The sequence below is a fragment of the Myotis daubentonii genome, chromosome 1, assembly GCF_963259705.1.
Source record: "Myotis daubentonii chromosome 1, mMyoDau2.1, whole genome shotgun sequence".
NCBI lineage: Eukaryota > Metazoa > Chordata > Mammalia > Chiroptera > Vespertilionidae > Myotis > Myotis daubentonii.
In genome coordinates, this window is record NC_081840.1 from 152720239 (window position 1) to 152792327 (window position 72089).

Below are 72089 nucleotides of genomic sequence, written 5' to 3' on the forward strand. Positions count from 1 at the left end.
AGAAGAATAAAATAGCCCAGCTGGTGTGGCTCAGTTGGTTGCACATCACCTCATGCACCAGGGCACATGCCTGGGTTGCAGGCTTGATCCCCAGTAGGGGATGTACAGGAGGCAGCCACCTGAAGTTTCTCTCTCCTCAGATGTTTCTATCTTCCTCCTTTCCTCTCTCTAAAATCAATAAAAACATATTTAAAAATAAAAGAAGAAAAAAACAGAACCTCTGCCATCAAATCATTTATCATCTCATTCATGAGACAAGGCCTGTGCCAATGAAAAAAGATACAGTTTTAAAGCAAGAGCATAGCCCTGGAAGTCTGGGACATGATAGGAGAAAGAATATTTTGGGAAAAACTTTTCTATTTGCCCCACAGTTTATTTCACAGATTTATGCTAATTGGGTCCCAGTCCCAGAGCTAATGAAGAGTCAGCTTGTCTGTGCTCAGGCCTCACCCCTCATTCAAGAGAATCTACATTGTAATCACCAGCAGGACACATTGAATGTGCAAGCGCTCCTCTGCAGTTGTCCTGGGCAGAGGGAAGGAAGAAAGGAAGAAGGAAGGGTGAGGCAAAGGAGGACGGAGGGAAAAAGGCAGGAGAGAGGGAGGGAGGAAGGAGGAAGGAGAAAGGGAGAGAATACAGAAAGCCCTTTATTGTGCCACATTTCAACTGCTTTGTCTTAAGCCTGTTCAGCACCACGGACAGAGCCTGACAAATCTCATATATAACTTTCAAATCGCAGTTGAGTGATGGCACCTTCTTTTTGCTGCCCCTGTAGATTATTAAGGTGCACACGGGTAACACAGGAGTAGAGAAAGAAAGACAAAAAGCAGCCCACCAAACTGTAAATTAACCTGCGGAACCTTGGGAACCTTGAGGAAGGATGCAGGCTGGGGGAAGACATCAGAGATCTCACTGTCTCCTTGCTGGGGACCCTGACCCTGGCCCCACAGAACCGCATGTCTCAGATTTGTTCAGGTCACAAGCGGGATGGAAATGAGCTTCTGTGCTGCTGCTGCACACATCCGGATTTAATAGACTTTTTTCCACTGATAAAAGACCACTAATGAGTTCATTTTCAAGCTATTAAATTGACTATAATAGCTAGTTCTACTGATGATTGCAAGAGACCCGCTGGTCACAAGGGGTTTTGTCTTGGGGTTAACCATTTGCTGCCTGGTGCTGGCATCACCACAGTGTAGAGCATCTTACCTCCCTATGTCTGGGCAGCTTGCACATCAGGCTCCGTACTGCCTCACCTCTCTTGCACTCGTGAAATTGCTAAATTATTTCTCTCCTTACTAGTAATCTTGACTCTTGAGCCAGGGTATTAGCTTACAAAAGATAGCTCAATATTCACATTTAATATGCTGGGTTTGCATGCCCTCTGAACATTGTGAGAAAAAAGACAGATCTATGGGATTTGCCTGTAATCATAAAAAAAAAGACATAAAAAGGAAACTTTATTTGGATATATTCGTTTTTATTCACATGCTAAATGGAGCACATGGGTGTGGCTGAAATCAATGTATTAGGTTTCCCTGGATGATGGGCCGTTGTGAAGCTGAAACTAGTGTGTTCCTTATGTGTCTGCAGTCATTATAATGCATGCAATTAGCGAGCAGCCTCTCCAGGTGTCTGGCTTAAATACACTTCTCCAGCATTTAAAGGCAAGTAATTAATAGGAGGGCTGCTGGCAGTCTCAGTCTGCCCTTTTCATTATGAGGTTAGCAGGGTGCCTTCAGATTGGCGCCTAATGCATCCGTTTATTATAATTTTTTTTTTTTTTTTTTAGCTATTTAAGCGAAGGTGCCCGGAGACCTTCAAGCTTGGGCAGCCACCAGCTGAATTGGATTGCTGATTTTATTATTATTATTATTACCGCCTGTTTTACTTTTAAAGATTGTTTTATTAGTAGGGGCCCAACAGGTCAGAGACACTAAACTGCATAGTGATAAAGTGTAATATGCAGCGATTAAAGACCAAGGCTTATCCTCAGCTGCCTGTGCTGTGGGTCGCTCAGGTAGCCAGGTGGCTGGTGTGGGGGTGGGAGGCACTTTCAGGATGAGCACCTCAAGTTATACTGATTTCACACATGTCCCTCTGAGCCAGAGCTGGATGGAGGTCTTCCTGGCGCCAGGTGCTACTTCATGTAGGTTTCGCAAAGGAAACCCTGAAGTAAGGTCCACCTTAGATGTAGCACAATTCTTTCTGCCACCCAAACTGGAATAGACATATTCATGAATGAATTCACCAGTACTTCCTGCCCTTTCAAACCTCTTACTTGGTTTTGGTCAGAAGGGTCACATTTCTGAATGTTTTAAAAGGCATCTTCTGGAGCAGGTCTGAAAGTGTGGGGCTGGGGATGGTTTGAATAGAGAGAGAAGTGGGGGAATGAGATGCACTGTCCCTTCATCCCTCCTCAGGTTGGCCAGTTCTATCTTGGTCCTTCAAGAATCCTCTCCAGTTTTCACTCATTGTCTCCCTGAGGCCCCTCTGGACCTCACACCCTGTTGCCACTCAATGTACACACAATGCTCATGGAGAACCAGGTGTCTGTCTTCCTCAGTAATACATTCATTCATTTCTCCCTCCTTCTCCAGACAATGAGTGGCTCTGAGAGGTGGGGGGCAATGAGGTGATCCAGGCATCTCTATTCCTCACGTTCAGCGTGGTGCTAGGTTTCTCATGGGCATTCAGTACATGTCTTTGCAAAGAAGAGAAGGAAGATTGTTTTCAGTAATCTCTTACTTTCCTGGTAAAATAAGCTGACAAGAAGAAGCCTTTCAGGAACCCAAGGGGCCTGCAAGCCTGGAAAAGTTCCCCTGGGGACAAGTTTCCTTGGGGTGGAGACAGAGTTGCTCTTGGTTCTCCACAGCCATGCGTGCCACCGCTACTCAAGATGTGCCCAGTGAAGGGGCCAGTGCTTCAGTGCTTCACCGTCACCGTCATCTACCATTTTCTGTCATCTGTCTGACCCCTCTGGTCTACCAGCACCTCAAGGTCAAGAGCTCTTTCTATTGTGTCCTAGGATTCACAAGGGGATTGGGCGTACTGCATGCTCATGAATTTGTGGATATTCCCTCCAACATTATAATAAAAATCCAAAGATAAAAACAATGAAACACAAACTATAATAAAAGCCATGCTAAAACCCTTCCAGCACGAGATCATCACGAGCCCCTTTTATTACTATCATCATCATTATTATTTTTGTTGGAAGAACATAAGATCTACTCTCTTAGCAAATTTCAACTACACAATACAGTGCTATTAACTATCATCACCATGCTGTACATTAGAGCCTCAGAATTTATTCATCCTGCATAACAGAAACTTTGTACCCCGGATCATCATCTCCCCATTTCCCCTGCCCTCAGACTTTGCTTTGACTATTCTATCTGCTTCTGAGTTTGAATATTTTAGATTCCACATATAAATAAGATCATACAGTATGTTTCTTTCTCTGTATGACTTATTTCACTTAGCATAATGCCCTCAAGGTCCATCCATGCTGTCACAAATGTCAAGATTTCTGTCTCCTTTATGGCTGAATAATATTCCTATGTATACACCATCCACCCATCCACCCATGGACACTTACACTGTTTCCATGTCTTAGCTCTTGTGAATAATGCTGCAATGAACATGGGGTGTAGGTATCTCTTGGAGGTACTGATTTAAATTCCTCTGATACACATCCAGAAGTAGAATTATACCATTTCATGGGCATATACATATCCTCAAACTCATAGAGTTATAGATATTAAACATGAACAGCGTTTTATATGTCAAAAAATAATTTGTACCCTTTGTTTATCTGTTAAGTTGTAAAGTTCTAAAGCTCCCAGAAAAACAGCTGAAGCAGGAAGAATAGGAAGGCTCTTTCTCCACGGACCAGCTTTTCTCCTAAACGGCTGAGAAAAATCACACGTGGGTGACTCTCAGAGTCCATTTTGCAGGCCCAGATAAAGCGACTGCATGGTAAAAGCAGCCGATCTTTCCTTTTCTCTTTGGACCTTCAGTGTGCCGGATGTCCATAAGTCAGCATGTGCTCCCTGACGCTGCTAAAATCTGCATCTCTCAGTTCCTCAGTCAACTCACTTTTAGAACAAATCATTTAGGACACTTGACAGTAGCCATATATTTGATCCAAGGGGGAAATTCACTCCTATTCTTTTGGAAATCGCCTGTCAAGATGGTATTTTCTCTCTAATAATTGATTTTCTTCCCTTTGCAGCTTCACTAACCAAGACCCACATTCCTCAAACTTCTCATTCACCTGCATGTCAATTAAACAGAGGGTCTTTAATGGTGAGGACTTTGTATCCTTCCCTATCTTCTCCACCCTTGTCTTAAACACACTCCCCGTCCTCTCTCTCTCTTCTTGGAAACAAGACTCTGTCCTCCTGTGACATTCTTAAGACAGGAATATGACATGTACATTAGGCTGAAGGAAGGGAAGAAAAAAATAATTTTGCCTTTGGTGTAATTTCAGCCCAGAAGTGTAGAATTCATTCCAGATGACCTTAGCTCAAGGTGACTTGATATATTTTCCCAGCAATGAGACTTGTGTGTGTCTTTCATCCACTCATTCCCTTCTGGGAGAAGCCCAGGCAGTGGTGAGTAAATAAATAAATTAGACAGAGCTCTGGCAACACGTGGCCTCCCACCGCCCCGGGAGTGGGTTCTTTCAGGCTCACGGGCCAGGAGGACCTCCTCCCCATCTTTTTCTGTTTTCACTCTGTGCCGAGCAATGCCTGCCTCCAATAGCACAAGAAATGCAGAAGAACCACGTATCAAAGGGCTACAGGGCGTGTTGAGATTCCTCAACCCAACTAGTGGAAACGGCAGTGGATGTTTTCAGTATTTGATCACTCTGTCCCTCTTTAGGGACTAGTGGGGGACTTTCTCTTACGGGATTTCCACCTGCTCATTAGTCTCTGTGCCGTATCATATGTAGCACCTCCTGCAGGCTAGCTCTGGGATTGAGATTTGCATGCTGGTGGGTTTTAGGAAGGCTCTGAGGTTCATTTGCTGGGAGGACAAAGGGAGCAGGAGTGGGATGTGGCGGCAGTGCATCCAGCAGGGAGTGAGAGAGCTGGGGCAGCCTTCAGTGTTGTCCTGGATTGAGGTGAGTGGCCAGGTCTTCCTACTTCTGCACTAATTCCTCCTCTACCTTTGGGCAAAGCATCAAGGGGGAACTGTTAGATGCCCACCCTTTTAGCAGCTGGGACACCCTTGGCATCCTCCCAAATAACCATTGGCCAAACAAAGTAGAAGGTGCTTATTAAATTTTTTTTGAAATAAAGACTTCAAAACAGTGCTAGCAATTGTTCAGTAGATAGCACCTACTATTAATATCGTTCATCTTCACAATGCCAAGGTAGCCACTACCATTGTTTTCATTTATAAGAAACTAGAAGCCACGTGCATGGATTCATGCACATTGAAAGGAAATTAATTAGAAGAATTATTTTAGAGTCTGGGGAGGGACTGTGGGAGGGCTCAAGGGCGTGTCCAGCCTGTCTCACCCAGTCCAGATCAGCCAGACCCCAGCAGCAAGCTAACCTACCAGTTGGAGCATCTGGCCCCTGGTGGTCAGTGCATGTGATAGTGACTGGTCGAACGGTTGAACAGTTGGGCACTTAGCATATTAGGTATATATATATATATATATATATATATATATATATATATATATATATATATAGCAGAGGTCTGGTGCACAAAATTTGTGCATGGGGTTGGGGGGGTCCCCTCAGCCCAGACTGCATCCTCTCCAATCTGGGACCCCTTGGACATCCCTCTTACAATCTGGGACTGCTGGCTCCTAACTCCTCACCTGCCTGCCTGCCTGATTGCCCCTAACTGCCCCCCCCCACCCCCCCGCTGGCCTTGTTGCCCCAGCTGCCCCCCTTGCCGGCCTGGTCGCCTCCAACTGCCTCCCAGCTGGCCTGGCTGACCCTAAGGCCCCCCCCCCTTGCTGGCCTGGTCGCCCTTTACTTCCCCCCTCTGCTGGCCTGGTCACCCCTAACTGTCCACCCCCCTGACAGCCTGGTTGCCACTTACTGTCCCCCATGCCGGCCTGGTTGCCCACAACTGCCCTCCCCCCCCCCCCGCCCCCGCCAGCCGGGCCGCCTCTAACTTTCCCTCCTGCTATCCTGGTTGTCCTTTACTGCCCTCCTGTCTGCCTGGTCACCCCAACTGGCCCCTTCTGCTGGCCTGGTCATCCCTAACTGTCCCCCGGATGGCCTGGTTGCCCCTTACTGCTCCCCATGCTGGCCTGGTCACCCCATGCAGTCTGCTGTTCAGTTGTTTGGTCATCCCTCATTAACTCCCCTGCTGGCCTGGTCACCCTTTGCAGCCTGCTGTTCAGTCGTTTGGTCGTCCCTCACTAAACCCCCTGCTGGTCTGGTCACCCCATGCAGCCTGCTGTTTGGTAGTCTGTCCAGTTGTTTTGGTCGTAATGGCCCCTGGCTTTTTATATATTAGAATATAGACTAGAGGCCCAGTGCACGGAATTTGTGCACTCGGGGGGTCCCTCAGCCTGGCCTGCGCCTCTCGCAGTCCAGAACCCCTTGAGGGATATTTGACCTAGTGCTGCCACGGAGGTGGGAGAGCCTCCTGCCACCACCACTGCACTCACCAGCCATGATCCCAGATTCTGGCTGAGTGGTACTCCCCCTGTGGGAGCACACTGACCACCAGGGGACAGCTCCTGCATTGAGCATCTGCCCTTGGTGGTGAGTACACATCATAGCTATTGGTCATTCTGCCGTAGGGCTGAAACCAGCTCTCTAACATCCCCTGAGGGGTCCCAAATTGCAAGAGGGCACAGGCCAGGCTGATGGACCCCACTGGTGCACGATTGAGGCTGGGAAGAGACTTGGGAGTTTGGCCAGCCAGGGAGGGACTACAAAAGGGCTCCAGGGTGTGTCCAGACCATCTTGTTCAGTCCTGATCAGCCAGACCCCAGCAGCAAGCTAACCTACTGGTTGGAACATCTGCCCCCTGGTGGTCAGTACATGTCATAGTGACATAGTGGTTGATCAGTTGACTGCCCCCTGGTGGTCAGTGCATGTCACAGCGACTGGTTGACCAGTCGACTGTCTGCCCTCTGGTGGTCAGTGCACATCATAGCGGATGGTTGAGTGGCCTTAGCATTCATTAGCATATCACACATTGATTGGTTGAACAGCTGACTGAACGACTGGACACTTGGCATATTAGGCTTTTATTATATAGGATTGGAGCTGAAGATGTTAAATCACTTATCCAAATCACGAGCCAGTATCTTGGCCCTGGTTGGTGTGAATTTAGAGACTTTAGGATTAACAGCTAGATAAAATGCTGCCTGAGGCTCTGAACTCAAACCAGATGATGGCACACTGGGACCCTTGGGCTGAATCCAGCCAGCCACCTGGCTTTTGTTTGTTGTTTTTTTTGTGTGTATTTTATTTTTGTATGTTTTTATTTTATTTTTATAGCCAGATAACAATGGGTCTTTACATTTTTTGAACTGGTTGCATTTTAAATGATTATCTACACAATATCCCGATTTTGCCTCTTGTCCTATTAAGGCCTAAATTATTTCCTATCTGACCTTGAGGAAGACTCCGCTAAACTATCTTTTAAACTATTGGATTGCATTAGTAGTTGGTATTGAAATTTTGTCTAAATTAAAGACTGCCTGAAATTTGGGTGAAAGCCACTGATAATCAGGTGTGAGCACCCTACCATGCATTTCACTTCAGAATACTGGAGTTCATCAAGCACGTCTCATACTGACGAAATGACTCAGCAAATGTATAGATCTTCAGAATTAAAAGGGTCTAAAGTCAGCTCAGCAGGATGTGTATGGCAGAGATAAGAATAACTTTGCTATAATCCTAATATCTCAAGTATAGAAATGTGAAGAAGGAGAAATGTGCAAGGAAAGAAAATTACAGTTACAATAAGGCAACAACCTAGTTCTTGGAAGTCTTTCTGCAAAATAAGCATTGACGACAACTTAATATGTGCCTTGTGTGTTGGGCAGTTAATTAAAAGCACTCCATAAAGTGTTTTAAGCAAAAATATAAATTTTATGATCCTTCAACAGGATTCATCACAATTTTTTTTGTTCTAGTTTATCATTACTATTTTGATGGTGAAATCCATTAAGACATTCTTTAAACCCAAGGATCACCTGTAATTTCAAAGTGAAACTTGAAAGTCACTGCTGCAACAGTCTGAAGTAATTTGTTTAGAATTTCAAGGAACACAGTGCAGCCGTCTCAAACAAAAGAGACTTTTAAAGCAGGTGTTGTTTTTAATTAACGTTGATTTACACGTAAGTGTATCCAGGTTCCCATGCTGTAATCTTGCTCATTCATGAGCTGAAATTCAACGGGTATTTATCTTTTGGTACAGTCTTCAAATATGGAGTTGAGTAGACATGTTTCTTATTAGCTGGCTGCTGTCGTTTTATGATTAGAACATGATGCTTTCGTGTACGAAGCTAATAGTGAGATAAGCCACAGCAGTGAGTAGTGTTATGTCGGAGAACAGCCAGCTAGGGGTTAACCACGCTCAGCAGCGCGGATAGACTCAAGGAGTTTATTTCTCCAGGCTTACAAATTTGATTACTATAGAGTACAAAGCTATTAAAAATATGACCTTTCTATTTTTCATTCCTTGGCAAAAAGCCAGATAATAACTTTATTTGACTTGGTTAGTATGATAGAGTGCTTATTCAGATGGAAATAAAATGGCTTTTCTTTACTGGAAATTATACCTGGAAGTCTGAATGTCCATCATCGATATAACACCCAGACAGACACGTTAATTCAGGCCTGAAAACAGCCAGAACTGCTCAGGAGGGAAGTACGGCGTTTCCATCTTCTGGAGGGGAATGTATGTTTCTGTACAGATGCCATCAACTTACAATGGTGAAAGTTAAACTTACACTATATTATCAGAATATTAAAATGAGGTCTTATTGCAGCCTCAAAAGCATAATAAAGAAAAAAATTTCCTTAAGACATTGTTTTCTCCTTGGGACTTTTAAACCAGGCAAAGCAAATACATATGGGCACACCACCCCAGGTTTAAATTTGAACATTATAAAATACAAAAAAGCAATGATTTAGTTTTCTTAAAGGGTGGACTAATTTTTGAAAGTTAGTAAACCCTGAAGTGTTGCTGTTTGGGTTACAAGGAATGAGAGAAAATGTTGGGATTTGTTGTCCAGTTCCCACCAGTAGGATAGGAAATAGGTTCCCTCAGTGTGTGTTCACAGGGAGAAAATGTGTCTAGTTCAGCATTTCATGGGAGGATTTTACAGAAACACCCCTTTTCTTTTGGGTGCAGACAAATAAGACAAATAACCAGACTTCTAAGGTGGATGAGTTCTTTCCTCTCACAGCAGCCTTGCAACTTAGCCACGATGTGGGCCCAGTTATGCCTCTGTCTACTGAGATGAGCGTGTGGCAGAATGGTTTAAAACAACCGCAAGAGTACTCTCTCCCCTGTGCTGCCCGCTCTCCTCTGCCCTCCGCCGCTGTCCAGTGCTGCTCTGCGCCCGCACCCCGCCCCTGCCCCCCGACCCCCGTCTCCCGCAGCTGTAGCTGGCGCCGAAGGATTTGCCTTCCTTTCCGGGGATGCTCTGCCAGCAACAGCATGCGTGGACTTTAAGATCCCCGTGCATCGCCCGAGCAGCCCGTGCCTCCCCTCTAACTGTGGAAATCATTTTCCTGGGGAGGAAATGCCATCTCCAGCTCAGACCCTGGGACTCACTGCCCATTGCCCAGCAGCACTTGACCTGGAAGCAGGATGAAGTGGACACGTCAGGGCCAGAGTTCTCAGAGTCGGAATGCAGAGGCCTAGGAGCTGAGGAGGGTGGGAAGGTGACCATGGCCCCTCTCACTGTGACACCTCATATAAAAGTTCTTTCTTTCTTCTTCTTACAACCTTGAGTGAAGTGCAGTGAAGGTGATGCTGACCACAGGAAGTGTACTTCTACCAGAGAAAACGGCCAAGCTTTCTTTAAACAGGGAGCAAAGACAGCACCGTGGGCATTTCCACCTCCTCGGTCCCTAAGCCATTTGGCAGAGGAGAAGTCATTCTCCTGAATGCTCCCACCCAGGGGGTGGGACACTGATGCTGGGAACACAAATTCACCACCACTCTGAAGTCCACCGAGTTTGTCACTGGGAAATGGTGACCACCCCATAGGGACATGCCACCGAGGGTGGAAGTCTGCTGGAGTGAAGGTGTGGGCGAATCCCACCAGTTAAAATAAAAGTCTAACCAGCAAGGAGTTGGCAAAGCATAAGATACATTTTACAGTCATATAATTACTCATAATTTGAAAAAATAAAAGGGGCTTATGTGTGAGCTTTTCGTATTTAAGACTCTAGGATTCTAGCTTTATTTAAAAAATACCCTCCACTGTTACTATCATCTCTTTAATTCCATTCAACAACTAAAAATTATAATTATTTGCTGGATATTATGACATTTAAGTTTACCAATTTTTTAAACAAGCCCTCTAGTAGTTACAAATTACAGAGGAAATGAGAAGATTCTAGCAACCCTGAAAACTCATATATCTATAGGAAATGATGATATATTCAATCAGTAAATTTTGCCATCATTTCTCAAAGTAATTTTTACTTCCAACAAGTTATTTTTTCTATTTATCAATGTCACTGATTTTAAAATTAGATCGTATGTAAGGTCACCTACCAAGATTGAGGTAGTTAAAATCTGTAACTTGGTAATTATCAGTTGTTCCATGAATTAAATAAATAGGATAAGAGCTTTGTTTTGGTAGAGAGAACATTGCAGCAGGCTCAACAACAGTAACTTAAAGCCATTAAAAATCAGTCGTAGGCAGGACTTCTGGCAATGACCAGTTGAAGAAATAATCAAATCCTCTCCTCAAAAAGCAATTGCCCCTTGCAGCTGGTGGAGGTTCTGCCAGGTTAGAACAAGCTGTGAGGACCTACAGCCTCTTGGCTATACTTAGTGCCTCATTTGATTTGGAGCAATGAATGATGTGAAATAGTTAATAAAGTGATTAATTATCACACTCAGTCATTCAAAGAAAGACCTGAGAAACAAAAAATGGCAAGAGTCCAATGGAAGACAAATAGCTAAATGACAAAGGTAAATCTAGCCATGTTAATAATTGCATTAAAAAGAAATGGTCTCAACACCCAAATTTAAAAAGGCAGAGATATAAGATAGATAAATAAAAAAGATTTAACTATAAGCTGTCTACAATATACACACACCATAGAGTCAAATAAGTAAAAAGTAAAAAGAATACAAAAATACGTACCACACAAAGAGTAACCCTAAGAAAGCTATGTTTGTTATATTATTGAACAATTTGATGAAAAATTAGCAAGTATATAGAAGAATTAACAATAGCATAAACCAATTCAACATAATCGACAAATATAGACATTCTATGTAATAACTGCAGAGTATATAGTGTTTTCAAGTACAAATAAAATGTTTTACAAGGTAGACAATATGCTTGGCTATAAAACAAATTTAAATACATTTAATAGAATTAAAATAATAAAAACTATATTTTTATTCTATACCACAGTAGAATTAAATGGAAAATTAACAAGAAATCTGGAAAATACCCAAATATTTATAAGTTAAATAATGCACTTATAAGTAATGCATAAATCAATAAGGAGAGAACAAGGGGCATTAGAAAATATTTTGAATTGAAGGAAAGCAAATTTATCATATGTCACAATTTGTGGAGTGAAACTAAGACAGTATCTAGTGAGCAATTCATAGCTTAAAATACCATTATCAGAAAAGAAACGTCCTAATTCAGTAACCTAAACTTCCAGCTGAAGAAAGTAGAAAAAGCAGAGCAAAATAAATTAAGGAAAGACATAATAAACATTAGAGCAGAAATAAATAGAATAGAAAATAAACAACCTCCCCCCCACCAAAAAAAAAATTTGACAAATCTTTAGGTAGACTGACAAAAAAAAAAAAAAAAAAAAGCCACAGATTACCAAAATCAGGAATGAAAGAAGGAACATTATTACCACCCTACAGACATTAGAAAGATCATAAGGGAATGTTATGAACATTTTTATGTGTCAAATTGAGAAAACTTAGAGGAAATGGAAAAGATCTTAGAAATGTGTATATTTCCAAAAGTGAGTAAATAAGAAAGAAAATCTGAATAGACCTGTAATAAGTAACAATACTTAATGACTTTTCACTAAGAAAAGATTATGCCCAAGTGGTGTTACTGTTGGATTTATTAAATATTGAAAGAAGAAATAATAGTAATATTTCACAAACTCAGAAAATAAAGGAGGGGGAAGCAACTACCACCTCACTCAATAGTTCCAATGTTATACTGATACCAAACACAAAGATATGACCAAAAAGAAAAATATAGACCAATATCTCTTGTTTGTTTGTGCAAAAACTACAAACAAAACATTAGCAAACCAATTCCAGCATCATATTAAAAGGGTGTATGTCAAGACCAAGTAAGATTTATGCCTGAAATGCAAAGTTGGCCTAAGTTATAAAAATTAATTAATCTACTGCATCATATTTTTCAAATAAAGGTCAACAACTGATCATCATAATAAGTGCAGAAAAACCATATATTTGACAAAAATTCAATTTCCATTCGTGACAAAATTGTTCAGCAACTATGAGCAGAAGGCAACTTTCTAAATTTAAAAAAGGTCATGTATGAAGCACCCACAGCTAATGTCAGACTTAATCATTAACAAAGGAATACTTTCACCTAAGCTCAGGAACAAGGAAAGAATATCTACTTTCACATCAATTTAACATTCTATTGCTGGTTCTAACTAGTGTGATGATGCAATAAAAATCCCAATCAAACAAATGAATAAAGGCATGCAGCATAGAAGAAAGAAATAAAACTGTGTTATTTTTGGTAACATTATTGTGTATGTGGAAAACCTGATGGAATGTATAGAAATATACTAGAACTAATAAGTGATTTTAGCAAGACTGCAGGATGCAAGATAATATAAACACATCGACTATGTACTATTAGGAACAAATAATCTGGAAATGAAAATACTTTTATTCATAAGAGCATCCAAAAAATATTAGGAAGAAAGTTAAAAGAAGTGAAAGACATATTATGGAATCTACAAAACAGGCTGAGCTATTTTAAAGAAGATTTAAATAAATAAAGAGACATTCCATGTTTGCAAATTAAGACTCAATAATGTCAATATAGCTATTCTTCCCAAACTAATCTATGGATTCAATGCAGTCCCTGCAAAATCACTTTTATTTATTTATTTATTTTTAGAAAATAACAAGTTGATCCTGAAATGCATATGGAAATACAAAGGACCTAGATAGTGGGCAAAACATTTTGCAAAATAAGAACAAATTTGGAAAACTTTCACTATCTGATTTTAAAACTTACTCTAAAGGCACAGTGACCCAGACTATTTGAACTGAATCAAGAGTTCAAAAATAAATTCTTACATTTATGAGAAATGGATTTCTACAAAGGTGCCAAGACAATTCACTGGGTAATGGATGTCTTTTCAACAGATGGTTCTGGGACAATTGTATAATCGCATTCAAAGAAATGTACTGAGACTTTTACCTCACATCAAACACAAATATCAACTAAAATGAATTATAGACCTTAAAACTTAAAATTTCTAAAGTAAGACATAAGAGGAAACCTTCGTTATTTTGAATTTGGCAGAGAATTCTCAGATATAACAAGAAGCACTATTTATCAAAGGGGAATAAATTAGATTCTTTCAAATTTTGAAATGTTTGAGTTTCAAAAAACATCAATAAGGAAATGAAAAGATAAGTCTTACACTGAGAGGAAATATATTCAAATTATATATCTGATAAAAGACTTTCATCCAGAATATATAAAGAATATTACAACTTAATAATAAGACAAAAAGCCAATTAAAAGTTAGTAAAACTTCAGTGATTCCACCAAAGTTGATATAATAACTGCAAATAAGAATATGAAAAAAGATGCTTAACATCATTAGTCATCAGATGAGAAGATGGCTTTTGTAAGTGCTTGAAATTTTTCTTGACCAGGAATAAAAAAAATCAAAAGATTAAACTACAGGTGATGCCATCCTATATTTATTTAAAGACAAGGAAGGGACACTAAGATATAACTGTACTCCCACTAGAATAACTCTTTAAAAACAGAAAATACAAGTGCCTGGTAGGATCTGAAGAAACTGGAATCCTCAGACATTGCTGTTGGGAATCTAAAATGGCACAGCTACTTTGGAAAATAGTTTGGTAGTGTCTGAAATAGTTAAACAGGTATTTCCCATATGACACAGTAATTCCACACCTAGGAATTTCCCCAAAAAGGAATGGAAACACTTGGCTACAGGCAGAGTTGGAGCCAGCACAAATCCCCATCAACACTGAAGGATAAACCTCTACCCTCATGAGTACCAGCATGAAAGTGAAGCCTTGTCCTAACACTGGCTATTACATGTAGAGCAGGCAAGAGGAACTATGGCACCTACTCCTCACACAATCCAGGAGGTTTACATTGTTATTCTCCTCATCTTATGCATGCTGCAAAGGAGGGACTGCGGGGTGAAATGATTTGCCCAAGGTACCTCAGCTAGGACAAAATGGATGCAGGATGAGAACCCAGACAAGCCTGCCTTTGAAACCATTGAAGACTACAATGGGGCCTTGACTTATGAGTGTCCCGACTAACAAGTTTTTCTGAGATAGGAGCCCTCTCTCGGCAGATTTTTTCTTTGAGTTGACAGAGTAATTTGAGTTAACGAGCTCCTTAACGAGCTCCGTCAAGGAACGAATTGAACTCGTAAGTCAAGGCCCCACTGTATTTCAGAAACTCCCCATTACTTCCAGGGCAACCACTACTTTTCTGCAGTGCAGCTTTTCAACAGGTGATTTGAATCCTACCAATCATATGAATTACCATGTTGTCCTGTCCTACTGTCTCCAAATACAGGCTGAGGACAGCCCGGGAGTGATGTTTCCAGACACTGCAACAGTCCTCCAGGCAGCAGAGCACCCCCGGTGAAGTCTATAATCACAGACTAGGAGCATCCTCGCCAGGTTATGACAGTCCTCCACCTCGGAAAATAACCTTGATTGATATGTTTTCAAGAGACTGACATATGTAACTCTTTATTAAAAAATTATTAAATAACCCCTTGAAATAAAAAGGCAGTCGTGTAATGAATAGTTAGGCACTGCATGACAGCATAATTATTCATTACCAACAGGCAGGAACAAAATGGCTTCTAATTTCATCTCAGAGTCTGCAAAGGTAAAATGCACTTTAAAAGCAAGTGAACCAGACAAGAAGATGGCTTTTGTAAGTGCTTGAAATGTTTCTTGACTAGGAATAAAAAAATCAAAAGATTAAACTACAGGTGATGTCATCCTATATTTGTTTAAGGACAGTTAAAACACATGCATACCTCAATAAAAAGAAATTTCAAAAAATATACATGTAGAGGCATTTCTAGCACTTTTCCCATCACTGTTGTTAGCTGAAGATTATTTTTTTTTAGTTCTCAGGAAAAATGGGAATTTTTTTGTGTCTGTTCAGACTTGGCAAAATGCCTCCATAAATTATTCAGAATTAATGATGGATGGGTCCAGAAATACAAATCCCAAAGAGACATTTTTTTAGCTTGTTTTCTGTGACACAAAAATGAATGTGGCACAGGACGTAGGGTTTACTGACCTAACTCAGGCATTGGGTCTCAGCTCTGGGTTGAGTGGACACAGAAGCCTAAGTTCACCTCTTTGCCCTCATTTGAGGGAAAGTATCTTTTCTATGAGTCACTAGGAGATAGGCCATCAGTGTGAAATCCAGACCAAATGACTCATTACAGGGGTGTGAGACAAGTTAGGGCCCGGGCCAGAAGGGCCAGCTCACCAGGACTTTGGTCTGGACTGCAGGCCATGGTTGGGTTGACAGGGCCATGGGCAGCAATAGGCCGTGTTCAGGGAGGAAATAGGACTCAAGAGTGCTAGGCTTGTGTCTGAGACTATGCTACCATTGTAGAGTCGTGAAATTGCACACTGGGGGTCTGCACTTACTCTTTAAGAATTGGGGAGCCATGAAAAATTTTGGGACATAATCAAATTGGCATTTAGCAAGGCTAAGCTGGTGGCAAGACACAGGACTGAACAATGTCCATTGACAAGCAGACAACAGACATGATCTAGGATGATGGCTTTCAGTGGTTTGGGTCCATGTGACCAGTTCTAATTTCTTAAACGTCTTAAAGGCCTCCTGTCTCAACCTCCTGTCTGTCCATCTTACTTCCTCTTTGTCCACTCGCTGCCAACTCCTCTCCCAGCAAAGCTGGCTGGCTGTTCCCTGCCACCCCTGTGTGTTCTCACTTCTCTCCTCATTCATGCTGAGCCCTCTCTGTCTTAACTGCCCATTTCCCACTCTATGTGGGTATGGGTCTCAACTGGATTTCCAACACAATACTCCACCTGGCCTGTTGTCTTTGGTTTGCCTTGACCTTCAGATGTGACCTCCACTGAACACCCATGGCCTTCTCCTGCCTAACCCATCCCTTCCACCTGTCACTTCTTTGCCCTACCTGGGGCTGGCGCCAGAGAGAGAAGTTTTTGGTCATCACATATGAAGAACTCACTTCAACTCAAAATGTACAGTGACCGCTGGTCTTTCCTGGTATTTTGAGGCCACACCTTGGCTCTACAGGGAAGATTGACCTAAATCCGTGTTCGGCAAACTGCGGCTCACGAGCCACATGCGGCTCTTTGGCCCCTTGAGTGTGGCTCTTCCTAAGCCTTAGGAGTACCCTAATTAAGTTAATAACAATGTACCTACCTATATAGTTTAAGTTTAAAAAATTTGTCTCTCAAAAGAAATTTCAATCGTTGTACTGTTGATATTTGGCTCTGTTGACTAATGAGTTTGCTGACCACTGACCTAAATGATTTGGCAGGGCAATAGGGAAGGTGGTGTGGAGCGGCCAGAGACTTCTTAGATGTCTGTCATTCCTAAGATCCATTAGAAGTTATACACAAAGTAACCTACATATTCTGAACTTGCCCAATTTTATATTTTGTATAACCAGATTCAAATGTCTGCCCTGGTTTTTTTTAACTCCATTCTCATTCATCAAAATACACCTTGTGCTTCCTCCTAATGAATTCTCTCTGCCCTGCCCTACTTCTCGATTTCTCCCTTCTTTCCCTAACAAACTCCCCGCCTCCCTTCACACCCAGACTCAGTGCATCTGGTCTCCTGGCCCACATGAGCAGCTCACTGTGCCGTGTCTGCATCCATGTGCCATTGGGCACACCACTTGTCCTGCAAGCAACTCCTCAAGTAAATTGCTAGCTTCTCAAGGACTTGGGCTGAGCTTATACATTTTAATAACTCAACGTGCCGAAGAAGGGGTTGACAAGCTTCAGATTGATTTATTGATTCAGAGGTGGCTTTTAGAGTCAAAGTTACTAAGGATTAGAACCCTGGAAGATTGTGTCACAGAATTGGAGACATGAAAAGGACTTTGGTGATCATGAGGCACTCCATTCCATTTTGAGTGTGGGGCCAATCTGCGCATTCAAGATTGGTTTGGGTAGTGGAGATAAATTCCTGGCCCTTCTTTCTTTTGATTGCCTTTTTTAGTTATTTTCTATTTCTCTACTTTCTCATGTTTGCTGGAGGTTGAAGGGAATAGGCCAGTGTATAACACACCAACTTGGACTTTAAACTTAAATTTCAGTCTTCACATGCGCCCCTTAATGAAAGTATAAAAACATAAGCTATGCAGACATGAAATAGAAGTCAATTCACACATAGGATGCCGTGGCTGTACAATCTACAATTCCTAGATTTCTCATGGAATTAACGTGTTTGATTCATTTGTGATAGGAAATAAAGTGGCAAAGATACTGGTGAATTTAGGAGATGCACACCAGGTATAGGAGTGGGGATCATTCCTGACTTTCTCACTCTTTTGCCATCTTCCTTGTCCTCTGGTTTCTATTTGTGTCTACTGTCGTTTTCATCAATCGCCTGTCCTCTACGACAATAAATAAAATAAAGCCATCTGCAATGCAACTTTCTAGGAATCTGTCATCTCTTTGGTCATGTTTCTCCTCAACATGACAGATTAGAGGACTTGGAAATATGCTGAGGGGCATTCTGTCTGAGCCCAAGTACCCAGTCTGTCCAGGTTTCCCTGCCGCTCTTTCTCCACCACCACATGGCATCTCTCCCTACTCCCTAGCCACCACCTCCTACTCTTGGTACTCACTTCTACTTGGCCCTTATCATACTGTATTTTTAATATTACATTATCATATTCTATATAACATATGTTAACATGTAATTACCATATAAATCCATCTCCTTCAGTAAACAGTGGTCACTTTTCTAGCTCCCACACATGCTTGCAGCATGAGCCCCTGGGTGAGGATGAATTAGTTAACGTTTGAGTTTACCCCTCCTCTCTATGAGGTACATGTCTGGAATTGACAAGTCCAGACTAATATGACACTCATTTAAAATCGTATTTTTAAAATAAGTTGTCAGTAGTCAGCCTGTTGGAAGAAAACAAAGTGAATTGTGCAGGGCCATGCATCATGAAGTACCAACCATTTCTGTTTCCAAACACTCTTGGCTACAGGTTGGGATTCCAATCAGTTGTGTGTGGCAAGTACATGTACCTTCTCTGACAGTGCTCTGCAGAGTGGCCAGCACCTACCACTATACTTGTTAAGAATGCACCGGGTGCTAAATCTGACATCTCTGTAAGGTGTCACAGAGCTTAGAGTAGATAGAGCAGATGGGAATTGGCCATAATGAGGAGAGAACCTGCTGCCCTCCCAGCACTCATGAGCAATGCCAACAGATTGATCACCTTCCTAAATCCTCATGACCCTTTGTTCCTGTTGGCCTCCAGGCCTGGGAAGACCAGCAGTCAAGTGAGGGCCCTTGTTTGTCCCTCTATGAATGGCCTGCTGTCACCTTCTGGAGGACGTCTGGAGGTGCTGCTGACCCTCCCACAGGGCTGTCCTTGGAGAGCACTGGGATTAGGGGGCGGAAGGGGTGGGAGTAAACATATCAGGAAATCCCATTCTCAGAGCCTTCCTTCTGCTTTTCCTCAGGTGCATGGGGGATAGACGAACTTCACACCTACATCATGAAGGACCAGCAGGGCCACACAGTGCACTGTGATAACTGAGTTTAAATCCTCACGCGCTGCGTAGCCCTGTGATTAATTGTGTTCTGTCGACGTTAGGCTGCGTTATGATCAGCGGCTTGCTGCTCAGCACTTGCGAGGCTGTTAATTACTGTTGTGTGGCTCTCAGGAGTGTTTTCAAAACATTTAAAGCTTCTGCCACCATGTTGGCTTCCTAAACCACCATTCTACATAAGAAAGACACACTGATATTTTCACACATGGAGGAGATAATTTAAAAACAGCCTCTTCTTCCCAAGCTGTTGCCGACAGAAATGTATTTCTCACACTGCACCAGGTGTCAAGGGTGACTGCCAGCTGCCCTGGACGCTAGGTCCATTCCACACACAGTGGAACAGGGGCTGTGGGAGTGAGTCAGATGGAAAGGAGTGGATTTAAATCCTGGGCTGCCTCAGCGTGGGTCTCCTCATGTTTAATCAAACACTGATCACTAGCCTTCGGTGGATTCAGAAAGACTTTCCTGTGAGTCTGCTCTCTCCTGTGCATGATAGAGGATGTGGAGCCCCAATACTCCCTGGGGTCTCATTCCCACCCGACACTGGTGCCACTCCTAAGTCACTGCTGCCTGGTCATTGTTTACCTTTCAGGTGCCACATTGTATTTCTGGAGACTGGGCTTTAATTCTAGGTCAGTCTGTGCTTCTTTGTTTCACGCAAGCTGTGGCACATAGCTGGAATTTTATATTGTTTCCTGGGGAACTCGGAGACTCAGATTACTACAAAGTACAAGAGAAAAAGGCAGAGCCCACATGTTCTCAAGGCTTCACTATGAACCAAGTTGAAGCTGATCATTGCAATGGGACCTTCCCTCCTGAGAAAACATCATCAGAACTGACTTGAGCAATTTACAAGTGCTTTCTCTCAAATATTCTTAAACTAGTGGCCTGGTGCACAAAATTTGTGTGTGTGTGTGTGTGTGTGTGTGTGTGTGTGTGTGTGTGTAAGTTCCTCAGCCCAGCCTGCACCCTCTCCAATCTGGGACCCTCTCGCAATCTGGGATTGCTGGCTCCTAACTGCTCACCTCCTTGCCTGCCTGATTGCCCCTATCCACTCTGCCTGCCAGCCTGCTCGCTCCCAACTGCCCCCACCCCGTTGGCCTTCTTGCCCCCAACTGCCCTCCCTGCTGGCCTGATCACCCCAAACTTCCTCTCCCCGCCAGCCTGATTGCCCCAACTGCCCCCCTGCCAGCCTGCTCATCCCCAAATGCCCCCCCCACTGCTGGCCTGCTTGCCTCCAAATGCTCCCCCTGTCAGCCTCCCCTCCTGGCCTGATCACCCCTAACTGCCTTCCCCAACTGCCCTCCCCTGTTGGCCTGATCGCCCCTAACCACCTCTGCCTCGGCCCCACCACCATGGCTTTGTCTGGAAGGACGTCCGGAAGGTCTCCCAGTCTAATTAGCATATTACCCTTTTATTAATATAGATGATGTGAAGAGTCCACAAGGAACATGGTTTTTAATAGTCCACAGGTTTTGTTTTTTATTTTTTTGATCTTTGCAGTTATTTGATTCCCCTTTTACTTTTTGTTTACATAGGAAAATTAAGTTCCTGTCCTCAACTCCCCAGCCTCCCTGTCAGCAACGGCCTAGAACACAGGGCTTCTATCCCCATTTTGGAACTCTTCCCATGCAGTTTTACATTTTCTAAAACAAAAACAACAAAATAAACAAGCACAAAAAACCCCACATTATTTTTAAAACAATTGTGGGTCTAGTCCTTTAGGATTGATAGTAACCTCTTCATTATGATGTTCAGATGTCCACACACATAGACTAATTTATTTTCTCCAACAGGGTCTCCTCTGCCCACTCAGTCCCATCCCATCAGGTCCCATTTCTCCCACGAGCCGCCACACATGTCTGGGTATTTCTATTTCTGTTTCCCTCCTGCCAGTCCACTTGTTCCCGGACCCTTCAGGAGACCCCATTCACCCCCACTTCCTTTAAAAGCTTCCCCAAACTCTTCTGTCCCAAATTTCTGTCTCTTTTCTGAACCCCTCTGGGCTTGTGATCTGAGAAACATAATTGGTACAAAACAACAGCACACAGTTTTGTTCTTCTCAGTGACTTCATTGGGAGAGACTGGAAACATGCCAGGTTGTGTCCCTCCACTTGCTGGAAATCTCAAGAAAACACATAGAGGAGCTGCTGTCCATGGGACGCGACCTGGTGCTGTTCCAGCCCCCACTCTGAGGATTCCCCGGGGTGAGCACAGCAGCCTCGCTCATGGCCCTCAGTGACTACCAAACAAAAATGCCCTCAAATAAAGTAAATTTTATGAAGAGGAGAGGGTGGGGTATGAGAGAGACATTGAGGTGAGACAGAGAAAAAGGAACCAAGGAGAGAGGGGCTGACTTAATTCATTCATTCAACATCCATCCCTTGTGTCAAAGCTCTGTAGCTCTCCATGTTTAGTGGTTTGGCACTTTGCCTCTCAGGGTTACCTAGCCATGGACTGGCTAGGGTTCCAGGCCATTTATACAAGATGACCAATCACTAGATAGTTTGGCTTTAAGTGTTTCAAGCCAGAAATAGAAACTTATTTCTTCCCACATTTAACAAATATTCATGAAGGGCCACTCTAGGTCTGTGAATAAGACAGACAAGGTCACTGCCTTCATAAGGGTCACATTCTGGTGATGGCAGGATAACACACAAATTCTATATTTTATGTAATAAGTGCTCTAAAGATGTAACAGAACATACAGGTGTGGGGCAAACGGACACATGACTTTGCTAGAATATTATTCACTGTGGTATCCATGTGTTTTTGGAAAGAGAGAGTAGAAAAGCATTTTACACTGAACATTCATTAAAACTCAACTCTCAATCTGAATAATTGGATATTGTACATTTAAAAAATATATATTTTTATTCATTTCAGAGAGGAAGGGAGAGGGAGAGAGAGATAGAAACATCAATGATGAGAGAGAATCATCGGTCGGCTGCCTCCTACATGCTCCCCACTGGGAACTGAGCCTGCAACAAAGGTATGTGCCCCGACCAGGAATTGAACCATGACCTCCCGATTCATAGGTTGATGCTCAACCACTGAGCCACGCCAGTTGGGCGGATCTTGTACATTTTTAATCAGAAGGAGTGGCCTCAGTCTTTATCCCAAATAGATTCAACTATCTGCATCTTATTTGCTGACAGCCACTCTGAGCTGGGTGGTGAAGGCGGAGTTTGCTCCCTCTTGTGTCCTGAAGCTGTGGTTTTACGCAGCAGAATGGTGCCGCCATGAGGCACCTGTCAGTCCATATTTCCAGGCTGTTATGGTAAAATTCATGTGCATTATAGATTTCTGATTTACAGAAACACAAGAGAAATGCGTATATCTCTGCAGAGACAGCTGCCCATTCTAAAACATGGCAAGATAATGGCTTGTGAACCAATTCACCACCCAGGAATTCCAAAGAACAAGAAGAAACTAAGATTTGTGAGGCACTTAACAATTGACCAAAGAGTTTCACTGTGAGCTTCACATCAGGCTGTGAAATGTCCTCCATTTCTGCCCCCACTCCATTCTTTTCTTTCTCTGTCCCATGTTGCCTATTGAGAACCCATGATCACCAGGCACTGAGATAGAACCTGGGGGTAGAGAAGGGCAGGTTCCCGCCTCCAATGCACCTACCAATAAGCTGCTCTTACTACTACTGTCAGGTCACATTCTAGTGGCCAACCAGGCCTGGACCCAGAGCCAGCTGGTCTTATTCCAAAGTCACGTAATCTTTCCGGTGCACCGTGTTGGAATGCAGTGAAATATGCTTACCGCAGAACTATGGTGAGGAGTGGGGCAAAGCTAGGCTGGGAGGATGGATGAATGGATAGATAGGTAGATAGATAAGATTATAAAGGTAATTTGGTTATTTGATGTCTTTTCAATGTATATTTTGAATAAGGTATGGCACTGCATGAAGATACAGGTAAACAAATAGTTTTCATTCTACTCTGGCTACAACATCTAAGAAAATGTGATTCTACTTGTATGCCTTTATTAAGGGGAATGCTTTATTTTTAATGGTGATTTTGCAAAAGCAATTATAAGAAGTTAATCAGATTATTATAGTTATTTTGGAAGTATATTGGGCCACAGAAATTCTAAATAACAATTATTCTCTCCTTTAAAATGATCACCTTCTTCTTCTGAAACTGCTACCAAAAGGTGTCTAGGATCTTGGAGAGGAGCTCTCGCATGTGGTATCTCAGAGAAAAGTATCTATTCTTGTCAGGGGTAGGACTGAAATACATTTTAATAAAAGGCGATTGATTTTCAAAGTTGTACATATTAGAAACTTAATTGTACTTAGCTAACATCTAAGCTGCTCCTGGGGTCATAAAGGAATCTACACTGGATGATAGCTTATCATTATATTAAACATGAAGAAAGGCAGCATAGAGCTTTCCAATCGCTTAAACATGCACACAGCCACACAAGCATATACATGTATGTGTCTGCGCACTCACAGATACACACATGTACACACACACACACACACACACACACACACACACACACACGGGGGCTGGCTCAGAGCCCTAGACTTGTGATCACACACATGCCCGTATGATTGGTCCTAAGAAGGGGCTGTAGGGCTGAATTTTAGCTCTTGCCCCTGGAGACAAGTGTCACTGCCACCAAGTCTGATGGGAGTCGGTGGCAAATAACTGACCTCGAAACCGGGAATTCAAGGATGGACAGTAAATCCTCTGTATCTCTCGGACGCACCCACACTGCAGACGGACCCTCTCCTACTCTCCTGCAGGACCCTTCGAGTGGCATTTTAATGAACAGAACACCGCACAGACTAGTAGTCACCAAACCCAGGTTCCCCTGGATGCTCACTCTGGGTTAGCCTGATGTACCCCTGGCACTGCACAGTGTGGAGTGCTTTCCAAAATATTTTCACAGAGCGTTTTCTCACTTGACCCTCCTACTTGGCACCTAGGATGGACTGACCATCAGGAAGGCTGGGCAGGCTGTGTGGCTCTCCTGGGTTGTGCTGTGTCAGCCCTGGGACTGGAGGTGAGGCGTGTAATTCTGGCCAGCACCTCTGTGTGTCCATTGCTCCTCTAGCACAATTGAGACCTAAAGCCAGAGGGTGTCCTTTGTCAGGTCACACCATCTGTTAAGAGCCTCGTGGGCATTGTCCTGGAGCAGCTCTGAGGGGGCTCTTTGCCAGCCTAAGTCAGCAAGACCTCTGTGTGCTTCCTCACTTCTCTGCCGGGAGCCGGTCCATCCTTGCTGTTTCAAGGGACCTGGCATATATGGCATACGGTTCTTAATATGTTTGCTCACCTTCTTGGCGCTGTGTTTTAACCAAAGTCACCTCTCCGAGAAAGGTTGAATCCCCAGGTAGGGATTTTCCCCTGAAGTTAGGGAGGGAATAAAACCCCTCAACTAAGTGCCAGGCGGGTAATTAATCCCTTTAACTATGAACAATCATGCTTAAACTACATAATCTTTTCCCCCTGGAATGGAGATAAGAAACGCCCTAACCTTTGTAATAGAGATTGATAGGATTGAATCAACTGGTATAAATACAGTTGTAACAAGACAGAACTCAGAATCTAGAGACAGAGACAGAACTCAGAACACAGAACCAGACAGCAAGAGACAGAACTTCAGACACAGAACTGAGAACACAGGGCTTGGAAGACAGGACCAAGAGAGACAGAGCCTAGGCACAGAACCTACACAGAACGTTCTCTACAGACAGAAGAACTTCGCTGGCGAGAGCATGCTGGAGGATCCTGGACAGGGACTGGAGGCAAAGCCTGGTGAGAGAGCATGGCAGGGGATCCTGGACTGAACCTGACTACAGAAATTGGCAAGAGAACCTGACTAGAACCTGGCTATTGAACCTGGCTAGAGGAACCTGGCTATGATGATCACCCGAAGGCTGCCTCCGTGTCATTCCTTCTTCGCCGACTCCGTCCACACCTTTGGGGACCCCTGGACCTGCTGGGGTTGGACCCCGGCACTTCTCCGCACATCTGCACATTCCCTACCACCCGAGGCTCCATCGGGCTCTGAGCATGTTTGCATGTGGACGCCGCTGCTTCCTGTGCCACCGTGATGGGTGTCATGACTGGCTTCCCTCCTGCTCCCTCCTCACTCCCTGTCCCTCCATCACCACCAAGCATGTCCTCTTGAGGGTGTGTCCCCTCCCTCAACACCAGTCTTGATGGACACACATGTGGCCAGGCCTGCCCTGGAATCAGATTCCAAATGACCAATCACTTGAGCAGGAACTGCTCTCAACACATGGCTTTACATTTTAACCCAATTGGGACAAAATTCAACTTCAGCACGTTCTATTTTGAAATCAGCACATCGATACAACCACATTAGAAAAGCGGGTTTGTAAAATAAAAAGCAACAAAACAGGGTTACTCTTCTGAAATTCTCTGTGTCCCCAGTCTAATGTAGGCAGGTCACGAAAGCGGTCTCGTACACCTGCTTATTCTCAACCCTGATCCTTTAGCAAAATGGACTGTCCAGTTACCAAGATCAGACACAGACAATGGACAGCCCACTGAGCCTGACCAGAAAGGGTCTTCCTTCTGGTCGATGCCCTCCTACTCTGGAAGGACTTCCTTTCTTCTCAAGGTTGCAGGTTGGAATCCCACCAGGCGTAAAAGGTGATTGGAGCTACATTTCTGCACTTGCTTTATGTACTTATAATTTAATACATCACCCAAAATTCCTTTAAGAGCTTTCAAAGCAACCGTATATTTGTACAATTTTTCCAGTTGATACACTGTAAAGAAGTATATGTGTGTGTGATAAAAATACTTTAATTGAATTCATTTCATGACCAGAAACAACCAATACCGGTAAATTGAAAGCAATAGAAATGTGCAAATATTCATTAATAACCCGCCTTTAACTAGCTCTAATAAGCTTTGCATGAAAACCAGTAGTTACTTTCCAAACAAACACTTCTTAATTTTTCTGGTCTATTTTCATTCTAGTCAATTCACCGTCACAGCTGGATGCAGCTAAGCAAACCCATCTTTATTTATAGAAGCCGATTTTCATTGAAACCCTTTAAGGCGGGTGTAAACTTAAACATTTCTCTGGGACCCAATGCATATGAACAAAAATAAGTGTAGTTGTGAAACTGAAAAGATCATAATGTGCACTGCAAGAGTTTATGGAGTTTTACATTTATCTTATTCTAATGCCTTAGGGCATGTATCATCCCTGGCTGTTAAGGTTTAAAAATATACATAATCTTAATAGGTTATCTCAAGAAGGTTCATTTCCATTCATTATTTAAACCACTTCTCAGGGAGAAATGCTCACATGTGAATTCATTCACTAAGAGATTTTGGAAGCCATCTGTGTGGAAAATGCCGGGGAGGGTATACTCGGCATTGCCCGGGCCTGTGACCTATTTAGGACGTGGCACATGTATATCATAGATTACTCACAAAAACACCTGAAGGATTCTCATCGGAGAGAGTGGTGAGCCTTTAGGTCACGTCACCTCAAGTGAACCAAAAGCCCTTATGTCAAATTTGCTCTTGGAGAGGACCCAACCTAAAAGGGTCCAACTCAGATGTTGCTACTTACAGTTTGGTAAAAATCTCCCAGTAAAAAATTTTCATATGTGTCCACTCTAATGCACTCCCACACCAGGCAATGCTCTCTCTCAGAATACCCTCACAAGGAGTTCAAAGCTCTCCCACTGCCTGCAAGCCTGGTGATTCCGGCCCCTTTTATCTCCCCTAACATTTCCCTCAAAACCAGCTCTGGCTTTTCCTGAACCCCTGATTGTTCTCATCGCTGGATCATCAATTATTTGTGTTGGTGTCCAGACAACACCATGTACCCAGAGGCCTCTCCTCCAGCAACTAAAACCACCAAGAACCTTGTGAAGAAGTCTGAAGTGGGTAAAACCCGCGAGCAAAGGCTGTGGAATGATGCAGAAATAGCTGTGATGGAGCCCAGGCATGGGGTGTCAGGCGCCTTCCTCTGAGGACTTCCCGATATGTATCTGGATCACTGTGGCTCCTGCCTTGAATGTAACATTATATTAGTTATATCAGGTAATGGATTTACACATAAATAAGGTGAGAAGTAGATCATCAGAAGCATGGGAGGAGGTGGACCCAGGAGGAAGAGTCGCAGCGAGGCTGAGGGAAACACTGAAAGAGAAATGGGTGGCAGCTGACTCAGTTGCTTAGGAAGCACAAAGGAAAACGGTGCCTGTTACACACCAACAGTTGCCAGAGATGTCACAGTCAGCACACGGATAAATGTAAATATAAGGCTGGTAAGAAAACTTCAAAGAAACAATACTTGAACTGTTCAACTTGAGTATATATTATTTGAAAATAATTTCCAACTGCCTGGCTGGTGTAGCTCAGTGGTTGAGTGTCAACCTATGAACCAGGAGGTCATGGATCAATTCCCATTCAGGGCACATGCCTGGTTTGCGGGCTCGGTCCCTGGTGGGAGGTGTGCAGGGGGCAGCTGATCAATGATTGTCTCTCATCATTGATGTTTCTATCTCTCTCTTCCTCTCTGAAATCAATAAAAATAAAAAGTAAAAAATAATTTCCAACCAACAATTTTGTCACTTTTGTCTAACTTTTAGCACTTAAAAGAATAAGCCTTTTTTTTTCCTAAAAAGAAGAATGTTGTTTTGACTCCATGCCCTTTCATCACTGAAAAGATGTTTTGTTTTTTTCTTAATCCTCACACAAGGATATGTTGATTGATTTTTTTTTTTGAGAGAGAGAGAGAGAGGGGAAGGGAGAGAGAGCGTTTCACCAGTGTGAGAGAGGAACAAACAAACCCACAACCTAGGTATGTGGCCTGACTGGGAATTGAACCCACAACCTTTCAGTATAGGATGGCACTCCAACCAACTAAGCCACACTGGCCAGGGCTGAAAAGCTGCTGCTTTAAATATCCCGGGAAGTTGCTCCCAACATGACAGCAGAAGAGGGGTGCTGATGAGCAAGCTATTTCATTGGAAAATGTTGAGCTCCTTTACAAACGGCTTTCCACAGAAACCATCAGACACTACCAGTGATGACGGCAACCCTGTCTCCATGGAACCCTTCAAATTCTGTGTCTCGCCAATTTGGGGGCAGAGATGAATGAGTAGAACTTATACCAACTGTACTGATACTTGCATTGATAATCTCAAGTGTCGTTTTTAAAGAGAGCCCTCCCTTGATGAGCGCTATAATTGCACCGTGCCTCCTAAATCTTGATTACTGGTGAAACATGCCCGTCTAACGAAACCTAATACACTCTCAAAAAGCAAATATGCTTTTCTCTAGTAGATGGAGAAGAGTTTTTCTTAAATAATTACTCTCAATGTAGAGCTTTCAATACTTTTACATAATGAACTTATTCATTCCTTGATTCTAAAAAGTAAAGCAGAATCTATGGTAGAGTGTAATAAAAAATATTACGATAACTTTGTGTTTCCTGTCCTGATAAGGTTGCTATCCCATCCCTGGAACACGGATATCATTGAAAATTGGGGTCATTCTTGAATTACGGTTTCATATGATGATGTGTTAACAGTCACTCTCAGTAATTCGCCTCCTTTCTGCGTTGGCACCATATCAGTGGAGGTTGATTGCACAAGGAGAAGGTCTAGTGCTCCAGGACGCTTCCTGATGCGCTGCTGCTGTTTCTCCAAAGATATTTGTATTCTAGGTGCCAGATGGAAACAGAGAAATTAAAGCAGCAATTTCTTTCCTTTGAAAGAAAACCAGCAAATGTTTTCTGTGAGTAGGGAGGGTTGGCGCTTCCTCCCCCAGTGATGGAGCCTGGGTGGTTCATGGGGAGACGGGTGTTGGACGACCCTGGAGGAAACTTTAGAAAATGCAAGGTTCCCTTCGGCTCTCACCAGCTGCCATTACCTTTCTTTAATTACCCTGTCAAATTCAGCACCCAGTATAAATGAAGCAACTTTTAATCATTCCAGGAGAGACCGGGGGACAGATATGGATATTACACCTCAATATATGGAAATGGCCAGGAAACATCATTAACTTTTGAATTAACAATGAGCCTTGATTGTTTGAGAACAGGTGACATATTTCTCCATTTAGGGTTTGGGACAAGAAGTTAATTTAAATGCCAAAAGTACATATATTTGAGTAACATGATGTCAAATAAATCTTTGAGCATTAATATAAAAATGGCATTTACAGAAGCTGTCATAAATGTAGCTTAAGGCATGCTTTCTTAAACAGTTTTACTCAACTGAGACCTGCTACGGCTTCAGTCCACTGTTCCAGTTTCACTGGTATTTTTTCTCAAGGCAATTATAGTAAAGGATATATATATATATATATATGTATAATTTCAAGTTAACATTTACTGAGCATGGGCTATGGGACGAACATTGCTCTTTGTGCCTTAGGTGTACTGTATAGTTTCTTACAACCACTCCATGAGGTAGATCATTCCATTACCATCATTTTCCAGGTGAGGAATGAGACTTTGGATTAAAACCTTTTCTGAGGGCGCACACCTAATAAAAAGTGGCTTGTGGTCCAGCCCATTCTCCTGAAAGGTGTTGGAGCCAGGAGGGCTGCTCCTCTGTGGACTCAGAGTCAGACCTACACTCAGCCTCGAGAAAGGAAAAGCTGCCATTTGCTCAGCATCTTCTCTTTGCTTAACACTGTCCCCAGGTGCTCAAATATTTCTCATTCCTGGGTCCACTTTGCAGGTAATGTTGGCTCATTTTTTTTTCCTTTTCCTTCCTTTTTTTTTTTTTTTAACTAAGGCAGAGAGAACTTAACTGATTCGCCCACGGCCACAGTTACCAGTGGGAAGGAAGGGGCTCAGTGAGTTTCTCCGTTTTGGAATATCAGGGCCATTATCATCCTTCATTATGTTCAAGGTGTTTTTGCAGCTGGGATGGGGATGATATAAATGCATCCAATAGTGTTAGAAAGTTCTAGAAGAATGGGAGGCATGGGAGGCACCAAGGTCCCATGAACAATTTGCAGCCCTCCCCCCACTCCCCAGCATTTAATTTTAAGCTTTCTCCTTCTAAATGCTCAAGTGTGTGTGTGTGTGTGTGTGTGTGTGTGTGTGTGTGTGTGTGTGTTTAAAATAAGACAAGCTGGAAGGGAAATGGCGGAATACTACTTTCCCCTTTCAGTGTGATAATCATTCATGACGTGTAAAAGAAAGTGGGTGAAAAGTGACAAGCAAAAAACCATTCTACTTTTTTAGTAAAGGTTAAAAGCAAGTGTCAGACCTTGCAGCTTATCACAGCTAAAAGGGCTAAAGTGAGCTAGTAACATTTTGACTTAAATTAAGAGTAACAGCAACAACAACAACAATAACAACAACAAATGGTAGATACGCTAAACTACATGTATAAATGAGCCAAACATTTTACAGATAAAGGGCCAACCTGAAGTGAGTCCTGTTGTGGCCTGAGAGATATATTCAGACAGCTGTGTGATGTATTGTGTGTATATTACATATACACATCTTAATATGTCAGCAATCAATATTTTTGGGAGGTCCTCTGATACAAAAATTACAAAAAAAGAAATACTTTCTGCTTTTGAATGCCAGTTGAGAACTATATTAAATAATTAATATAGTTAATTAACAACGAGTCAACCTCTAATATAAGTGGCACCTAAGTAATGAAAACATTACTTTTAAAAAGGAGACAAATGGGAGATAATGAATTTTAGTAATATAAAGTAAAGAGTGTGAGAGGGTATTGCCAAAGGAGACAGCAGGTAAATAGAGCTCATGCTGACAGGGCACAGCTGCCTTCTCTTTTTACCTGCAAAAGCAGCAAGGTCCTAACGTTCACTCCTAGCTCAAGTTAATGGGTACTATGAACCCAGAAAAAGTTTAGCTTATAGGGGAAAAGTAATTGTTTCTATCCTCATGCCTACTTGCTCTTCTGAAAGGCAAATTTAGCCAAATTCTAGAAAAATTTCAGTAAATCACAAATACATATTTAAAGAAAAAATTTCTGTATTAAAAAGAAAGCCACAAGTTACCAATATTATTTAACACCTGATATAAAGTATTATTTAACACCTGACATAAAAAATCTTAGGGCACTTAAATCTAAATCAGCCCTGACAAGGAATGAAATGTCTCCACATGAGTTATAAAAGCCAATAAATACAGTCAGGCCAACACTATGAAAAGGGTTTGTTCACATTTTGACTTGCTGTTTGTGGACCTAGAGTAACTGAGTTCAGTTGCTCATTGTAATTTTATAGAAACGAATGATGGGAAGAACTCAACACCAGTTTCTAAACTACATGTATAAACGAGCCAAACATCCTATATTATAAAAGCGTTATATGCAAATCAACCGGAGGGCAGAACAACTGGTTGCTATAATGTGCACTGACCACCAGGGGGCAGACTCTCAATGCAGGAGCTGCCTCCTGGTGGTCAGTGTGCTCCCACAGGGGGAATGCCACTCAGACAGAAACCGGGCTCAAGGCTGGTGAGAGCAGCAGCAGTGGCGGGAGTGGGACCAAGCCATTAGTCAGACATCCCCCAAGGGCTCCCAGACTGTGAGAGGGTGCAGACCGGGCTGAGGAACACCCCCTCCCCCCGCAAGTGCAAAAATTTTGTGCACTGGGCCTCTAGTTTTACAGATAAACCTGAGTGAGGTTTAAGCCACAGTGTGTTTTTTAAAGGAAATAAAAGGCCTGTGTTTCTTTCTGGAACATAGGAGCTTTGGGTTTGACACAGAATCACCTACAGTTAACAGAGCTGCATTCATTACTTCTCAGGAAGTGTGTGTCTCAGAGCAATTTCCTGATATTTCCACATCTTTGTTTTCAAAGTGCTGCCCAGGAGAACCCTGACCCCGAATGCATCTGAGCCTCCTGCTAATTAATCAGCCTAGGACCCTGCCACATTCTGCTCCCATCCAGCCTGCTAGGGTGATTTCTCCACAAATCTTCTAAAATATCTGCTTTGGATGGTTGTAAATCATTATACACTTCATCTCCTTACAGACGCATTTGACATGTGTTATGGTTTGTTTTTGATTTTTTTAGACTGAAAAGTCTTATTCTCCATTTGTGTGTCATTAGTGACATCTTTTTGAAAATTTGGCCTTCAAGCTCAGATGTCAAAATCACAACTTGCATGAGATCACAAACTCCCAGAGGCCATGGATTTTGTTTATATTATTTCAAAAACACTGAAAGCAATGCGTAGCACATGGCAGGTGCTGAATAATTATTTGTTGAATGAACAATCAATTGCTTTCTTTTAACTATATATCTTGAAACCAGTGAACTTGGCCTCATTAGTCTCCATGTCCATGTGGGTGAGTTAAATATTGGTAAAAATTGTTAACAGCAAAAGGTGACCATATGCACATTCTGGCAGATTTACTTAAGTATTTATTTACTAGCAGCCTGGTGCACGAAATTTGTGAAGGGGGGGTACCTCAGCCCAGCCTGTGCCTTCTCACAGTCTAGGAGCCCTCAGGGGATGTCCGACTGCCATGGAGGCAGGAGAGGCTCCCGCCACCACTGCTGTGCTCGCCAGCTGTGAGCCCAGCTTCTGACTGAGTGGTGCTCCTCCTGTGGGAGCACACTGACTACCAGGGGGCAGCTCCTACATCGAGTGATTGCTCCCTGGTGATCAGTGAGCATTATAGCGACCAGTCGTTCCACCCTCAGGCCAAAAACAGCTCTCTGCCATCCCCCAAGGGGTCCTGGGTTGTGAGAGAGCACAGGCCAGGCCAAGAGACTTCAACGGTGCAGGATCAGGGCCCAGGAGGGACACGAGAGGTTGGCCAGCTGGGGAGGGACGACAGGAGGGCTCCAGGGTGTGTCTGGCCCATCTCACTCAGTCCTGATTGGCCAGACCCCCAGCAGCAAGCTAACCTTCCAGTCGGAGCACCTGTCCCCTGGTGGTCTGTGCACATCACAGCAACTGGTCAACCAGTCGACTGTCTGCTCCCTGGTGGTCAGTGCACATCATAGTGAGTGGTTGAGCATCCTTAGCATATCATTAGCATATTATGCTTTGAATGATTGAATGGCCGACCAGCCGAACCAGACACTTAGCATATTAGGCTTTTATTATATAGGATTATAATTAAACATGTCCCAGTTCTCATTTCTCAAATCATTCATTATTGCCAATCAGATCATTTGATCAGATTAAAAATTACATTGATATAACATATTACATTAACTTATCTAGTAGAGTTGGCCTACTACCAATAAGTACATTTTACCTTGGAGTTTTCAAAATATCAGATTACCTCAAGTGTGTTCCCATAAACACACACACTCCCACACATTCACAGTTAAATGCACTCACACTCACACACAGTTACACACATACTCACACATACAAACATGCTCACAAACTCACACACATACTCACATGCACACAATCACACACACACACCTACTCAGTCCCTTGATGGACACCACAGGTATACTCTGTGAGAAATGTAAGGCAGACTGGCCACAGCATCAACTCCTCTAAATCTGGGAAAATGCCATCCTTCAAGGTCTCTTACTGATTTAATTATCAATAACATCAGTGTTAACTTATCACCATTGGGTGTAAGCCCAGTGCTAAGAGGTTTGTAGGCATTTTCTTACACAACCCTCTGAGTTAATGAGGATAAAAGTACTTTCTCCTTTTCACAGATGGAGAAACTGAAGTGTCCATATACTAAGGCCACAGAGTTGGAGAGTAAAATTCAGCTCTGACATACTCTGACATGTCACTTTATTAAATGTGCAACATCTTAAGTAAACCATGCCCTGAAATACAGCAAAAAATACAGAAAAACAAAATCCTGTATGCAGAACATTAATGATTTTTAAGTGGAAGTTCTGAAATCTCTCCGTGCGAAAATTTTAATATAGTCTTTGCACCCTATAGACTTAACCATCTGGAGATCAAAGACTAATGACCCTATTCTCCCCATCCCACATACACTCACTCACTGTTGTGCCATGCAATATTGTTGTCTTATACTCCAGATGTTAAATTTTCCCAGGGCTGGATCACTGGGAAGATGATAGTGGGGCCTTGGATTATATCGTGGTTTTATTTACAAAAGAAAAGAAACACTAGTGACTTTAAAAAGGTGAGGAAGTGCATGCATGGAGTTGGGAGGGAGGCCCTGTGACATAGAGAACAGGAAAGACAGGCCGCCTGCAAGAGCCAATTCCGCTGGGGTCAGGACCACGGATAGCTCACCGGCCTCTCTCCCGCCTATCCTTGTCTTAATGGAATGAATTTCTCTGGGAAAAGGCACTCTGGCTAACCTGCTGTGTCTGCAGAAACCCAACCTCCTGTCTCCAAGCCCAACTCTGAGAATGATTAGGAACTTAGGAAGTGACAGTGACAAGGAACCTCGGGGACTTGACTGGTCGCCTGTAAACTTTCCCTTCGAGAACCGGATGCTCCATTAGGCCAGTCATATGAAACCAGAGGTGTCATGGTGGGCTCTCCTGCCTCCCTGTGAGAGGGCTTCATGGTGAAACCACACAGGCCACACGACCGCCTCTTGCATTAGGTTACCTCAGAGGCAGGCACACAGCTAGTGCAGGAGACCCAGCATTCACTGTGCCATTGGTGCAGGCTGGGAATAAATGGCCAAATTCCCTGTGTCAACCACAAAGAGCTCAAGTATAATTTTTAAACGCAAGAAGAATTTCTCCAGGGCCCTGATGTTTCCGCCCTCCGGCTGCAGCAGCATGGGCGGGTGTGCCAAGCTATGCCACTGCTGATTTACTGCGCTAGGAGCAGCACTCCATCTCCGTCCCTTCGCTGCCACTGCCACTGAGCTCTCCCTGTCCCTGGGCATCTTGCTTACAGAAGGAAATTATTCATTTGCTTGTATGTTACATGCAAAACAAACTATTTTTAGCTGCCTTCATCTATCACCGCACTTGGCTATCAAGGCTTGGTTGGGGTAGCAGACAGAAGGACAAAGGGATGCCTGAGCTTTTCTTTGAAAAAACAGAAGGAGTGCAGGCTGGCGGTGACACAGGTTATCATAGGCAGTGACAGAGAAATGTGCAGGCTGCTCCAATTGCTGTCACCAGAGCTTTGTCTTGTCCTGCTTGGAGCAGCCCGGAGTGGACAGGCAATGATAACGCTGGTGTGCATGCAATTGCTCTTGTCTGCACAGAGGAGCCCTGCTGAGCTCCCCGCTGCTGATAGGTCTCGCACGGTTAAAAAGGGCAGGGAGCCTTTTAAACGACTTTCTGAGTAAAGTGATAGATTGAATGGGCATCAAACCCCTCTTTTTGAGGTTTTGGATTTTTATTTTGTTCTGTGAATGTGTACATTTATGACACGAGGTTTCTCTCTCAAAAAGATGATGCCTAGGCATCCTTCAAGTGACTTTGTCATGCTAATTTTCACAGGCACTTTCAACAATGCATGTAATGTGTCTGCAAACACACATACAAAAGACGGAGGCAGAAGGTAGGATTCCAGTTTCTGGGCAAGCAGGATCTACATGTGGTTACTGGATGTGAAAGAAACAGATATTTGGCAAAAACCTCACCGCATGGAACGTTTGCTTTAGCAAAGAGAGCCGGCAGGATGTTGCAGGGGCTAAAGAGCGGGACGGTAGGACAGGCTAAGAGGCCTCAGGCGGATGTCAGAGGGACACATAGCTGAGGTTCCTAGCCTTAGGCAGGGAGGTCCGAAAAAGTCCTAGAGGAAGGGACAATTTTGCTGACTTGATAAAGATGATTAAGGCTTTGCTAGGGTGAGCTTAAAACTCATAAGGAATTTCCATGAAAATAGATCCAAATGTATAGACATGGTCTACCTCCTCTGCAAATCGTGGTTCCCACATACCAGCCCAACCGGACTCAGTTTCCACCACTGCTTCCTCACATAAGGCCATGAGGACCCAGCCTCCTGCCCTCCACATGCGCTGAGACCATGTGTATCCTGGGTGACTTCATTTAGCTCTGGTGTCCCCCACATGTTTTGCATAAGTTGTGTCCTAAAACAATGAATGTTAGTCTTATTGCATAAGAAAAGAGAAAATACACATTTAAAGGAAACCCTTAAAGGCTCTGGATGTTCATGAGTATTGGGGGAGGGGGCTGCCTTTGAGGCCGGTGGTGGGGGTGCCTGGTTTGAGGGCCCGGTGAGCTCCCATGTCGCTGAGAGCTGCATGAGCCACCGCTTTTGAACCCATTGACAGAGAAACTCAAGTCTCCCAGTCCCAGCAAGAGGAGCCCTCTGGAACAGAAGGCACTGGATGTCCTTCCTTCCTGCAGTCGGATCGATTCCTCCCAACTCTAACTTGCACAGTCCTTTCCATTTTAAATTCTCTACACTATACTGGCTTGGTATCTCCCAGGCAACCCAATCTTCCTTTTAATTTGTAATGCTTGGGAGAGGGACATGCTGTCAGCTCCACTGATGCTAGAGACCTGCGGAGGTGTGACTCCCTACACTCTGCCACTGAGCGCACCTGTAACCAACTCCCCTGGACTCTCAAGCACAGCAGCCTCGCAGCCAGTGGCGATGGGGCTGAGGAGGAAATGGGAAGGAGAGAATCCAGGGGAGAGAACTGCCCACCATGTGACCACAGGCGCTCATGTGGAGATCATGGTCACTGCGGAGGCCATTTATTGTAGCTCCATGTTCCTTTTGAGGCATAACTAAAGCTGGTAAGTACCTGTAGAGACCCCCACCAAAATAAAGACATCATTTGAGGTGTTTCATTTTTAACATCTTTTGAAGAAACACCCATGTCTCTAAACACCCGGGCTGTTCCACCTAACACGTTTCCTCTCATCCTTTACCTCATTCACATCTTTCCTGACCTTCTGATCTACAGTAATTTCTTCCTTCTATTGTTCCCATTGCTTATTTGAAAGCTAACATGTGCCCACATGTACGATTATGTGTATCTTCACAGCTGGCAGGTTCTTTACACAGACACGGGTGTTTAGAGTGTTTCCGAGCTCTTTGTAGAAACTTTATAGACGAAGACTGCAAGATGACATGAGCTGCTGCTTCCCTTCAACTGCCATTCCTTCTCCCATGGCCTCACGCAGAAACAAAACGCCGTCTCATGCTACCTGTTCCAGGGGTAGCAGAACCTGAAGTTCTAATTTATGAGCCTGAAATGCCATTAAGCTGATGCAGGAAATTCTAAGTGTACACGTCCTTTCTGAGAGGAATAACTTAGGGAAATCCCATAAGGTTGGGGTTTGAAGACATACAGACATGTTAGCAGAGAGCCTAGAAAACTGAAAAATAGATATTTTTTATAGTTTTAAAAAGCTTCCACTTTCTTCTTTTTCTTTTTTTCTTTTTTAAACAAAGTGTAACATTCTCTGGCCTTTTGAGCTTCTGAAGATTATTATAAGAGGTTTATAGCGTTTCTGCGCTGGATTCCCCTTTGCTTCGTAAAATAATTCCTCTTCCTCAGTAGCACTCTCTTCAAAGGAGGGTTTACCTCTAACCCTTTCCCACAAAACCAGGCACAGAGCCACTTTCTTCAACCTAAAGCTCCCAGATGCAGGGGTGAGGGATGGGAGCACAGCACACTTGATTTTCAGCCTGTTTCTTAAGCAACTCCAGGACCTTGCATAAACTGAATTAATTCAGACTGGCCTAGGGACATGCCAGGAATTGGTGAACAGTATATTTTAAAGGAATATTTTTTTTTTCTAGGAAATACTTGTTTGGCTCTTCCTCATGCTGCTTTCCTAGTTTTACAAAATAAACACAGTATACATTGAATCACTGCTGCATTCCCTCGAGACCTATGAACTTAGAAAATAAACATATGGCCCTAGCCAGTTTGGCTCAGTAGACAGAGTGTCGGCCTGCGGACTAAACAGTCACAGATTTGATTCCAATCAAGGGCATGTACCTTGGTTGCAGGCTCCAGCCTCGGCCCTGGTCAGGGTGCGAAAGGCAACCAATCGATGTGTCTCTCTCATATTGATGTTTCTCTCTTCTGTCTTTGCCCCACGCTTCCAGTCTCTCTAAAAATCAATATCCTCAGGTGAGGATTAACAAAATAAGTTAAATTAAAAAAAACACATTATTTCCAAGAATGCATCTATGTTGGTCTTCACTGTAGAGATTTTGGCCCCCACGAGAACATGATCAACCTCTGATGCTATGTGATTGCCTTTCTCTATTACACACATATGCAGAAGATAAATCTGTAGTTATAATGACTAACAGAATCTAACAATAGTGCTATCAATGTCTCAGTAGCAAACACGACGGCCATTTATTAAGCACTTTCTATATGCCGTCTATGGTAAAAGCATCTTGCATGCGTTGGGCTGGACTCAGCATCGCTGCAGTGTGGAGGGCACTGTCTGGGCACCATCAGGATCCCATTTGCGGAGAAACAGAGGCTCAGGGGGCTCGCACACCACGTCCTGTCATTCAGCCAGGAAGTGCTACCATCTGACCTACTTACCATTCACTCACCACAGGCGGGTTGCCTCTTAACAGTCTGCATTTCTGCCGCACTTTGCAAAGATATTATCGTATTTGATACTTAGCGAAACCTCGAGGACGTTAACGCTCAGACGAAGCTCAGAGTCTAAAAAGGTACCCAGTACATGGCTACAAAATTGTAGACCCATGTCTCAGAGGTAGACGAAACAACCCTGACTTGAACCTTCGTTCATGTGCGGTTGGATCAACCTAATTTTCTGATGTAGAACAGCTGTCAGAGAAAGGGGAATTTTTCTTATGGCCTTTCAAATGTCCCCAGGAATGTATTTGGTTTGAGATCGTATCATAAATTGGTGCCACTTACATTAGAGGGTGACGTTTTTAGAGTCCAGTATGACTCCGCATGTACTATCTCCACCACAGGATGTTCAGTCTTCCATGGGGAATGGCCTTTGTTACTCCACCCATCATGCTTCCCCTCACCCTTTACCTCATTTACATCTCCCCTGGCCATTTGGGGCCACAGTAATTTCTCCCTTCTATTGTCCCCATTGCTTATTTGAAAACTAACATGTGCCCACATATACAATGTATGTGTACCTCATAGCTGGCAGATTCTTCACACAGACACAGCTGGCTCACACGTTTAGGCCCGTGGAAGGGATTGTAATTTGTTGGTTACTTTGCAAGAAAGACTCCTCTGACCTGGGCCAGCCTGCCAGATGGAGTGGGAAGCTTGTTGTGGTTTGACCGATGGGGCTGCCGGGCGTGACAAGGCTGGTGGCTACTAAGACGGTGGCTGACACTGATTCTATTTCCCTTCCGCCTTCCGGCTCACTGAGCCATGGATTTGCTGGGTTTCAGTTGTATCAGTGTAAAAATGTATATTTTGAGACAGGGAAGATAGTGTCCTTAGTTCTCCTAAAATTCTTGCATCTTTGACCTGCACATATTATTGCCCAAATCACCTAAGACCATTTCTGAGCCCGTGTGGCTGCTGACACCCTGGGTGTTGGTAATCACACAGACATCAATGGTGCAGTGGAGAGGGGTTTCCTATCCACGCTGGGCGTGGGAAAGGCCCGTCGGCAATGTCCTTGCAGGCAGCCCACACTGGGACTGGACACCAACACAATTGCCGACTCTCTCTGAGGGTCTTTAAGGTATTAAATGTGGGTGGACAGTGAAAATGGGTTTTATTTGCTGGTGCTGCTGTTTCGGCACAGAGGGGCACTCCAGATATTGTGATGGTTATTGGAGGGCTCTGCACAGTCACCACTTTTCTCCCGCTGTCATTTAAGGCAGAGGTTTCAATGACAGCTCCACACAGCTGGGAATGAATCGCAGGCTGGCTTCTGTATTTGTATTATTATTATTTTTTTTCTGGGGGAGGAGAAGCCCTCACAGTCTCCAGAAGCTATGAGCCCTCAGTCTTTACCGCTTAAAGTGGAAGGAAATGTTGGGTGTGCAATAGGAGCTGCTGTTACGATGTCAGCATCCGCGTTAGGAGAAGGTAAAGACACTTTGATGAGATGCTTGACAAGCTGAGTATGTTAGGGGTTGTGATAAATGGGAAGAATACAAAAGGGGGGAGGCTAGGAGATGCAGCCTCATAAATAAAGCTGGAGTAGCAGACTCAAAACACAGACTTTTGGGAAAATGACAACATAAACATAGGAAGTTTTCTCCAAGTCTATCCTTTGTGACATCACAGACTGGACATGAAAGTGTCAGGTGCTGCTCTCACTGCATCGGACGTCCTGGCCGTCCGCCCGGAAAGGCTCTGATTTGCTCTGTCCCTTAGTCCCTTAAAGCAAACTGTGTGCCTTCCTCACCCCAAGCACCAGCAAAGATCCTTCACGCTGTGTGGTTGTAATTCTGTTTCCTGCTGCAGGATTACCTAGATGGTTCAAGAAAGCCTGACATTGGTTCCATAGAAGGAAAAAATAAATGATGTTCATGACAAAGACACACACGCTTCTAGGTTTAATGGCTGGAGGGTGGGGTGCGGGGTGGGGAGGGCGTCTGCCTTTAAGTGAAGCCCGCCAGCACATGCTGACAATCCCCAGCCACTTAGATTCCGTGCTTCGTGTGTGTGGCAGGGGCAGCTTGTCACTATATCGGGGATGGCTGACAGGACAATGTCAGCCTGACCTTCAGAAACCCTCTCCCCCTGGTTGCGGTCATCTCAAGGATGTGGGAGAGCCGCGAGTCTCTCCTTGGTGCCAAGGTGAACCACACACAAGCTCCAGCTGCCCGCTATTCCCTCGTGGAACAGGCTGCTTGGCGTCGCTCGCGTTGGGGGTGCCAGAGTGCGGTCACCGGCCGCAGGATGACAAATTACCTCTCTGCCAGTATCAGAGCTGCGACAGTCCTCTCCACAGCCCCTCCAGATGGGCCTAATTACACTATTAGCCAATGAGGGAGTCTGACGGCTCCATTAGGAACCTCCTGCACACAAACAAACAGCTCAGGATGAATATCTTTGCAGCAGCAGCGCCTGGCATGGCCGGGTGTGCGCTGACCATGGGTTCGCTCTTGGAGGCCTGCTGAGACTCTGAACTCCTGCAGGAAGGTCCCCCCGCCCTGTGCCACAGTCCCAGATCCCCCCTGGCAACCATGGGCCACAGAGGAGAGGGAGGCCACTTTCCTGCATGGCTAAGCTCCATGGTGGCTGCAGCTAAGGTCTTTGTCACTGTTAGCCCTGCCCACGCGTGGACGCTCATCCATAAAGCAGTGCCGCCTGGCTTGCAGGCACTCCCTTCCAGATCATCTCATGATGAACTGAATGCATTCAACTTACAGAAACTGTAGACAGACATGGTTTGCCATTTATAGATATGGTCACGGTAGACATCCTTGTTCTGCATAATGAATGAAAATGCTATAAGGAAAGTGGGGCATCTCCTCTGGAGCTCCCTGGGCCCAGGCTCACATTAATCTAAGGAGGAAAGGGTGTTTGATCTCAGTCATATGTGGAATCTAACTCAGCCTCGCAGAGAGGAGGCTGGTGGCTGCCAGGGCTGGGGGTGGGAAAGGGCAGGTGTTGGCCAGAGAGCACAAACTTCCAGTTACAAGATGAGCAAATTCTGGGATCAGAATCATGTCTCCCGACCCCTAGCCTCTCCCAGGACCTCCCATGTTCTCTCAGACATTTCCCCTCACAAATTCGTTGCCTGGTAAAGCCCAGCCTGCTGTCTGCTTCTTAGAGAACTGACTAACTCAACCCAATCTGCTCCTTGGACTGTGGGACAGAAGGGCATTTGGATGGGAAAGGGACAGCATCAGCCTCCCCTCTAAAGAGGTCCCCTCCCTCCCCTTAGGTTCTCTCTGATGCCATCTGCCCTTTGTGCCCATAGAATCCAGCAGGAAAGTGAGTGGGCCCAGCTCCACACTCCACCTGGATCCTCTCCTCCCCTCACTCCCTTGTGGCTGCCTAGCCCCGGCCAATATTTAATCCTTTGAGCTTTCAGTCAGGCCATGCTCAGAAGACAATGCCCGTGCCCCATCACCTCCCAGACCCATTTCCCCGGCTCCCTGCCCTGTGGGGGCCTCCACTCCCCACCTTCTTCTCATGTGGCTCCCTTGCATGAAGGCTCTCAGCCAACTGTCACCTCCTTCCTGGCCCTGCTGAGGCCTCAGCACTCCCCACGGCCAACTGCCCCTCCCTGGCCACTCCAGATGCTGTCCCCTTCCCATCCAAACACCCTTCCCTCCCACAGTCCACGGGGCCCATCACTTACTCATTGTTGTGGTTGCTTGTCCTCTGCCTGCTCCCTCTGGGGCATGAGTGCCTTGGGGGCAGGGGCTCTCTTTTGTCCACCACACATCGCACACAGAGCAGCCCAGGTGCAGGAAGCCTGCTCTTAGTGGGCAGTTCGCCATGACAATGGCCCAAGGAAACATATTTGCGCTGATGAGGATGAGCTCCAAATGCAGAAAGCTCCCCATTAGGGTCCCTACATTTCACCCCTCTCTCTCTCCAGCTCCACAAATCCCGCCTCTCCAGGCTCTGACCAGTTCCTAAACCCAGGACTCTTCGGTGACTCTCACTGGCCCACTGTGGTCACTCACAGCATAGCTCTGGGTTGTGTCATGGTTTGGGCACATCCCTTAGAGCTGGTGTGGCAGTGATGTCCTTACTCATAGTTCATGACTCATTTCCAGTGCAAATCCCAAAGCAGGGCGGGGAGTGGCAGGGAGGACGACAGGCCCAGGAGATCTGTCCTGGTGCCTGGAGCAGAGATGTAGGGACGAAGAGCGGGAGGGGACATGGGGGACAGCAGGTGTGTCTGGATTACAGCGTTCTTCTTGAGTTTTCTCTGTGGGCGCTGGGCAGCTGTCACCTTGTATGCTTAATCTGACTATGGGTTGTCCTCAGAGACAAACCATTAGAACAACTAAAGCAAAGCACATGCTATGGAAAACAGGTGCTTGTTAGAAATCTCGGGGCCGACAGGGGCCTTGCACGCTTCCTTCGCTGGCTGGACCGAACAGTGGAAAAGCGGCTGTGGAGCTGTTCAGACACCCTTCCGGGCTGGGCTTCTGTCAGGCTCGCTGGGCCCATTAGAAGTGAACGTTTAATCAGTAAATTGCAAATACCTCTGCAACATGCACTTAATTATAACTAATTTGCTATTGATTAACCATTTATTCTAACAGAACCACTGTAAAGATGGGCTGGCGCTCAGCCATCAAAATAAAAGGGCACACAAATCTTCGGTATTTTAAAACATTCTATTTTCTAGGTCACAGACCAGTGTTTTGATTGATTCTAGAGAGGATGTGTAGTTTCTTTAACAACACTAAAAAAAGTGGAATTAAAAATTGGAGTACCGGAGAATGTCTTTGTATTCGAGAGCTCCCTCCCGGGCTCTGCTGACTTTCACAGGAACCTCGGGAATGGTCAGCAATGGGAGGTGCACATTTTAAAATATTTTAGGTGGCGTTTCTGCTTCTGACTGCTCCTGTGAGTGTGAAATGACCTCTTGGAGGGAGAAAGATGGCTACTTCATATGTTTGTATTACACACGAGCTTGTAAATGAGTGGGTTACACATGTTCAGAAGTCAGCTGAGTCCTGCATGCCAGGTCTGAACCACACAGACACATGACTGGGTCTCATTATCCAGTTCATCCCAGTGAAACGAAGCACAGGTTGAATTGCCCAGATAACTGAGGTGAACCCATGTAAGAGTAAAGTCTGTATAAAATGTTTAGAATTTTTAGTAATATATTTCTGGGACACTTTGATTACCTCCCTGTCTTTTCAAAGAGAATACACATCATGATTTTACTTTTTGTGAGGCATGTGATCAACCATATGGGTATCAATTAATATCCTGGAAAGTAATCGTAAAATAATTTCCTTTGGGCTAATAGAGTGTTCAGAACACTTTATGCTTCTCTGAAGGTCCCAGACTTCGTCACACCTGGGGATTTTGCAGACCCATTCTCTCCTCATTACCTGCCACCCGTCTGTGGATCCAGGAGGGACAGAGGGAAAGAGATGAGAGAGAGAGAGAGAGAGAGAGAGAGAGAGAGAGAGAGAGAGAGAAAGAAAGAGGAACAGAGAGCTCAATTGCACAAAACTCTGGGCTTCCCTATATTTTAAAGTATACAGTATAGGGAACGATGTATTTCTGATTTAATAAGAGGCATTTGCACTTAATATTGAGTTCTTAAGGTTTGGAAATTTCAGGCCACTGCATGTGAGATCAGTATAGAATTCAACTCTATGTACTAGAACCTAATTTCTTTAGGCAAATGTGTTCACTGGTATAGAACTAATTGTAATAAAGATAACTAACAATTATAAAGTAATGTCCTTGTCCTATGTGGGTATTTTAAAATTTATTCTCAAGGTAGAGTTCACCTGTAGCCCAGAGAATGCTGAAGTGCCTCCCATACCAAGAAGTGAATATACCAGGACAAGCCAGGGAGAAACAAAGCAAACTTGTTAAAAAGCAAGATGCTTCAAGATAAAACACTTAGACACTCTCTTTCTAAAGCAATGCCTTTCCTCACATTTTTTTTTTGAGCAAAGGTGCTCATGAAGCTTAGGACTTCTGACCAATCAGATGATGCCACTTTCCACATGTTATATTCTTTAGAGATGGCACCAGAGAAAATGTCAGTGAGTGAACAATTCAAAAGGTTCAGTTCAGAGCCAGCATCGCCAACTGGCAAATTTCTTCAGATCTGGATTTTCAAAAAAGAAATCTGAACGCATTAAAATGTTATTAATCAAAGCTCAACAGTATATCTCAGCTTCAAAAAGTTGTTTCTGGTAGCACTGCAGACTTTAATTAATGGCTAGTTCTTGCAATTAGGCAGTATGATTTAGCCCTGGGAAAAGAAAGCAAGGAATAACCCATGGAATGAAAAAAATCCATACTCTTTCATGCTTAAATTTTCTTTTCTCTTTTAAAAATGGAAGTAACACTTTCTCTTTGTCTCACTGAAAATTCTCAAGCAATTTCCCCTCTGCTCCCCTGGCCTTTGGCAGATTGTGGAAACCCTGCCCCACACCTCTCATCTCACCGCCCACCCTGTAACTTCCAGGACACCTGCTTCGCATGCCCTCGATGTGTCCCACAACGGGTGACATCTTTGTTGGAAGCAGTTACCAAGGAACAGGTCTTGGAAGATCTGTGAGGCTTTAAGTGCAATATGTAAGGGCACCCTATGCACGGAGGGGTATGTTTTAGAATCCCGGAATCAGAGCGCAGAACGAAAGCTTCCTTTGACTGGAAGATATTGAAGAAAGGCAGGAAAAGCTGGGGTATCCTGGGAACCCAGAGATGCAGTCTATCTCTTTTAAAAAATATGTTTTTAATGATTTTAGAGAGAGAGGAAGGGTGATGGATAGAGAGATAGAAACATCAATGATGAGAGACATTGATCAGCTGCTTCCTGCACACCCCCTACTGAGGACTGAGCCCACAGCTGGGCATGTGCCCTGACCAGTAATTGAACCAGGGTCCTCTTGGTCATGGGTCGAGGCTCAACCACTAAGCCACACCGGCAGGCCATCTCCCCCTTTCCTTTGTTTGATTCTCCCTCCCTCTCTATCTCTCTCCCTCTTTCTTTAATTCTCTTTTCCGCTATCTCTGTCTCTCCCTCTATGTCTCTCTGTCTCTCTTATTCTCTCTCTTTTGTCAGATTCTGCCTCTCTCTCTCTCTCTCTCTCTCTCTCTCTCTCTCTCTTTATCTAATTCTCTCTTGGATTTTCTCTCTCTCACTCTCATCTCCTCATCAGTTCAATGCAGTACAGAATGGCACTGAGGAACCTGATGTAGAAGACAAGCAGTCACACATGAACTTGCTGCACATGTGCACCAGGATGTCTGCCTTGACCGTGAGGACCTGTGTTCCCAGGCAGCACTGTAAGGAACCCAGCCACAAACATGAGGAGGTTCGCATGACTCTGAAGTTCTACCTCAGTGCAATTAATTCAACCTACAATTTTGTATTGGTATTTTGGGCTTCATCTCTTCTCAGAAACATCTAATGTTCCGGGTTCAGCGAGTATTGTCAGCATTGTTATCTTGCGACACTGCACTGAATCCCCACTTCTCTGTCTGAAGTGCCACCGATGCTAGCCAAGTGGGGAGAAAAGGTCCCTCTGAGATTGATTTTTTTCTAGACACCATGGTTCTGTTCAATTGAATGCGCTCAAGTTGTGGTTAACATAAACACTATGGAGAGTAGGACATGTCAAATTAGCAGCTTTGCAAATCTCCTGTTAATTGTCAGCCTAATTAAAAAATTGCTAATTATAATGTTTATAACCTCAAATAACTGCTCAGCTATAAAGTACGGCCTGTCAGGTGTAAACAGGGAACTGGAGGGAAAAAAATCAATTGGCATCTGTTAATTTATCAGCGGTGGTCCACCAAATTGAAAAATGGATCAGCTCTTGCACTGTAAATCTGCATTGCGATAAAAAGACCAATCCATCCGACACCTGCTTAGTAATGATAATGGCCATCTTCACTGGCTTACTCCAGGTGTCTGCGCTTTTTCAATTCTGGTCCTTTCTAGGAGCTGAAGAAAGGCTGGGTCTGTAGGTGACAGGAGCCATTGATAAAATGTTGGACCCATGCATCAGAAAGCACAGCTCAACTACTGGTAAAGAAAACCATTCAACATTTTGTGATAAGCAAAATAAAAATGAAGGGAAACTAAAACATAGACATACACATTCTGATGGTTAAATGTTGGGAGATCCTCTTCCCTGAAAGAAGTCTGGAGTCCTGAGCCCTCACTTGCTCATGTTCATCTGAATTAGTCATTCAGAGCATCACTACCTCCTGGCTAAGTGGACCAAGGAGGTTTGAATACAACATCATTCTTGGAGATCTATAGAATTCTAGTCCCACTCTCCTGTCCTCTGTAAACTGCCTACTTACACCAGGTCTGTGATTGCTCATGGTGTCTGTGGCACTGCCCTGTGATGGGTTACATGATTATGCTCTGGTTCCTAATTTATCCAGGTGCATGACCTTTGTTCCTCCTGGTTTTGAGAACTCCCCAGCTGGGTAACTCCTGCTCTAACCACACACTTCCCTGAAACCAGGACCTGCAGAGGAAGGGCAGAGAGATGCTCCCTGTCACCACACCTGGCTCCTGTCCTTTCCACAGTGCACACCAAGCATTCACTAAGTTCACCAGAGAAAAATTTGTAGGTACACTATCACAGATGCCTTAAGCAGCACTGGGGCATTGTCTGTCTTGATTCAACAGACATTTGTGGAGCATTCATGCTAGGAATTATCTAAGTCAAAGGAACCAAGATGATTAGGAATGTCTTGTCCTCAGGCAGTTTATAGGCTGGTGGGACCACGCCCTGGATGGAATTTGACAGGAATGGTGACTGCAAATCATATCGACTCAACGGAACACTTAGCAGGGGGCCAGCTTACGGACCCCAAACAGGGCTGGTTTGGTTCACTTTTCCCCCAATGCCTCCTGGATCTGTCATTTGGAGCCAGTTGAGAAGATGAGTGAGTGGGTGCAGGGAATGGCAGAGCCTGGAATGGGGCACAGGCAGGCCTTTTCTCCCCAGCCAGGCTCCCTTGTTCCTGACATCTGCACTTGTGACTCGAACTTGAGATCTCACTACTCAGGTCCCTCATTTCTCTGAGGGCATATTTAACCGGTTTCACAGGCCCTGCTGAAGTAATGCCCTTGGCTCGTAGTCTGGCACCTCGACCTCTGGTTCTAGCTCAAGGGAGAATGGATTTCCATGTCCCATAGACTGTCCCTTTCCTGTTCTAAAATCCTCTCATTTCATCTGCCCACCAGTGGAGAGAGGGAATGAGGAGGACTGATCAGCTTGAGCCAAGTTTCTAGTCATTTTCTTCTTTATTTTATTGGATGCCTCTGTGTCTTTCTCACTAGTCTGAAGAGGTGCCTATGGTTTGGGCTGCCCCAGGAAGGGCAGTGTAGGGGAGGGGAGGAGAGAGCTGGGACAGGCAGTGCATGCCAGGAGCACCACGCAGACGGGGAGCCTGTGCGAAGAGGCCACACTGTTGAGTGCACACCGTCCAGCCAGAGTGTGTGCATGATTACTTTTCAAGACATCTGTTAGAATTGCTCCTGCTTACAGATGAGACAGGGAAGGTATAATATTCACAAACTTGTCCTAAACCTCCTTTAGAAAGGGACTGAGCAAAGGTGGGCACTCAAGCCCCTTGGACTTGGGGTCTTTCCTCCACTTCCCTTAGATTGTGTTGCTCCCAAGGGAGGGGAAGGCTCTGAGGGAAAGTGCTTGTACTGGGGTAACAATAGGTGTCTTAACACATCATGGTGCACATGTGATAAGCGAAAAGTCCCCTCCTCCCACCCCCCATGTCCAACCTGTGTCCTTGAAACCTGAATATGGCACCTTATTTGGCCGGAGAGACTGTGCAGATGTGATCAAGCTTACCGACCCTGACACAGGGAGGCATCTGGATAATCATGGTGGGCCCCATTTATCACCCTTAAAAGAAAAGCAGAGAATACTTCTCCCATTAACGTCAGAGAGATGCAGCAGGAGGGGATCCAGAGAGGTGCCAGGCAGAGGTGCTCCCCCCACTGCTGGACAGGGGTACCCTGGGATTATGAGAAGGAACTCATTCTGAAGCCTTGAGCAAAGGCAGTTCCCCAGCTGACAGTCAGTCAGGGACTGGGGCTCAGTTCTTCAGCCTCAAGGCACGGAGTCAGCCAACCTGAGTGAGGTGGGATGGGATGGAGCACCAGGAGCCCAGCTGGCTGAGCCATGCCATGCACCTTCTGACTGATGGGTCTGTGTGGGGATACATGAGTTGTTTAAAGCCAATAAGTGGGTGGTAATTTTAAGAAAGCTATAGAAAACCTGTCAAATCCGGGTGGCAGCCCCTCAGAGTGATTTGGGCTCTGTGGTCAACCATGGCCCTTGAAACCCACTGCCTCCAACTGGTCCAAGAAGAAAGGAAGACTTCTGAAAGGTCTGCCCGGAGGGAGTCATATCCTCCTGCTCATTTCTACCTTGAGCAGCCACATGCTGAGCCTGGATCCCAGGTCTGGGGACGCAGCCTGGCAGAACGCCACCTCCCGACAGTTACTCCGCTCAGGGAAATTTGCATTTCTCAATGGGCAGCGGTCTCTGCTCCTCCCCTCTGCCAGAGATGTCCTGCTCTATTGGGGACATTTTGTACACAGAAGACTGTTGGCACCGGCAGGACCCGGTGACCCGGGAGAACTGCTGATCCCGTCAGATGGAGTTGACCGTGGTGTAGACAGACTAGTCGGCATCTCTGTGTCAGGAGGTATTTGGGGCAAAATCCAAGTAGCACATATGTGGTTAGCTGTAATGTTCAATTGGATAAATTCAATTAACAAGTTATTACAGTGTCTAACTAAAGTATTTTTAAGTCAATAGACCATTTTTGGAGCAGTTTTGGTTTACAGGACAATTGAGTGGGACGTACAGACAGCCTCCATAAACGCCAGCTATCACACGTGGTTTCTCAGTTTATTTACATCTCGTCTGTGTGACAATTGGTGAAGCGATAAGGATGAATTAGTATGCATTAAATTCATCTTTGGGTTCAATTTTGTGTTGTTCAGGTTTGATGGGCTTTGGTAAAAGCATATCTGCCATGAGAATATCATCCAGAGTAGTTGCACTGCCCCCAATCCTCTGTGCTTCACCTGCTCATCCCACCCTCCACCAACCCCTGACAGCCACTTATCTGTTCACTGTCTCCATAGTTTCTCCTTTTCCAGAATGGCTTATAGTTGGAATCATAAGCAGGTTTTTTCTCCCCGGTGAGGCTCCTTGTAGCCTTTTCTGATTGGCTTCTTTCACTTCATAACATGCACTGAAGTTTCTACCATGGCTTGTCATGGCTTGACAGCTCATTTCTTTTTAGTGCTGAATAATATTCCATGGTCTGGATCGACCGCAGTTTGTTTATCCATTCGCCTACTGGAGCATGTGCTGGATGATCTCAAGTTCTGGTAATTATGAATGAAACTGCCATAAACATCCCTGTGCAGGTTTTTGTGTGACATAAATGTTCAACATTTGGGGGTAAACACCAAGAAATGTGGTTACTAAAACGTACCATAAGTGTATGTTTAGTTTTGTAAGAAACCCAGCAAACTGTCTTCCAGAGTGGCTGTGACATCTTGCATTCCACTAGCAACGAATGAGAGTCCCTGTTGCTCCACATCCTTCAAAGGACTGGATGAGGCCTGCACAGAGCTGATAGCAGGTTTCCCATTAAGAAGGTGTTGTGGCTCAGAGGACTGCATTCACTAATGACATTTCCTTGTCTAGTCAGTGATGTGCTAGCCATTTCATAGTCATCATCTCATTTAATCATCTCAGCGGCCTGCTGGGCACCAGCTATTATCTCCCATTTACTGACAAGAAACTGAAGACTGGGGAGTTTACGTAACTTTAAAAAGATGATAGCCAGCCAAGATCAGAAGTTGAGACTTGGGTTTGGCTGAGTCTGGAGCCCTGGCTCTTCCCACCTAGGATGCTTTCTCTGTGTCAACACTCCTCACTTCAGAGATGCCTCTGGACCACTGTCAAGGCCTCTCTGAGCCTGCTGGGTTGTGTAGGCTTAATTGCTCAGAAGAAGAAGGAGAAGAATAGAGAGGAGGGAAATAAAGAAAATAGATCATACTTGGGAAGTCCCAGTGCCAAAATAACAACAGCAAAAAAATTAACAACCAGCCATCATGAAATTCACAGTAAACCACACGTATACCTGGAGCAGGGCAAGGTGGACAAGCCCCTGTATTTTGTCATTAAAGGCACTACACATGCCAGAAGTTCCTGTACTGAGAGCTCCTTATTTCCCACAGGAAGCAGTGGAATCATAATTAAAGAAAAAAAAAAAAAAGCTTAGGTCATTGCTAACTTCTGACTTGAGCATCTTTAATTTTGGTTATTTCCCCTGGCTCCTTCGCTCATTGCCCTAGATCTTTCCTTAATATTTAAAAATCTGCATGGCAGTTTATATAAAACCTTCACAACCACTTCCAGCTAAATTCGCAAAGCATGTGGAGTGGGGGTGTGTGCAGACTCTGCATTTGGTCTCTGGGGAGGGGCTAGGATGAAACTTGGGGATGGGAGCTCCTATGGGGTCTGAGAACCAGCACATGTGCGTGGATTCCGGCCTGACTAGAATCGAACTGACTTTAGGGAAAAGGAAGGGTGGGGACAGAAGTTACAGGCATTGAATCCAGTCACACATCCAGACACACAGGGAGAAGGGATATCAAGGCCCATGAGATGAATGAGACTCAGGGTGAGGTGTTTCCTGAGTAGCATGTGACCCTAGGCTGTGACACGCCTTGAGGCCCAGGGTCACACAGGTAGGCCATGTCCTGGGTGAGCCCTGCTCCTGATGGACAGGCGGGGAACCAGCTTAGACCTCCGAACAGGGCATCAATTACTTAGATGTCCAGACTCATGTTCAGAGGAGACAACACACCCTTAAACACCAGGAAAGAATGACATGAAGAGTTGGGACATGGCAGAATGGAGAGAGATGGAGTGCTGCCGTGGGGGCAGGTGGGAGCGAGAGAAGTGGGGGCAAGTGCAGCCCTCGGGCCCAGTCTACCTCTAGCATCAGGTCTGTCCTGAGTCACCTGTCAATCTAGGGCTCTTTGGGTCTCAGCTCAGCCCCAAAGCAGAATCTTCAGGGGCAGAGCCTGCAGACTGTGTTGTAGCTCTGGGTATTGGACAAGTCCCAGGACAAGGCAGGACTTTGCTGTGATACTGATGGAAGACTGGATTCCTGGAACCCCATTTCCTTTGTGGAGCTTTCATAGGTTTCCCATTTCCATGCGCATCAACACCTGCCTGTTCTGTCTTCTGAGGCTTCCGATGGTCTGCCCTGTCCCAAGTAGCCACGTCCTCTTGCAGGCGAACGCACACCTTTTACTCCCAGGATACCTTCCAATGCTGTGCCAGCAACAGGCTCTTCACCACCAGGGGTGCTGGCATTTATTCCAAATCTGGTCTTTCACATCTTGTTTTGTTTTGTAAAGGCCCCTGAGCATGGGAAATGGTTGAATTCACAAAATAGATGTTGTAGATTACTCAGCTTCCATCATTCCGATTTAATATTTTCAAGAATCTGAGACTTCAAGACAACCAGCCTTTGATGACCCCCAGTTGAACAAACACTATCGTAACTATTTGACACCTGTTCAACCAATGAGATTCCATCACCAGTTTGGTCAACCCATTTCTTCAGGAGTCACATTGGCCCTTTTGTCTGCATTTATAACTTCCAGGTTCTGTGTAACCCATGTTGTAATGTATGAGAAACATAGAGGGCTTTTTTATTATTATTATAGAAATAACATCTGTATTAGCAGTGAAATTCAGGAAATGGTTTTGCATTTATAGTACCTACAGTTGGGTGAGAAATTATTTGCATAAATTGTCCCAAATAGAATTTAATTGGAAACCATAGATTTCATGATCTTGTCTCACTGGAAAGTTCAGGACGATGAATCAAACATTAAATTAAATGTCACATGATAATTAGTCAGGTACTGTGAGCTTACAGCTAAGATCTGCCTGACTCTTTTCTTTAGGTAATCAGGACCGAAGCACATGTTTTATGGGGGCTATAAAACACGTGAACATTTCATTTACCTGGTTTGTTAGGGACTACACAGACATTCACATTTGGCATGTTTAAGCTGAACTCAGGCACCACACAGTGTAAGCAAAACTGCACACCAAATTACAAATGGGGTTCTTTGTAAACATTTCTGCTAATAAAAACATTCTCATTTGGTAGATAATACCAGAGATAGTCTCAGGAAAATAAATCATGGATTTATAAACCATAATTGCCTAAAAGAAGCAAACTAAGCAATTTTCCCATCTCCACTGGAACTGGGCGATCCCTGTTTTCACAGCTGAATATTCAAAGGGCTGTTTTCCATAATTGGGAGGCACTTGACAGTTTAAGTAGCCCACACTTAGCAGGCTTCAAAATGGGGCCTGAATTATTTTTTTGCAAGCCCTTTAGATAAATAAGCGCCAAGTGCCACTCAGTTATCCTTAAAAGCCACACATTTGAGGCTTTTCTGGATTGTCCCCAGTGATTTCTGAATGTGGTAAAATTCTGATTTTCATTTGTATAAATCCTCTTCTTGAACTTCACAAGAATCATATTTCCAGATTAATATGCTTTTATAAAAACAATCCTAAAATGGTAGCTAGAAAAGCGCAGTCCCCACTCCTCCCCCCCATCCCCCCACCCCCAAATGGACTGGGACCTCACCTTGTGGCCCTGCTGGCAACATGTTGCACCAAAACATACCATTGGCTCCCAGGGGACAAGGGCTCTATCCTTGCCCACACTCTCTTTGGTCAGGCCCCTTTCTGAATCAGGCCTGTCCTGCCAAACCCAGTTTTACCAAGAGTCCTGCTAGGCCAGTTTATAGGGCATCCCTAACTCTACTGTGGACATGATGCCGAACCAAGGCTCCTCTTCCCTGACCCTTGACACCTAACTAAGCTCCTCTTAGTAATTTTTTTAAAAAATTGATTTTATTAATTATTTTTTAATTAAATCTTTATTGTTGAAAATATTACATGTGTCCCCCTTCCCCCCCTCCCCCATTGACCTCTTCTAGCCCACGGTCCCCATCCCAGGTCTTCACCACTTTATTGTCTGTGTCCACGGGTCATGCGCATATGCATACAAGTTCTTTGGTTGATCGCTTCCCACCCCCCCCCCCACCCACCTACCCACCTCTGCCTTCCCTTTGGGATTCCACAGTCCATTCCATGCTTCTTTGTCTCTGAATCTATTTTGTTCATCATTTTATTATTGATTTTAGAGAGAGAGGAAGGGAAAAAGAGAGAGAGAGATAGAGAAAGAGAGATGAGAGAGAAACATGCCTCCTGCACTGGGGATTGAACCCACAACCTGAGTATGTGCTTTGACTAGGAATTGAACTGTTGACCTTTCAGTGCATGGGAGGATGCTCAATGAACTGAGCCACACTGGTCAGGGCTCCTCTTAGTAATTTTAGTGAATATGTATCAGATGAAAAACAAATAATTTCATAATTTTTTGGTTTAAAGAAGTATATATTTTTAATATATTATATAGTATAAGAATTTTATGTATATATATATATATATATATATATATATATATATATATACACACACACACATACTTACTAAATTAGTAACAATAAATTAACTGCAGTTATTTTGTAAGTAGCAACTCACTATCAAAATCTGAGTCTTAGACTATCCTAAGAGAGGGCCTATAATTTTTTTCTTAAGGGAAGTAGTTGTGGAACTAACTCATTGAAACAAGAAACAGCATGCAATGATGAATATTTCAAAATAATCTCAGCGCCATTTATTAGAAGGAAAAATAATGAAAAAACAACGTAGCTTAATGCACAGGCCGCGTCTGAGACATGTGGGTTATACTGGTAATAACATACGCAGCACGAGGAGAGCACCACAGGCTGTGCTTAAACAGCACAGGTTGTGGGGTTGACACTGCAAGATGTCAACTCAAACAAGAATTTGAAGCCCTCCCTTCCATTGACTATGTGGCAATGATCTTTGCTACCACTTATTGAGCGCTACCTGTATGCAGGGCTGGACCAGTAGCTGATTCACAGGGTAGCACGTGGGCACTAATGTCTACCAGGTTGTGTCCTGCCTCAGCCAATGAGGATGTGATCTTAGGAAGTGTCCTAGCTTCCCTGATCTTCCATTCCCCCATTTGTAAAATAAAAACAAGAGTATTATATCGTAGGGTTATTGCATGGATTATGACTTAAAATAGTAAACATAAATAAGTGTTAAATGTGAAAAATATTAAAAATGTATTAGTAGTCTGTGGGAGAAATTTTAGCCTCTGCAGTCGAGTGGAGCTGAATGTGAGGTGAGGGGGAAGACAGAAAGCATTTAGGAGCTGCCCCGTTGGCGTGTTGCCCAGAAATCTGCTCCTGTGTATGTGTGTGTGTGTGTGTGTGTGTGTGCGCGCGCCTGCTTTTCACAGTGGTTTTTCTTTCTCTACTTCAAACAAAAGATTCTTTGAAAGACTCATTTTTTAAATCCCCCATGTTAGAAAACTGGCAGGTGTGGTGGCCCCGCAGCTTCAGATGGATGAGCCCCAAGTTTCTCCCTTGAGAGTGACTGTGAAGCTGGATCTCAGTGGGCTGCTGCATGGAGTTGGCACTGGTTGTGTTGGCCAGGGGGAGCTCAGTTGGCATTTTGAACGGTTTTAGAGGCACTCACTCTGCTGTTCAGTAGGTGGCACTTGTCATAACATGGGCATCACCAGTATTGAGCTGGCTTGTAGTGAAAACTCAGAGCCAAAAGTTTATAACCCAACGTGCAATGGTGACATTTGTGGTTGATAAACTGCACAAACATGGTTAGCCCAAGGCCACGGGTTCTTTGTGCTAAGCCCTCGGCCCATGTGTCAGTTGGAAAGGTTGAAGAGTGTGTGTTGGTTTTGATTTCTACTCTGGTAATTTCGTGATACATCTCCTTGATGTGACCAGTCCCTAAATTCAATTCCACTCGCTGATTAATTGTAAACGTATAAAAAAGACTGGATTTGGGGATCAGCGATGACTCACCTAGAACTTCAGTACCTGTGAGATCTCCTGCTGGTTGCTAACACTCTCTGGGCCAGTGACCTCATCTCTAACAGCTGGGATAGTAAAAACACCATTTTCAAAGGATGGTGGGAACAGTGTTTAATACAGCAGCTTGCACTTAGTAGGTGCTTGTGAATGGGGAAAAGATCATTAGCTCCAGCAACCTGAGTTGTTTCTGAGTTGAGAGCCCTGCTCCCCGCCCCTCCCTTCACTCCCAGAAGAGGCAGCGGTCACAGAGCATGTGGCCTGGCTCCATCTGCTGTGAATGTCAGCCGAGGGGGTGGGAGGGCAAGTGGCTGCCGACATCAGGCCATTCTGAATCCTCTTAGACTTGGAACAAATTGCACATTCTTGAGAGCCTGACGACTGACCCATTAGGTGAAGACAACCGCTCACTCTGGCAAAGCACTATGTGTTTGGGTGGGTTTCTAACTCCGGCATCACTGTCCTGCATACAGTGCTTCTGGGTTATAGGATCCCGCCTGCCCAAGGGGGCACACATGCCACTCAGAGGTCAAGGAAAAGTGACCTCATGTGCTCAGTGAGCTGAGAGCCCACTGCTATCCCAGAAGGCAGCAAGACAGAGTCCTGCAGGGCCCTGCCTCTGCGTGCTGGTCAAAGAGAGAGGCCTTCATTCCCAGCGCTGCTGCGTCCACCCTGGGCTTTTCTGGGAAGGCCCAGCGGTCGGCCCTATAACTTTTGTAGACTTGGTGTTTTATTTGTAAGGTCATAGAAACTTTATGGTGAGATGTGTGAGGCACCCTCCAACACCCCCTTTAAAGAAAAAATAGCCCGTTTGTTTTACTAACTAAGGCATCTCAGAATTACAGGTGACAATACTATCTGTTAAATGGCCTGTGGGGTTTCCCCCTCTTTTTTTACTTCAATTGTTGAGAAGTTTAATGGGGACAAAACAGAAGGTTTTAGAAGCATCCAGGTGACTATTTTTAAAATTCCCCACTAGAGTTGCAGACAGGACCATCCCACACGTTGGCAGCACGATCTTATTTTAGTGTGAAAATACTAGAAAGAGTGAAACAAATTTGTTCCCATGAGGCTGGCAGTTTTCCTAAATTGCTGGAGCGAGTGAAGCTTTGCTGGCCTTGCTGTGGTGATGAGGATATTGAACGGTGTGAGGGTGGGACTGAGGAGGTAGGGAGCCTCCTGGGGGAAGGTACCCACAGGACTGAGCTCAAGGCCACGTTCTCCCCAGGGCAGGTCTTGCCCTCACCTACTCAACACATCTCCATGCCAAGCCTTATGAAGGTTGCTGTCTACTGACTGTTGGATTCATGTCTCACCTTAACATGCTCACACCTAGAACCACAAACTGATGTAGTTCAGTGACCATCAACCAGATCTCAGGGGTGGCCTTTCCCACCGGCACCTCTTCCACGGGTTCCAGCACAGTTAGAAAGCTCCAGACTTCACGGTGAGGAGCTCACTTCTTTTTAAGCAGTGTCTTCACCAGCAGGCAAATCCACTGTAAAGCTGTCAGGGGGCAGCATGGGTCTCGCGGTGAGTGGGCTTCTGTCCCTCCTGCGTCCTGGCCGCTCCAGCACTAGAAGTCTGCGCTCTTGGCTCTCCCTGAGCCCCTGCCCTCACGCTTGCCCCCACCTTGTCCTCCATCCCTGGAGCTCCGGAGCTCCTGTTCGCCTGCTGTTCTTGGCCAAGCCCCTCACCCAGGACAGGCCCCCAGACCTGGACCTCGTGGACCAAGTGTCCTCTCAGTGGCACCAATGAGCAGGGGGTTTTCTGTTTTTCTGGCTCCTACACACCCACGGTACTTGGACTCAAATTCTCTCATCATGTTCCTCTCAGCTTCCCTCAGTCACGATGTGGGGCAGATCTAACAATGAAAAGCACACGTCTTGTGCTCCATTTCCTGAGAGGCCACTTTCAACAACAAAATGGGACACTTGCTGTTTCTTTTTTCCAAAGAGGCCTCAGGCCGGGCTAAGATGAAGGGTGGAGTGGGACAGTCCTTGCCATTTATCCTCACAGGCAGGGCGACCCTTTGTCCCAGGTCACCTGGGACGGTCCCAGTGTATGCCGGTTGTCCCAGCCTCATTATTAATAGCGCCCTCATTCACTTTTAGGAGCGCCCTGGTTTTGGATGATAAATGATAGCAGCGCCCTATTTTGAGGAGATCTGTGCCGTGTACACCACGGCCAAGGCGTCTGCATTTCCGTCTCCCCGGCCTGTTGTCAGACACCTATCTCTCCAAGCAGAGCTAATTAGGCTTTTGCATAAATGAGAGGTTTAGCCTTGCACTGTTACTTAGGCTTGACATCTGCCCTGCCCTCAAGGCTGATCACTATCAGGTGACGGGGTATTGCTCAGGGCAGCTTGTGGGCCCTTATAATCTCATCGTGTGTGACCCGGCTATTTAAGTTGGTTTTATATTAATGCCTCGTTATGACCACCAAGGAGATACTTTCAGTACAATGGTGGGATTTTTCTCCACCCCTGCCACTCTAAATTCCTGATTTTAGAGCCGCAGATTGTTCTAGCATGGAAGTCATGGTCCAGATATCTACAAGTTAAGGAGAAAATGTTCAAATGGGTCTATTAGTTGAAATCAAATTCAAGAGATACTTGCTATGTGGACAATTAGATGATTCCATTTCTCTTTAGTCAAGTGTTATTACTCTTATGTTGTATGTGATATTTCTTTTGTGAGCCTCATTTCTCTCCTACTTGAAAATGTTCGAAGGAAGAATCCCCTGTTGCGTCTATATAACCTAAGGCAGGTGCCCTGGAAAGTCTGTGTGGTATCTAGTAAACATGCCAAAGCCAGTGCTGAGCCGGCACTCCAGGCTCCTCTCTGCTTTCTTCAAACTCACTTATCTACACCGTCTTTCCTGTGCAAAACCCATAATTCTAATGGTTGTTGCAGTCACTTCCAGGATTTCACCTCTGTACTCTCTGCTTGACTTTCCTTTCTCTTGCTCACATACTCTTCACCTCCCTCTTCCATCTCTGCCCACTGAAGTCCTGTGCATATGGAAGGACCTGCCCCCCTCTCTCCATAATGACTCTACTGATCATCTTCACCAGGGCTGCTGCGTTCACCTGGCAGGACTTGTGAAATCACCCACATGCCATTTATTTCCCGCAGGCTGTGCTGTTGGTGTATATGGGAGCTTGCAAAAGGAAACAAAGAGCTGACTGTGTTTTCCCACCTGCTTTATGTACCAAAGATGCCCCATGAAGATGTATTAAACGAGGGGACGAGAGAACGAGAGAAGCAATTTATCACTGTGTTAGGCAAACGTCTCCTTCCAGCTACTTCCTCCCGCAGAGCTTCAGGACCATGCTGCTTTCCCAGTTTCTGTAGGCACGGGAGGAAATGACTCCCACGGTCCCTTGCCAGAGGTAACTCAATACATTGAGTGCCTCTGAGTTGTGCCTGGCACTGGGGTGAGTTTTCAGGACACATACATATTTTTAAAAAATAAAAACTTTTCTATCCTATGAATTCCCTAAGTGTGGAATACACTGGCATGATTGTATGATTATCTTAATTTTCCTTTTGCCAGAATAACACTGTATTCCCAGGTAAATGGTGATGTCTGAGTGTCATTTACTAGGTCAGGGACCCCTCTGGAAGCATGACTTACAAATGGCCCTGAGAGAGGTGGACAGTGTCAGGTGTCCTGCCACCTTCTGACCAGAAATAATGGGGAACTAGCACAGTTCCAGCTCATGAATAAAGCACAGCTTTCCAATGATCCTGATTATATCAATTCAACTGATTTAGTTTGCTCTGGGAGAAAAGTTTACCTTGTAGTAGCAATGACTTCACTTATTTATTTATTTATTTATTTATTTATTTATTTATTTATTTATTTATTTATTTATTTTTGTTAGTTCTCACCTGAGGACATTTCCCCATTAATTTTTAGAGAGAGTGGAAGCGGGGGAGAGACAGAGAGAGAAACATCAATGTGAGAGAGACATCGATTGGTTGCCTCCCGCAATGTGCCCCTTCTGGGGCAGGGATCAAGCCTGCAACCGAGGTACCTGCCCTTGACTAGAATCGAACCTGGTACCCTTCAGTCTGCAGGACAACGCTCTATCCACTGAGCAAAAATGGCTAGGGCATCAATGAAATGATTTTTATGTCTGAGTCACACAGACCGAAATAAATGTCACTTCAGTTTATTTCCTCAGAACAGCCTACTCTTTGCCAGACCACCCTCCGCACGACGCTTCCTGTCCCTTTCCCAACAACTTGCATGAGAAAATTCCGAGACATATGATAATCACTGTGACTATTTCATTCTCTCTGTTATAAGAAAGTCCAGAATGTAAAGAGTCAGAGCAATATCGTTAAAAAACCACCCAACAAAGGCCTAACCCAGGAATTAGGACACACAGATTCTAGTCCAGGGTCTGCAATAAATTATCTGTGTCTTTGGGAAAATTGTTTGGCCTCAGGGTCATTTTATCCACAGCTGTAAAATGAGGTGATTGAATTGGAACATCCAGGGTTTCCAGGAGCCCTACTATCCTGCAATTCCCCAGCGAAGGGAGGCTCCCAGCGACCCCATGGCTCCATGCGGAGCTTCTGTGTCCTCACATAGCCAGCACCACCTTTGTAATGATGCCCGGTCACATGTATGACAAGTGCCATGCAGATGCTTCCGCCCTGTGGGGATACATGTCTGGTTTAATTCCCTGCAAACAACCCTCCAGGCCACTGAATCCCAAGTGAAAGGGCAGCACACGGGAGCCATGATTCGAGGCCGTGTGGATACATCACAGGAGCAAAGCAGCCTCACTGTTAATGAGCAGAAGGACATCCCCAGGATGGATGGCGCTGGGGACAGGAGGTGATGGCAAGATGAGGCTGCCTAAGCCTCTGTGCTCTCAGCCAGAACACGACGTTCTTCCTCCTAACAAATAGCCATGCGGCACGCAGCACCCCAGTGCGAGCATCCAGAGACATTTAAAATAGATTTCAAAGCACTTCTCCCATACTGTCCTTCCTCCTGACTATGAAGGAAGAGCGGGGGTCAGTCGGGTGTGAAATAAGTAGACAGGAACTTTAGGAAGATGGAGAAACACGAAGGAAGAAAAGCACGGGTGTCTAATCCACAGGCCGACAGTCCCCGTCCATCAAGAGAACAAGCTCGGAGATCTGCTGTGCAAGGTTGTCACCATCGTCCACAGCACTGTGTGGGGCACTTAGGAATTTGTTAAGCGGGTAGATCTCATCATTAGTGTTCTTACTTCAGTAAAATTAAATTAAATTTTAGAAAAGAGCATGAAGCATCAAAGGTGGACAGAGCCTCTGGGACGAAGCTGGTGGCATGCCGATGCTGCAGAGACCGAACCATGGACGAGGACCAGTCGAGTTATGCGAGGGGTCTGGTTTCCCATCAGTGTTGCCCAGGGAGCCGCTAAGTCACACGTTATTTGCCAAAAGAGCTATAAATAAAGGAAGCAGCGGCCTGGCAAGCAATTAATATTTAAGGACACAGAAAGCATCACCTGAAGGTCTGTCTTAAAAATCAACCAATCACACACACGAACAAAAATGACCTAAAACCAAAAAATGCCACTGAGTGTTAAGGAGTTGTTTTGCTGTCATCCTGGGTTCATCAGTCCCTCCTGATTCATTCCGAGTTCCGTGAGGTCAGGCTTAGCTGCTGAGTGCTGGCAGGGTCTTCAGCTCCGGGTCATCCAGTCAGCTGCTTCCTAGGGTTCAAAACCTGCCCAGTGACCCCACAGCCTCTATGCAAGGAGGAGAAGCCGCAGGTCTGCAACCTCCTAATCCTGTCCGCCCAGTCGTCTCCCCAGCGGTTGAGAGCACTAGATGTGCTCTAAGAAATTTAAATTGCACGCATGTAACTGAAGTGGAGGAATATTCAGATCGATGCATAGTGGTTCTCTGTGCATTCAGAATTACTGTGACAAGGGCCTCGGTGTGCTGGCCAAAATGGATACAGCTCTTTAAAGTGCAGTCCAACTGTTTAGGACCAAAGGAGGACTATGGAACTGGGTTTAAGGACCACATTGCTATTAACTGTTGCAGTTAATAATAGGCTTATTTGAGTGGAAGCAGATGATGAACACTATATAGATGATTTTGTATGTTTTCATTTTCTTGTGACCTCTCTACACATCATTCTTAGTTCAGAGGGGGACTGTAGGGGATTATTCCTGGGTACATAACTAGCAAAAGATTGCATTAGAATTCCTTTCCAGGCACGCCTAGCCCCAACTACAACATACTTTTCATTTTGACTCATGCACCTCTTGGTTCTAAATTAAACCTGTTTCTGAGAATATTAAAGTTGTTTTTCTATGGAATCCGAACCATCCAGGCTGATGGACTTCTGGATCATGATCCTAGAAAGAGAAACCAGGCTATGAAAAGAAGGAAACCATACTTGAATCCCTATTAACAATTTCAAATTTGGTTCCAAAAAGGGGAAAAGGAGTGAAGCACCATCTAGATTCAGAGTTTGCCTCCTCCAATTGCGTGGCTAGAAATAACTTTCAGGTATGGGATGCTAAGAAGCTATGGGGACACATTCCTTGGTGTGGGCTCCACACAGAGAGCCAGCAGGTCAGAAGCAAGAAATGGAGTCAGTTGATTCTCAGACACACTCCTCACTTTCGGCCCAGGACAGAAATTGGTGGTGGGGGCAGGGGAGGGGGGGGGGAAGGGGGAAAGCACTCGATGTTTAAATATCAGCAGCACTAGTTTGCTCACATGGAGCTCACAACAGTTTTACTGGGCTAACTTTCTACAACTATCCTATTTTGAAATAGAAGAGAAGAGAAAAAGACATGATCATCGCAGCAATAGTTCAGAGAAGTGCAGGTAAGACCAGTAGTAGTATCAGACATGGCGGGCATGTCACCTGGTGGGGCAGATCATGAACGCATCCTGCAGGCAGCGGTTCTGTGATGTAAGAGGCTCTGCTTTGAACTTGGCTGTTTGAAAAGTTTCTGTAAAGAGTGAGTCAGGTGACTGTGCAAACCTCTGTCCCTGTGTAAAAACCCTAGAACTTCCTGTGGGAGTTTGTGTGCTGTTTTCTAAGAGTCCCAAACAATGTTCTTCTGAAATCTTTATAAATATGAAAAAATAAGCTTCTTTCTGAGACAATGTTTTTGAGAAGGCGGTGAAAAACATCTTTCTCAGCTACTAAAAGGTTTTCATGAAAAAACTTCCAGAACCTCTAAGAAACCCTAAAAGAACCTTTCAGAACTCAGAGAAGCAGTAAATGCGAAGTGTTTGTCATAAGATTCAAAGTAGAATTTTGTGCTGAAATTGTGTATGTATGTCCACATGTGTACGGTATCATGCTGCTTAGGGATGTGGGTACATTCTGAGAAATGTGCTCTTAGGAGATTTTGTGGTACAAACATCACAGTGTGTACTTACACACACCTAGATGGGATAACCCACTACATAGCTGTGCTGCATGGCATACGACGTCACATATGTAGTTTGTCACTGAGCCACATGACTGAAACATCAGTAGTTGGTGCATGATTATATATGTGTGTATAGATGTACCTATATACATATATATGTGTATACATATCTCTCTCAGTGAAGAGAGTGAGGGGAATATAATAGTGACTACGGGACACTTTCCTTTATGTTTTTGTTTTAGACGTCACCAGACATTAGCATGAGAACTTTGGAAGTGGATTGCAGGAAGTTCTAGATTTCCCTTAACTGAAGGTTTATACACTTGTCCAAACGGGAATAGCCTTTTACGACTTTTTAATGACTCCTACACCAAACACCCTTGATTATTTTATAAACCCTAACCCATTGTTTTGTTTTTAACTGTTGAACTGTGTTGGGACAAGTTAGGTTTTGACAACCCCTAAAGGCTAATTTCTCCAAAAGGTTTTCGAATCTGAGAAGCTAGGATGGAGATTCTTTATGACTGAGCAACCGTGTGAACCCAGAAGCCCAGGAAAGCAGCCAGTTTCAGGTCAGCTGCCTTTTCTGAGCTGACAGGCCGGGTGTGGGGGTGTGTTGTGAGGAGCGGGGAGAGGAGAGTGAAGGCAGGATGACATCCAGCCTTGGCCTCCTGGATAAGAAGAGGCTTAGTTTCAGGAACCCAACTAGGTTGATTCTAAAACCATGTGCATGTACTGAAGAGATGCTAGAATAAAATGATATGTTTACCTTCAAGTGCCTGATCCTTGAGAAAATTTAGAATTTCCTCTGGAACAAACTTTAATAAATTCTCCTTTCCTCATCAAACCAAATCCCATAAATAACTCAGAGCACCTGCTGTGTGTTTGCTTTCTGTTTTAAAATGTGGACTAACTTTTTCCCCTTTGTGTGTGGTAGAAATTCAAGAGAGGAAGGAGAGGCGAATTGGAGCAAGATTTTACAATGTGTTCACCTATAAATACCAGCACTTCTTTAGAAAACATCCAAAGAGCCCTGCACAGACCTCTGCTAGTGAGATGGGGATCATTACGTAAAATAAGGTGTGTGTTTGGAGCGGTGCGATGGGGCCTGGGTCCTGCAGTGATGGCTGAAGGGGCCCTGCTCAGGTCAGGGCTGCGCATAAATGCTGCTCGGCCTGCACAGAATCATCTCCCTTAAGCCTCTTTCTTTTTAGTCAAACACTTCTAAGTGAAATCCGCCTCAATGTTTGAGGGCTGTTGGACATCTCACTGCCTCTGAAAATAGTCTCGACAAAAACAAAAACAGAAACCAGGGGAAGCTAGTTAGTCAGGATGAGTGCTTTCATTTGTGAGCACAAGCTGATGGTGGGGTCATTGATCCACAGGTGTGGGAGGCCCGGCGCCCGGGCTTTCCTGTGGGCTCGGCAGACAGTTAAGTGAAATAAATGGCCTGGTTATAAACTGGATGGAATGAATCAATTGAGTCGAACAAAGGGAGGCTCATGTGCTGGGAAGTCAGAACCAAATAGGTTTAAAGTCATCCTAGTCTGAGAGGTACAGCTGCTGCGAGCTTTGGCAATCATGGAATTGATGAGCAGTTAATTTGCGTGAAACTAGAAAAAGGCCTAATGGCGTTGAGGTGATAAGAAACAAAAGCCGCAGGGTGGTGATGGCCTCCATCCATCTTCCTGGAATAGCTGAGCGTCCTTCATCACTGGGTGAACAGGAGAGCAAGACTAGGAATGGGGTGGGGGCTGGGGGATGGGAGAGACTCAAGTACAGGATCAGCCACATGTGCTTGGTACTATAGCTTGTCTTTATATGCACAGACTACTTTGGGAAAGCCAAAGGTTCTTAGACCATTCTATGTAGTGGGTACAGTGACAGTGTTATACTACTAATTATGATGATTAAGGATGCTCTCATTATGATAGTACTAGAGGCCTGGTGCATGAAATTCATGCACTGGGGGAGGGTCCTCCTGCAGTCTGGGAGTCCTACGGGGATGTCCGACTGCCGGCTTAGGCCTGCTCCCCTTAGCATTGCCACAGAGGCGGGAGCACCACTGCTGCACTTGCCAGCCATGAGCCCAGCTCAGGGCTTCTGGCTGAGCAGTGCTCCTCCTGTGGGAGCACACTGACCACCAGGGGCAGCTCCTGTGTTGAGTGTCTGCCCCCTGGTGGTCAGTGAGCGTCATAGTGACCGGTTGTTCTGCCGTTCGGTCGATTTGCATATTAGCCTTTTATTATGTAGGCTTGTATTAACTATGTATGGTGTCAGATGGGTACTAGACTTGTTGGGGGGAATCACTTTGTAAAGTATATAAATATCTAAGACTATGTTGTATACCTGAAACTAATGAGATATTGTATGTCAACTGTAATTGAAAAAAAAATTGAAAACGTAAAAGAATACTATTATTAATATAATGTTAACATGAATACATGTTTATTATTTCTCATTCTCACACATAATGACAATTCGAAACAATAGGTATATTGAACTTTGACATTTGAAAGTTTCAGCTAATGAATCATGGCCAAAGTATAAAATAAAAAAAAATTATTACTTTTTACATGTATTTATATCCTATTGTGTGTTTCTCATCTGCATTCAACGTGCCTAAACCCCAGCCTGACTCCCCATCTCTCCCCGCAGAGTTCATGTTGGTGCCACACTGACTCCTCCTGCGTGGGCTGCAGGGGAAGCCCCTCCCACATCCGTGTAAGGAAAGACTTCCCTGAAACGCTGAGTTATCTGTGAGCCCGTGATCACTGTTTGCATGTTCTTATGGTCGCTGTCTGTGGGACTTGACATCCTTCCCATGGCAGGGCTAAAACCAGTGACCCAAATAGATTGGGCCCCAGGCTCACATAATAATAAAGCTGCTAGAAAAATAATAAAATAATAGTAATTATAAGAAATAAGTAATAAAATGAAGTTGCTAAAATTCTAATTTAAAATTTGGTGCTAGGGAAACACCCACCTCCTTTTCTTTGATTGATCTTATGAGACAGCAATGTCATATATGTACTCCATGAAATGAAATTATAATACTAAATATAACATGCATTCAATTATTTAAATATCAGTATCATTCTCTGGACTCTGGATGGTGGTGGGCAACTGCTGGCAGTTGGGGGCTGTGCCGGGGAGCCTAGGGTGTGGGTGCCAGGGCATTTAGACTCTTGGTGACGTGAAAACCACCCCTCAACCTTCACTCCACCCATTCGCCTCCACTATTTTCCAGATTAATGACATTTGAATAAGAAAAGATTAAAGTTACTCATGCATATAAAGTGACAGTTCTAAATAGAATGGTTTAAATGTTTGCATGTCATACGTGTCATTTAGATTCACAGCCTACTTTTAGAAAGGCTCTGAGCAGATGGCACTTTGCTTATAATATCATGATTCTCTTCAAAGTCATGGTAGAAGAATGTCTCAAAACCCAAATCGTTTTTAATAGACAATCTAATTCACCCCCACTGCCGCAAAAACCCCTAGGATGCCTGACTTGTGTGGCAGGAGGATGTGAGGCAGTGGCAGCTCTGACTCAAGTAGACGTGGCAGGTGGGGAAACTGGAAGGGGGGTGAGGTTCTGGGAGGGAGCCACAGGAGCCCGATCCTGCTCACATCTGGCCAGCCCCCAAGCCTGGCTGGACCCTCCCCAACAGGGGTGTTCTGGGCTCTCCCTTGACAAACTCAGGAGAGGTCCCAGCATTAGCAGCTCTGCAGGGCCTTCCTAGTTGCTTCCTCCTCCCCCTCTGCCCTTCCCACTGCTCTGTCCAGGGGGATCTGCTTCTGAGCTCCCAGACTGGGATGGGCGGTGGAGGGCTGTGGAGCCACAAACTGTCCTAAGGCCTGAGCCTTCTTCTACATGATGCTTGGTTGCTGTGGGGCAGGGCTGGGTCTTTCCTAGGGGTATGTGCCTCTCAAGACTGGGGGCTTGGAAAAAATCAGATGGAGAGAAAGCAACGGATCCAGCTGGGGAGCTTCCACACACCCTCCCTGCAGTCTAATACCCTGTCTACATCAGCCCCACTCCCCCAGTCTACTCCTCCTGAAAAAAGTAAAAGGAAAAAACTAAGGATGATTACTCACTAAACTAACAGACTTGGAAATAAAAGGTAACTTCCAATTTACAGGTTCAATTTGAGTGGGAAATTGTGACATGTATTAGCATTGATTCTACCATTGTAGCGCTGGCTCCCAAGCCCTTCCTGACATCACGAATGGTTTTATCAGCCTTTGCATTATTTCACACTCCCTATTGCAGTTAAGACATGGATAACTTTTTAACAATATTTTAAAGTCAATAAATGTAATAATTGAAAACTGAAAACATATTTAAGAAGAATAAAAGTGTATATATATATATGTTGGCTTACATCCTCAGAACCCCTCACCCCAGAAACAATATTGACAGTCTCTTGTGTCCCCCTCCCTGAAGTCCTTGATGACACAGGCTCATCTAGATTCACATGGCACAGTGTCACAGTGCGCTCAGTAAGGCATCTGGGAGATGCCAACAGCACAGGGAGACCTGCCTCGTTATTTCCAATGACACAGGTGGTCATTCCATGGTCTGGGTGCACTATCATTCCTTTAACTGTCTCCTCTTTGTGGGCATTCAGGCTCTCTTCAGCAGGTTTTTGCTCTCACAAGACATGCCATGATCAACATCCTCACTCAAAGCATGTGTGTTGCATACACACGTATGTGCGTAATAAATGCTCATATATGTTAATGTGGATGAGCAAATCACAGATTGAGTGAATTTCAGATTCCGGGGGAGTTCAATTGACCAGAGACTGACATTCGCAACAATTATGTAGATGTGTTTCTTGCATATCTGAAGTGTTTTTTTTTCTTAATGCAATTGGAAACTCCACTATTAAAGAAACAAATTTCCTTTGCAAAGCTTATTTACTTAAAACTGATATCAAGGAATTGGTGGGTGTAAGAGGAAAGCGAAACATTTTGCATACTAACAGAGTAGTTATTTCTGGACAAAAGCACCATAAAAAAGCCAAATGAAACGAGAGATTAATTTCCATTGAGAATTCACAACCAATGCCACGGGCTCTGCTGCAGCTCCTGGTTCCCAGCTTGCAGAACATGTGCAATGATGAAGTTTAACTAATGATAGTTTCCTGCAAAAGACACAGCAACAGAAAGCCTTGTTTTGATACCTAATTAAATGCCAACAAGCTGTTTTGAATGTTAGCAATTTACAACATTTCTGCTTCAGGATATGAAACACCATTATCATGTGATGAGGGTTACAGCTGATTCAGAGCATCCTGGGTGTTAAGAAAGACTAGTGTTGGCTGTGGCTGCAGAAGGGTGGTGAGTGTGGGGTCCTGAGGCAGAAGTTTCAGAGCTCCACTGCCTGTGGTCAGTCAGTGACTTGTGTCAGAATGTCAGAGTTGGTTATGAGTTTGCCAGTCTTGCCATGCAAGGGGTTCCCGAGGGCTAGTAAAAAAGGTGAGAGGAAAGAAGAGGGGAGACAGAGGGACGAGAATATCTGCTCTCGTCTCATTCTGCATCCTCATGTAGACCATCACCCCCTTCCTCACGCTCCTGTCCAAGGTCCCATCTATGGACTGTCCTTCCTGCATGTCCTCCACAGCCCTAGGCCTTCCATCAGTCTTGTCCTCACAGACACATGCACAGGCGCACAGGCGTTGTCTTCCATATCCTGCTCTCTCTGTAGCTCCTTTATAATCCTACTAGAGGCCCAGTGCACAAATTGGTGCATGGGTGTGGTCCAGTCAGCCTGGCCCCAATTGGGGTGAATTGGAGCCGGGCCTTTTGGGAGGAGGAGACGGCAAGAGGTTGGACGGCCGCCCCCCGCTCCCGCCTCGCCCCGCAAGGGCCTGATCAGGGTCAGACTGGCTGGAGGAAGGGGCCGTGGGTGATCGGCCCTGCCCCCAAATGGGGTTGGGGGGCTGATCAGGGGTCAGTGGCCGGGAGAGGGGCTATGAGAGTTTGGCCAGCCAGCCCTGCCCCCAATTGGTGTGGAGGGGCTGATTGGGGTTGGAGCTGGTTGGGGGGAGGAGCCACAGGCAGATCAGGGTGGTGGGGGCCCATCAGGGGTGAGGTTGACTGGGGGGAGGGGCTGCAGGAGGTTGGCCAGCAGGCCCCGCCCCCCATTGGGGTAAGAGGGGTGATCAGGGGTGGGGTGGCTGGGGGGAAGGGCCGCTGGAGGTTGGCCGGCTGACCCCACCCCTGATAGGGCCAGTTCGCTGGCCGCAGTGGGCATCATAGTGACTGTTCCTGTCTTTACAGAGTTCTGATCACTGGCTTTTTATATACATAGATACCCACATGGCAGCTAAAGGACCTTTTCTAAATGCAGATCTGACCCTGGCCACTCAGCACCCTCGGATGAAACCTGGCATGTTGGTCCTGTCTACCTCCCGATGCCCACTCTGTGCCCCTTTCTTCTGGGTCCATGTCTTGTTAAAACACTGACAGTCCCTGAGCAGGTCTGCCTTGGTTTTTAAAATTGATTTTAGAAAGTGATAGAGGAAGGGTGGAGAAATAATCAATTTTTTGTTTTCTTAATCCTTACCTGAGGATACTTGTTTCCATTGCTTTTCAGAGAGTGGAAGGGAGGGAGGAAGGATGAGAGATGGAGAGAGAGAGAGAGAGAGAGAGAGAGAGAGAGAGAGAGAGAGAGAGAGAGAGATGTGAGAGAGACACATCAACTGGTTACCTTCCTCACATGCAAGTGGGGAGTGAACAGGCAACCGAGGTATGTGCCCTTAACTGGGAACCAAACCTGAAACCCTTCAATATACCGGCTGATGCTCTAACCACTTAGAAACACTGGCCAGGGCAGAAACATCAATTTTTTGTTCTACTTATTTATGTATTCATTGGTTTATTCTTGTATGTGCCCCGACCAGGGATTGAACCATAACTTTGGTGTACAAGGATGGCACTCTAACCAACAGAGCTACCCAGCCATAGCTGAGCAGGTCTGCCTTATTATTCAACATGGTGAGAATAATTGAATGATGAGGGTAGGCTTGGACAACATCGACCTCTCAGATGGTATATACATCTATAATTAACTGACTTTCTGCCGAGGGTTATCTAAAAGATGTGGTTCCTCTGCTCGGCTGCTGGAGGACTGCACACATCTTCTCCCTAACACTATGAAGAAACAAATGAAACAGATAACAATGAAATGGACCATCAGGAAAAGGTGTGGCCAAAATACGTTCTCAGGCACAGCAATAACAGTATTGAAGGCTTTTGAGCTCCAGATTCTATATGGCCCATCCCAACTAGTTGAAGGCTATTTTAGTTAATATGTTAGTTAAGGCTCAGTCATGCATCCACAACGTTCTCCAGCTGACAAAGTTAGTTTTCAGTGCATTTCCCTAGTCTTCCTATGTATTTCTCTTCCTCTTTGGTCCCTGCCCTCCCTGAGTCCCTCAGCCTTCTGTCTCAGGAAGGTTCCCCAATCAGCAGAGAGAGGAGGGTTGGACGTCACCACAGACACAGGGCTGAACCCCACAGCTCCAGGGGGTGGGCTCTCTGAGGGGTTTGTTAAGCCTTTTATCTCTAATTAGGAAGCAAATGGATTGTCTGCTGTTGAAAGCTGTAGGGAGCATAAATACCTTGGATTTCTGACCTACAAGGAGCCTTGGAAACCATCCATGCTCAGATCCTCATTTTCCAGATGAAGAACCTGAGGTCTGAGGAGATAAGTGGCTTGTCAGGGCTGCTGGGCCTCGTCTCCAGGGCAAACCTGCTTGGGTATGGTGCTGCTGCAAAGGGGGTCAGGAGACCCGGAAGAAGCCAACCATCCCATTAATTCCTCCTATTTCTCTTCCCTCGTTTTTGTTATCTTTCCTACATACTAATAGGATAAAAATATAACTCAACACAAATAAGTTAAGGGATTTCTCTCATTGGATACCATTTGGATTTACCTCATCTTAAACAACCTGGAATATTGTTTCCAAATGAAAAAATAAAGGCAGAATCACTGGTGATAAAATTCTTATACTTTATACCGAACTTTGTACATTTTCTAAGATATTTGACTCTTGTACCACGGAATAAACGTGTCAGAGTCAACATGCTCAGATGATAGCCCCCTCCAGCAATACTGACCTGAGACCATCAGAGGAAAAAATATATAAATGCTATAACAGAAAAGTAATCTCAAAGTTTTAGTAAAATATTAGTTATAACAGATGTTTTGAAATCCTCTTTAGAGAATGAATTCGGGCATTGTGTAGTTTTTGTTTACTTCTCAAATATTTTTAAAGGGTTGCTCTTCAGCTGTCGCTCTCCTGTACAGAGGCTGGGAGTGTATGAAGCAACTGACTCTAGGGTCCCCAAAGAGTGTGCCAGAGGACGCTGGCCCCACATGGCAGCCTGTGCTGCACAGAGAAATGTGTCTCTAGCTAAAGAGCCTTGGGGGGACTGAAGCCTTCCTTGCGACAGGACTTTTCAGAGCCTTTACTATTATAATTGCATGTATATCTTGTGAGGGTGTGCATCATGCACTTGCCCCATATTCATGTGATTATTTTTATAACAATCATATTCATCTTTCATTCAAAAGGGTAAGCATTTCTCTAAAATGTTTTGTACACTTTCATTCCATGTTATTATCTACAAGGAAATACTCCATCACGCTTCACTTTTTGGTGTGAAATGCAAAGCTTTTGAAATCCATACTTGCTGCAAATAGCAAACTGTTCCCTATAGTAATTAGAGGAATATGATATTTGGCTAATTCATTGTCTTGAAAACTGTCAAGTGGAATATGCAATTAATCTTTTGCAGGGTCAATGGAGTATAAATAATGTATATGCTTATTTTATCCCATG